A 72,089-nucleotide genomic window follows, 5' to 3' on the forward strand; every position below is an offset into this window, starting at 1 on the left:
ACATTGTAGTGCAAAAATGAAATGCTCCAATATGTTAGAATGTGATTTTTGTAATAATCACTATGGAACTCCTTGAGTTTAAACACATAGGTAGAGTCCTGCATGGAGACACAAGCAAAGTAGGTTCTTTGCTAAATACACAAAGTGATTGACAGGGTTGTGTGACTGCTGTGCTGATTGGTTCACCAGTTGATTGCTGCTTGGGACCAGCAGTACTCTGGGGCTCCTGAGCAGCACTTTAATGTGTTTTTAACCCCTTAAGGACAAGGCCATTTTTCAATTTCTTTCCCTTAAGGACCAGGGCTATTTTTAAAGTTCTGCAGTGTTTGTGTTTAGCTGTAATTTTCCTCTTACTCATTTACTGTACCCACACATATTATATACTGTTTTTCTCGCCATTAAATGGACTTTCTAAATAAAATGGAAAAAAACACACTTTTTCTAATTTTGACCCCCAAAATCTGTTGCACATCTACAACCTCCAAAAAACACCCATGCTTAATAGTTTCTAAATTTTGTCCTGAGTTTATAAATACCCAATGTTTACACGTTCTTTGCTTTTTTTTTGTAAGTTATAGGGCAATAAATACAAGTAGCACTTTGCTATTTCCAAACCATTTTTTTTTTTCAAAATTAGCGACAGTTACATTGGAACACTGATATTTGTCAGGAATCCCTAAATGTACCTAGACATGTATATATATATTTTTTTAGTAGACAACCCAAAGTATTGATCTAGGCCCATTTTGGTATATTTCATGCCACCATTTCATCGCCAAATGCGATCAAATAAAAAACAATCTTCACTTTTTCACTAACTTTTTCACAAATATTAGGTTTCTCACTGAAATTATTTACAAACAACTTGTGCAATTATGGCACACATGGATCTAAATGCTTCTCTGTGATCCCCTTTGTTCAGAAATGGCAGACATATATGGCTTTGGTGTTGCTTTTTGGTAATTAGAAGGCCGCTAAATGCCGCTGCGCACCACATTTGTATTAGGCCCAGCAGTGAAGGGGTTAATTAGGTAGCTTGTAGGGAGCTTGTAGGGTTAATTTTAGCTTTAGGGTAGTGTAGTAGACAACCCAAAGTATTGATCTAGGCCAATTTTGATATATTTCATGCCACCATTTCACCGCCAAATGCGATCAAATAAAAAAAATCATTAACTTTTTCACTAACTTTGGGTTTCTCACTGAAAATATTTACAAACAGCTTGTGCAATTATGGCACAAATGGCTGTAAATGCTTCTCTGGGATCCCCTTTGTTCAGAAATAGCAGACATATATGGCTTTGGCATTGCTTTTTGGTAATTAGAAGGCCGCTAAATGCAGCTGTGCACCAAACTTGTATTATGCCCAGCAGTGATGGGGTTAATTAGGTAGCTTGTAGGGAGCTTGAAGGGTTAATTTTAGCTTTAGTGTAGAGATCAGCCTCCCACCTGACACATCCCACCCCCTGATCCCTCCCAAACAGCTCTCTTCCCTCCCCCACCGCACCATTGTCCCCGCCATCTTAAGTACTGACAGAAAGTCTGCCAGTACTAAAATACAGGTAGCCCTCAGTTTACGCCAGGGTTAGGTTCCAGAAGGAATGGTTGTAAATCGAAACCGTTGTAAATTGAAACCCAGTTTATAATGTAAGTCAATGGGAAGGGAGGGAGTTAGGTTCCAGGCCCCTCTCAAAATTGTCATAATTAACACCTAATACATTATTTTTAAAGCTTTGAAATTAAGACTTTAAATGCTAAACAGCATTATAAACCTAATAAAATAATCACACAACACAGAATATATAATTAAACTAAGTTAAATGAACAAAAACATTTGCTAAACAGCATTATAAACCTAATAAAATAATCACACAACACAGACTTCACTTGCATTTTTCGGCAAACAGTTCTTTCTATGCATTCCAATCTGGACTGATTTATAGACAGGAAAATCTTGTTACTTTGAAATCTGCTCAATAGCTCAGGTCTGGTTAAACTGATTAATTTTAGCTTTCTTGGCTTTGCTGCAACACAAGCGGACAGTTCACCTACTGGCTATTTTAATAAATGCACTGCTTCTCAATGCTTTTCAATAGCAGTCACATGACTGGAAAAAAAGGTTGTTATTCTGAAACGGTGTAAATTGAACCGTTGTAAAACGAGGGCCACCTAAGGTTTTTTTTTTTTTTTTTTTTTAATTATTTAAACAAAAAAAATTATATTATGCTGTGTAGGATCCCCCTTAGCCCCCAACCTGCCTGATCCCCCCCCCCAAAGAGCTCTCTAACCCTCCCCCCACTAACTATTAGCCACTATTTTGGGTACTGGCAGCTGTCTGCCAGTACCCACTTTGCAAAATAACGTTATTTTATTTTTAAACCTAACTTTTTCTGTAGTGTAGCTGCCCCCCTCCATACCCTACACCCTCCCCCTCCCAGATCACTCCCAGATCACCCCCAAATCCCCCCTCCTCTGCACTCACCACCCTCTCCCAGCAAAAAAAAATTCCCCAGCAACTGCCTTAGATCACGCCACTCACCTCCAGCGCACGCTCCCGTGCGCACCCGGCATAGAGAACAGCCGGGAAGGAAGTTCCCCAGAGATGGGCCACCCACCCACCTCCCTGCAATAGCTCCCACCCACCAACGATCGGCACCATCACTGGCCGATGCAGAGAGGGCCACAGAGTGGCTCTCTCTGCATCGGTGTGCCTAAAAAGGTATTGCAGTGATGCTTCAATATCGAGGCATCACTGCAATACCTTGAAAGCAGCTGGAAGGGATCAGGATCACTTCCAGCCGCTTGAAACCCTTAACGACGTACAGGGTACGTCACTAGTCTTTAAAGACCAGCTTGTGTAAGACGTACCCTGTACGACATGCGTGGTTAAGGGGTTAAAGGGTTATGAAACCCAATTTTTTTTTCTTTAATGAACCAGACAGAGCATGCGATTTTAAGCAAATTTCTAATTTACCCCTATTATCAATTTTTCTTCGTTCTTTTGGTATCTTTATTTGAAAAAGCAGGAATGTAATCTTATGAGCAAGCCCATTTTTGGTTCAGCACCTGGGTATCACTTGCCGATTGTTGGCTATATATATACCTTCTTAAGCACTTTATTAGTGCTTAAATAATAAATATACAATTTTGAGTGCTCTACTTAAGAATTGTAGTTGGAACAAATCCCTACAATATTATATTCAATAGGTTAACAAGAAATAGAATTATGTATAAACAAATAATAAAAAATGGTATTCAGATAGAAACCCTATATCTGTATACTTTTGTTTTAGTTTAACAATTTCATTAAACAGTTGTATAGATGTCAATTTTGTCATCTACACAACTGTTTAATGAAAATGTTAAACTAAAACAAAAGTATACAGATATAGGGGCCGATTTACTGTAGCAGATCATGTCCGTCGCAAATAAAAATGTTGACAGCATACGCTGTTGGCATTTATCATTGCACAAGCATTTCTAGGGAAATATTTGTGCAATGCCACCCCCTGCACATTCGCTGCCAATCAGTCGCTAGCAGGGGGTGTCAATCAACCCGATCGGGCTGATTGCTGTCCGCCACCTCATAGGTGTCGGACTAGTCAAGGAGCAGCGGCCTTTCGACCGCTGCTTCTTAACTTCCGCTTCAGGCAGACCTGAAGTGGAGTGGGTCAGAAGCAGCATCCACTGCTTCATAAATCGACCTCTTAGACTTACATGGCCACTATCTATCCGAATACCATTGTAAACAACTGATTCCTAGAGGTTTTAGAATTAGAAATGTCTCTATTATAGAAATAAATAATACAGAATTTTGTGTGAAATGGTGTCAGATATTAAACAAGGGTTCTTTAGATCTCATTTTATTGGTCATCAAGGAGGTAACATACCTACTACCAGAAGTTAAAACATAAATAGAACAGTTTGAACAGAAATCTTTTCCCCCACTAATAAGTGACAAATCTGAGGATTCTAGTAAAGTTGATGCATATAAAACCGAACTTATTGAATTTAAAAATCATACATTGGTAGCTATTAACACAGATTATAAGGATAAGAAAATATACAAATGGTTAACAAGTACAGAAAAAGTCTATAATAAACCATATAGATATAGAAGGAGACATATACCCCAAAGATTTCACCCTCTAACAGTGAACACTAATGAGGGGGAATCATCAGACACTGAAACACAGGAGAGTCTACCCAATTTTTAGGGGTAACTACAAGGGCATAAAGGGGGCCAAAGCTACATACGAAGAGGTGAGGGTATAAGGGGGGAAACCACCGAGACCACCATGATATCGTAATTATCATAAATTATCGTAGCAGAAGCCTGGATGAATATAAGAATACTGTATTAAACAAGGGCTTATCATTTGTCCCAACATAAAGAATGACCCTGATTAAATTAAAAACGGATATATACAAATTTCAGAGACAAAACTAAATGAACACTTTAAAATTCAACAGGAAATAAAGACAGAGAATAAGAAACTCAAACTAAATTCTACCTATTTACTCTCCCAATACAACTCTTTTGAATACCATCACACAAAAAGGTTTACAGTGCTATACACACACCTATCAACAAGATAATACTACACTTAAACAGAGGGAAGCAATTAAAAGATTAAAAGAAGATCCAAATATTGTCATTAGACCAGCAGACACGGGCAGAGCCATTGCTCTGCTGAACTATCAATACTATCGCAAAGAGAGTTTATCCCATTTACAGGATACAAAAGAATGCCAGGAATTAAAATATGACCCCACGACAGGGAACAAATAGGAGATATTTGATGACAGCATATTTACAAGAGGAAATAACAAAGAGGTATTTAAAGGGACAGTCTACTACAGAACTGTTATTGTTTAAAAAACATCATTTATGTAAGAATTTACCTGATAAATTCTTTTCTTTCATATTGGCAAGAGTCCATGAGCTAGTGACGTATGGGATATACAATCCTACCAGGAGGGGCAAAGTTTCCCAAACCTCAAAATGCCTATAAATACACCCCTCTCCACACCCACAATTCAGTTTAATGAATAGCCAAGTAGTGGGGTGATAAAGAAAGGAGTAAAAAGCATCAACAAAGGAATTTGGAAATAATTGTGCTTTATACAAAAAAACATAACCACCATAAAAAGGGTGGGCCTCATGGACTCTTGCTAATATGAAAGAAATTAATTTATCAGGTAAATTCTTACATAAATTATGTTTTCTTTCATGTAATTGGCAAGAGTCCATGAGCTAGTAACGTATGGGATAGCAATACCCAAGATGTGGAACTCCACGCAAGAGTTACTAGAGAGGGAGGGATAAAAATAAAAACAGCCATTTTCCACTGAAAAATGTATCCACAACCCAAAATATAAGTTTATTCTCATAATGAAAAGAAAAACTTAAAACATCAGCAGAAGAATCAAACTGAAACAGCTGCCTGAAGAACTTTTCTACCAAAAACTGCTTCTGAAGAAGCAAATACATCAAAACGGTAGAATTTAGTAAGTGTATGCAAAGAAGACCAAGTTGCTGCTTTGCAAATCTGATCAACCGAAGCTTCATTCTTAAAAGCCCATGAAGTGGAGACTGATCTAGTAGAATGAGCTGTAATTCTCTGAGGCGGGGCTTGACCCGACTCCAAATAAGCTTGAAGAATCAAAAGCTTTAACCACGAAGCCAAGGAAACAGTAGAAGCCTTCTGACTTTTCCTAGAACCAGAAAATATAACAAATAGACTAGAAGTCTTCCTGAAATCTTTAGTAGCTTCAATATAATATTTCAAAGCTCTCACCACATCCAAAGAATGTAAGGATTTCTCCAAAGAATTCTTAGGATTAGGACACAAGGAAGGGACAACAATTTCTCTATTAATGTTGTTAGAATTCACAACCTTAGGTAAGAATTTAAATGAAGTCCGTAAAACCGCCTTATCCTGATGAAAAATCAGAAAAGGAGATTCACAAGAAAGAGCGATAATTCAGAAACTCTTCTAGCAGAAGAGATGGCCAAAAGGAACAACACTTTCCAAGAAAGTAATTTAATGTCCAAAGAATTCATAGGCTCAAAAGGAGGAGCCTGTAAAGCCTTCAAAACCAAATTAAGACTCCAAGGAGGAGAGATTGATTTAATGACAGGCTTGATACAAACCAAAGCCTGTACAAAACAGTGAATATCAGGAAGTTTAGCAATCTTTCTGTGAAATAAAACAGAAAGAGCAGAGATTTGTTCAAGGAACTTGCAGACAAACCCTTATCCAAACCATCCTGAAGGAGCTGTAAAATTCTAGGAATTCTGAAAGAATGCCAAGAGAATTTATGAGAACACCATGAAATATAAATTTTCCAAACTCGATAATAAATCTTTCTAGAAACAGATTTACGAGCTTGTAACATAGTATTAATCACTGAGTCTGAGAAACCTCTATGACTAAGCACTAGGCGTTCAATTTCTATACCTTCAAATGTAATGATTTGAGATCCTGATGGAAAAATGGACCTTAAAACAGCAGGTCTGGCCTTAATGGAAGTGGCCAAGGTTGGCAACTGGACATCCAAACAAAATCCACATATCAAAACCTGTGAGGCCATGCTGGAGCCACCAGCAACACAAACGATTGTTCCATGATGATTTTGGAGATCACTCTTGGAAGAAGAACTAGAGGGTGGGAAAGTATAAGAAGGTTGATAACACCACGGAAGTGTCAATGCATCCACTGCTTCTACCTGAGGATCCCGGGACCTAGACAGGTACCTGGGAAGTTTCTTGTTTAGATAAGAAAACACATCTGGAGGCAGGGATCACTCCCCCGTATGTAAAGTCTGACGGCTGAGATAATCCGCCTTCCAATTGACTATACCTGGGATATGAACAGCAGAAATTAGACAGGAGCTGGATTCCGCCCAAGCAAGTATCTGAGATACTTCTTTCATAGCTTGGGGACTGTGAGTCCCACCCTGATGATTGACATATGCCACAGTTGTGATATTGTCTGTCTGAAAACGATGGTGATCTAACCACCAAGTCAGAGAGAGTCGAACATTGGGATTTAAGGATATTAATTGTGATATCTTTGTATAATCCCTGCACCATTGGTTCAGCATACAAAGCTGGAGAGGTCTCATGTGAATATGAGCAAAGGGGATCGTGTCCGATGCTGCAGTCATGAGGCCTAAAACTTCCATGCACATAGCTACTGAAGAGAATGACAGACTGATTGGATCAGCCAATAAGATTTTTTCTACCTTAATTCTGATTGGTTGATAGAATTCTATCAGTCAATCGGAATTCAAGGGACGCCATCTTGGATGACGTCATTTAAAGGAACCATCATTCTTCAGTTGGACTTTGTTGGAAGAGGATGCTCCACGTTGGATGTCTTGAAGATGGACCCACTCCGCGCCGGATGGATGAAGACAGAAGATGCTGCCTGGATGAAGACTTCTGCCAGTCTGGAGGACCTCTTCTGCTCGGCTTTGATGAAGACTTCTGCCCGTCTGGAGGACCACTTCGCCCAGCTTCGTTGAGGACTTTGGCCCGGCTGGGTGAAGACTTCTCAAGGTAGGGTGATCTTCAAGGGGTTAGTGTTAGGTTTTATTAAGGGGGGATTGGGTGGGTTTTAGAGTAAGGTTGGGTGTGTGGGTGGTGGGTTTTAATGTTGGGGGGTATTGTATTTTTTATTACAGGTAATAGAGCTGATTACTTTGGGGCAATGCCCTGCAAAAGGCCCTTTTAAGGGCTATTTGTAATTTAGTATAGGGTAGGGCTTTTTATTATTTTGGGGGCTTTTTTATTTTATTAGGGGGATTATATTAGGTGTAATTAGTTTAAAAACTTGTAATTATTTTATTTTCTGTAATTTAGTGTTGGTTTTTTTTTTTCGTACTTTAGATATTTTTTTTTCAATTGTATTTAATTGTAGTTAGTTTAGGTAATTAATTTAATTATAGTGTAGTGTTAGGTGCAATTGTAACTTAGGTTAGGATTTATTTTACAGGTAAATTTGAATTTATTTTAACTAGATAGCTATTAAATAGTTAATAACTATTTAATAACTATTGTACCTAATTAAAATAAATACAAAATTGCCTGTAAAATAAAAAAATGTAACTATTAGTTATATTGTAGCTATCTTAGGGTTTATTTCATAGGTAAGTATTTAGTTTTAAATAGGAATAATTTAGTGAATTATAGTAATTTTATTTATATTTATTTAAATTATATTTAAGTTAGGGGGGGGTGTTAGGGTTAGGGTTAGACTTAGATTTAGGGGTTAATACATTTAATATAGTTGCGGCGACGTTGGGGGCGGCAGATTAGGGGTTAATAAATGTAGGTAGGTGTTGGCGATGTTAGGGACGGCAGATTAGGGGTTAATAAAATTTAACTAGTGTTTGCGATGCGGGAGGGCGGTGGTTTAGAGGTTAATAAATATTTTATAGTGGTGGCGATGTCCAGTTTGGCAGATTAGGGGTTAAAATATTTTTTTAGTGTTTGCGATGTGGGGGGGGGGCTCGGTTTAGGGGTTAATAGGTAGTTTATGGGTGTTAGTGTACTTTTTAGCACTTTAGTTATGAGTTTTATACTACGGCGTTAACCCATAAAACTCTTAACTACTGACTTTTAAACCAGTCTTGACAGAAGAGGCTGTACCGCTCACTTTTTTGCAGACTCGTAATACCGGCGTTATGCAAGTCCCAGTGAAAATATAGGATACGCAATTGACGTAAGTGGATTTGTGGTATTTTCGAGTCTGGCCAAAAAAGTGAGCGGTTCACCTGTCATTTCAAGATTTGTAATACCAGCATTAGGAAAAAGCAGCGTTGGGACCTCTCAACATTGTTTTTTAAGGCTAATGCAAGACTCGTAATCTAGGTGATAGTGTCCTTGCTGAACAAAAGGCAGAATAGTCCTTATAGTCACCATTTCGAAAGTTGGTATTCTTACATAACAATTAAAAATTTTCAGATCCAGAACTGGTCTGAATGAATTTTCCTTCTTTGGGACAATGAATAGATTTGAATAAAATCCCAGACCCTGTTCCTGAAACGGAACTGGCATGATTACCCCTGAAAACTCCAGGTCTGAAACATACTTCAGGAAAGCCTGAGCTTTTACTGGATTTGCTGGTATGCGTGAGAGAATAAATCTTCTCACAGGAGGTCTTACTCTGAATCCTATTCGTTAACCCTGAGAGACAATACTCTGAATCTATTGATTTTGGACAGAATTTATCCAAACATCCTTGAAAAATCTTAATCTGCTCCCTACCAGCTGAGCTAGAATAAGGGCTGCACCTTCATGCCGATTTAGGAGCTGGCTTTGGTTTCTTAAATGACTTGGATTTATTCCAATTTGAGGAAGGTTTCCACTTGGAAACAGATTCCTTGTGGGGGAAGGATTAGGTTTTTGTTCCTTATTTTGTCGAAAGGAACGAAAACGGTTAGAAGCTTTAGGTTTACCCTTAGGTCTTTTATCCTGAGGCAAAAGAACTCCCTTCCCCCAGTGACAGTTGAAATAATCGAATCCAACTGAGAACCAAATAACTTATTACCTTGGAAAGAAAGAGATAGCAATCTGGACTTAGAAGTCATATCAGCATTCCAAGATTTAAGCCACAAAGCTCTTCTAGCTAAAATAGCTAAAGACATAGATCTAACATCAATTTTGATGATATCAAAAATGGCATCACAAATAAAATGATTAGCATGTTGCAGTACGCGAACAATGCTAGACAAATCAGAATCCAATTCTTGTTGTGCTAAATTTTCCAACCAAAAAGTTGATGCAGCTGCAACATCAGCCAAAGAAATTACAGGCCTGAGAAGATGACCTGAATATAAATAGGCTTTCCTTAGATAAGATTCAAGCTTCCGATCTAAAGGATCTTTAAAAGAAGTACTATCTTCCATAGGAATAATGGTACGTTTAGCAAGAGTTGAAATAGCCCTATCAACTTTGGGGATCTTTTCCCAAATCTCTATTGTAACCGCTGGTAATGGATACAATTTTTTAAACCTTGAAGAAGGAATAAAAGAAGTACCAGGCCTATTCCATTCCTTAGAAATCATATCAGAAATAGCATCAGGAACTGGAAAAACCTCTGGAGTAACCACATGAGGTTTAAAAACAGAATTTAAACGTTTACTAGTTGTAATATCAAGAGGACTAGTCTCCTCAATATCCAATGTAATCAACACTTCTTTTACCAAAGAACGCATATACTCCATTTTAAATAAATAAGTAGATTTGTCAGTGTCAATATCTGAGGAAGGATCTTCTGACTCAGATAGATCCTCATCAGAGGAGGATAATTCAGTATGTTGATGGTCATTTGAAATTTCATCAACCTTATGAGAAGTTTTAAAAGACCTTTTACGTTTATTAGAAGGCGGGATGGCAGACAAAGCCTTCTGAATAGAATCGGCAATAAATTCTTTAAAATTCACAGGTATATCTTGTACATTAGATGTTGAAGGAACAGCAACAGGCAATGTACTATTACTGATGGACACATTATCTGCATGTAAAAGTTTATCATGACAACTATTACAAACCACAGCCGGATATATAATCTCCACAAGTTTACAACAAATGCACTTAGCTTTGGTAGAACTGATATTATGCAGCAGAGTTCCAACAGATACTTCTGAGACAGGATCAGATTGAGACATCTTGCAAAATGTAAGAGAAAAAACAACATATAAAGCAAAATTATCAATTTCCTTATATGGCAGTTTCAGGAAAGGGGAAAAAATGCAAACAGCATAGCCCTCTGATATAGAAAAAGGTAAGAGGCATATAGGAATGGGGATTTAAATAATGAAATTATTTGGCGCCAAGTATGACGCACCACGTAACTGAAATTTTTTTGGCGCTAACAACATCTGGAAATGACACACTCGCGTCACTAACGACGCAACCTTGTGCAAAGAACTCGGCGTCAACGCCGCCGCCGGAAATGACAAACTTTTCGTCATCGGATGTACCTTCGTGCCAAAAAAATTCCCGTGCCAAAAATTACACAACAAACTTTGGCATTCTGCGCACCCGCGGGCCTAATTTTGACGCAAATTTTGAAAGAAAAAAAGCAGTCAATTGAAAAAAAAAGACTAAACCCCAGATAATAAAAATATTTCCTAAATATGTTTTTCCCCAAATATGAAACTGACAGTGTGCAAAAGGAAATACATGAACCTGACTCATGGCAAATATAAGTACAATACATATATTTAGAACTTTATATTAATGCATAAAGTTCCAAAACCATAGCTAAGGTGTCTTAAGTAATGAAAACATACTTACCAAAAGACACCCATCCACATATAGCAGATAGCCAAACCAGTACTGAAACAGTTATCAGTAGAGGTAATGGTATATGAGAGTATATCGTCGATCTGAAATGTGAGGTAGGAGATGAATCTCTACGGCCAATAACAGAGAACCTATGAAATAAATCTCTCGTGAGGAAAACCATTGCATTCAGTAGGTGATACTCCCTTCACATCCCTCTGACATTCGCTGTACTCTGAAAGGAGCCGGGCCTCAAAATGCTGAGAAGCGCATATCAACGTAGAAATCTTAGCACAAACTTACTTCACCACCTCCATAGGAGGCAAAGTTTGTAAAACTGAATTGTGGGTGTGGTGAGGGGTGTATTTATAGGCATTTTGAGGTTTGGGAAACTTTGCCCCTCCTGGTAGGATTGTATATCCCATATGTGTGATATTGAGATTATCAGTTGGTATGAACCATATCAACCTGTTGTTATGTGCACAATGGTAGAGTCAGGAAGTGCCTCTTGCATAGTGTGTGTGTGTATAGCATTCTTAATAAAGTTTACAGTTATGAAGACCTGTGCTTGATCTCCTTATATAAACTAAGATAAAACATGGTGTCAGAATAAGGAGTTCCCTGCTTCCATCTGAACTGACAAGCAAGGACTCTGAGGAATCCATTAGAATTCTTTGCAGCAAATTGAAAGTGTGAGAGTCAAGGCTCTGGCAGAGTGACTACAGCTTCTTCTCATGAACTGAGTAAGTACATCATAACTTGTACAGGGAGTGCAGAATTATTTGGCAAGTTGTATTTTTGAGGATTCATTTTATTATTAAACAACAATGATGTTCTCAATGAACCCAAAAAACTCATTAATATCAAAGCTGAATAGTTTTGGAAGTAGTTTTTAGTTTGTTTTTAGTTATAGCTATTTTAGGGGGATATCTGTGTGTGCAGGTGACTATTACTGTGCATAATTATTAGGCAACTTAACAAAAAACAAATATATACCCATTTCAATTATTTATTTTTATTAGTGAAACCAATATAACATCTCAACATTCACAAATATACATTTCTGACATTCAAAAACAAAACAAAAACAAATCAGTGACCAATATAGCCACCTTTCTTTGCAAGGACACTCAAAAGCCTGCCATCCATGGATTCTGTCAGTGTTTTGATCTGTTCACCATCAACATTGCATGCAGCAGCAACCACAGCCTCCCAGACACTGTTCAGAGAGGTGTACTGTTTTCCCTCCTTGTAAATCTCACATTTGATGATGGACTACAGGTTCTCAATGGGGTTCAGATCAGGTGAACAAGGAGGCCATGTCATTAGATTTTCTTCTTTTATACCCTTTCTTGCCAGCCACGCTGTGGAGTACTTGGACGCGTGTGATGGAGCATTGTCCTGCATGAAAATCATGTTTTTCTTGAAGGATGCAGACTTCTTCCTGTACCACTGCTTGAAGAAGGTGTCTTCCAGAAACTGGCAGTAGGACTGGGAGTTGAGCTTGACTCCATCCTCAACCCGAAAAGGCCCCACAAGCTCATCTTTGATGATACCAGCCCAAACCAGTACTCCACCTCCACCTTGCTGGCGTCTGAGTCGGACTGGAGCTCTCTGCCCTTTACCAATCCAGCCACGGGCCCATCCATCTGGCCCATCAAGACTCACTCTCATTTCATCAGTCCATAAAACCTTAGAAAAATCAGTCTTGAGATATTTCTTGGCCCAGTCTTGACGTTTCAGCTTGTGTGTCTTGTTCAGTGGTGGTCGTCTTTCAGCCTTTCTTACCTTGGCCATGTCTCTGAGTATTGCACACCTTGTGCTTTTGGGCACTCCAGTGATGTTGCAGCTCTGAAATATGGCCAAACTGGTGGCAAGTGGCATCTTGGCAGCTGCACGCTTGACTTTTCTCAGTTCATGGGCAGTTATTTTGCGCCTTGGTTTTTCCACACGCTTCTTGCGACCCTGTTGACTATTTTGAATGAAACGCTTGATTGTTCGATGATCACGCTTCAGAAGCTTTGCAATTTTAAGAGTGCTGCATCCCTCTGCAAGATATCTCACTATTTTTGACTTTTCTGAGCCTGTCAAGTCCTTCTTTTGACCCATTTTGCCAAAGGAAAGGAAGTTACCTAATAATTATGCACACCTGATATAGGGTGTTGATGTCATTAGACCACACCCCTTCTCATTACAGAGATGCACATCACCTAATATGCTTAATTGGTAGTAGGCTTTCGAGCCTATACAGCTTGGAGTAAGACAACATGCATAAAGAGGATGATGTGGTCAAAATACTCATTTGCCTAATAATTCTGCACTCCCTGTACAATTGACTGATTCTAACAGCACTACAGACTTTTATATTAATACTGCATAATTCAGAACATTAAGATGGAAAAGTTAAATCCTCCACCAGAATTGAAAATGACTGGTAATATGGAAGATGCATGGCAGATGTTTAAGCAAAGATTCCAGCTATATGTTAGAGCTATAGGAGCTCAGGAGCAAGATGATGAGCAAAAGATTGCACTTTTCTGACTGTAGCAGGATCAGCAGCAATAGATGTATACAACACCTTCACATTTACAGATGAAGAAAGGGATGTTTATCAGGTTGTTCTAGACAAATTTGAACAGTACTGTGTACCTAGACGCAATGAAACCTATGAAAGGTATCTTTTCAGATGTAGAATGCAGAATGAAACAGAGACTATTGAGGAGTATGTAACAGACTTAAAACTGAAGAGTAGATCATGTAATTATGGAGCAATGTGTAACTCATTAATCAGAGACCAGTTAGTCATGGGCAGCAGAAATATAAGGGTTAAAGAACGCTTGCTCAGAGAGAAAGATTTAACACTGGAAAAGGCAGTAGAAATTTGTCAAAGTTCAGAGGCAGCACAGGAACAAGTGCGCACACTCTGCCACAGTACAGCAGCAACACCAGTAATGTCAGTTACAGTGGGGAAAAACAAAGTGCATCCACATTATGAAAATAAAATGAAAGGAAAAAGTTTTATCACACAAACAGCAAATTCTCAGCCTGAATCAGACTGGCTATGTACCAGATGTGGAAAGCAGCATGGAATAAGACAATGTCAGGCTTATGGGCAAATCTGCAGAAAATGTGGAAAAAGGAATCACTTTCAAAAGATGTGTAAAGCTAAAAAAACGGTTCACATTGTTGACCAGTCAGAAAGTGAGGAATCAGAAGAATTCTTTATTGGAATAGTTGACTTAACCAAAGCTACAGATAAGGAGTGGGTCATTGAAGCTATTACAAATGGCACTAATATTGCTTACAAAGTAGATACAGGTGCACAAGCTAATTTGATGCCTGAGAGCAAGTATCACCAATTGAAGAACAAACCAGAACTTCTGAAAAGCTCAGTTAAACTAAAGACATATAATGGGGATTTTATCCCAGTGCTTGGCAAGTGCAGTGTATTCCTGGAATATGGAAATCAAATGCATAAAATTAACATTCTGGTAGTTCCAGGAAACAAACCAGCTCTACTGGGTCTTCAAATGTGTGAAACTTAAGGACTGATTAAAAGGGTAAACGCCATTGATGGAACTAATAAAGAAGAGGACATAGAACATTTATTAACAGACTATGCTGCAGTATTTGAAGGAATAGGATGTCTTCCAATGCAACATAAAATACAACTAAAAGAAGGTTCTCGTCCAGTAGTGCATGCCATGCGAAATGTTCCAGTTGCTCTAAGGGATCGTCTTAAACGGGAACTTGCCAGGATGGAGGATAAAGGTATTATAAAGAAAATCAAGACACCTACTGAATGGGTTCATTCTATGGTGTTGGTGGAAAAACCGGATGGGGGTCTCAGAATCTGTATTGATCCCAAGGAACTGAATAAAAGCATCTTAAGAGAACACTTCCATTTACCAACAAAACCAGAATTGCTTGGGGAGCTAAGTGGAGCAACTGTATTCAGTAAACTGGATGCATACTCAGGATTTTGGCAAATTCCACTGGAGGAGGAAAGCATGAAACTCTGCACTTTTAATACTCCTTATGGGAGGTACTGTTACAAATGATTGCCCTTCGGCTTGTGTTCAGCACCAGAAGTGTTTCATAGTAACTTCTTGAACGAATACCAGGCACAACCGTATTCATTGATTATATTCTGATCTGGGGTAAAACCAAGCAAGAACATGATGAAAGGCTAAAGATGGTCTTAGATGTTGCTAAGGAGAATAATTTGAAGTTCAATAAGACAAAGTGTCAATTCAGAAAAACGTCAATTCAATATTTGGGAGAACAACTCACGGGAGGTGGTGTTTTACCAGACATGAAAAAGATTAAGGCAATTACAGAAATGCCACAGCCAGAAAATAAGCAAGATATACAACGCTTACTAGGAATGGTGAATTACCTTGGCAAGTTCATACTTAATTTACCAGACAAAACTGTGCTAATGCGACAACTACTCAGAAAAAACTATGCCTGGGAATGGTCAGAGAATCACCAGAAAGAATGGAAGTTTTTGAAGGACATGCTTACTACTGCACCAACTCTGCAATTCTTTGATCCAACAGCAAAAACAAAGTTGTCAACTGATGCTTCACAAAATGGATTGGGAGCAGTTCTATTTCAAAATCAAGGCTCGGGATGGATGCCTGTGGCTTATGCATCTAGGGCATTGACAGATACTGAAAAATCATATGCTCAAATTGAAAAGGAAACACTGGGACTAGTTTACGGATGTGAAAAATTTCATGTTTATTTGTATGGAAGAGTATTTTCAGCAGAAACTGATCACAAACCTTTGATTCACATCTACCAAAAGCGCTTGATAGATGCACCTCCAAGAATTCAACGTTTGTTGCTAAGACTTCAAAGGTATGACTTCACCTTGGATTTTATACCTGGCAAGGAGTTGGTGGTAGCGGATGCTCTGTCACGAGCTTACTTACCATTTAACAATGAGGACTTACAGTTGCAGAAAGAGGTGACTGTTCAAGTCAATCTGATCTTGAAGACAGCCCTGTTTAGTCATGCAATGTGGGCAGCAATAGAACAGGCTACAGAAACAGATACTCTTTTAAGTCAAGTGAAGAAAGCAGTTTCTAGTGGCAAATCTAAGACACTAATGCCATCACTGTATAGACCATACATTTCTGAAATTTCTTTGATAAAAGGGGTACTTTTGAAAGGACAAAAGATAATTGTACCAGCGACTTTGCAAAGTCAAATACTGAAAAGACTACATGAAGGTCATTCAGGTATAGAAAAGACAAAAAGACGAGCTAGAGACATTTTGTACTGGCCAAATATGAATGAAAACATTGAGACAATGATCACTCAATGCCGGACTTGCCAAAAATTCAGACCTCAGTTACCTAAAGAGCCTATACTGGATAAGGACTTCCCTTTGGCACCCTGGGAAAAGTTAGGAATGGACTTGTTTGTTTTCAAAAATCAGCATTACAGTATATCTTAGTAATGGATTACTTATCTAATTACCCAGAGATAGCATTATTGGAAGATGAGTCAGCATGTACAGTGATCAAAAAAGTAAAAGCAATTTTGGCGAGACATGGCATTCCAAGAGTAATAATATCAGACAATGGTCCTCAATTCAATTGTAGAGAGTTTAGGGTTTTTGCCAGTACCTATGAATTTGAACATCGAACATCCAGCCCGGGATATCCACAAGCAAATGGATTAGCAGAAGCTGGAGTAAAAATAGTGAAAAACATACTTCGTAAAGCAACAGATGCAGACGAGGATCCATGTCTGGCTCTTCTTAGCTATAGAGCTACTCCTTTAAAATGTGGGAAGTCACCGGCAGAATTATTGTTTGGCAGACAGCTGGTCACACGAGTACCAGTTGTGAAACCTTGGAAAAGGTTCCCACAAAAACATGTAATAGAAACCAAATTGAAACTCAGAGAAAAAAGGAATGAATACTATGACAGAGCTGCAAAGCCTTTGGAGAATCTTCAGGTACAAACTCCTGTGCGAGTACAAGGTTCAAACAGCTGGAATACTGAAGGGACAGTTATCCAGCAATATTCTCCAAGATCGTATGTAGTTCAAACCAATGATGGGCAATGTTTACGTAGGAATCGTAGACATTTGATGGCTATTCCATCAGTTCACAACAATTCGGCAGTGAAGGAAACCTGTGAGGATACATTGAACACTCCATTGCAGCTGGAGAATGAAGATGCCAGATAAACTTTGCAAAGCTTGACTGACTTGCCTGCCAGTGATGCAATGCAAACAAGGTCAGGTCGATATATCAAAAAACCTAATGAACAATGTTAAAAGGGACTGAAGTTTTTTCACATAGACTACAGTTAAAAAAAAAAAAGTTCTTTAAGTTTTCTGTTGTTTAAAAAGAAAAGAAAAAGGGAAATGTGTGATATTGAGATTATCAGTTGTTATGAACCATATCAACCTGTTGTTATGTGCACAATGGTAGAGTCAGGAAGTGCCTCTTGCATAGTGTGTGTGTGTATAGCATTCTTAATAAAGTTTACAGTTATTAAGACCTGTGCTTGATCTCCTTATATAAACTAAGATAAAACACCATACGTCACTAGCTCATGGACTCTTGCCAATTACATGAAAGAAAGATAGATAATCACTTTATTATCCATTCCCCCAGTTTTGTACAACCAACACAGTTATACTAATATACTTTTTACCTCTGTGATTACCTAGCATCAAATCCTCTGCAGACTGCCTAATTGTTTCAGTTTTTTTGACAAACTTGCATTTTAGCCAATCACTGCCCTCTCATACAGTAAGTATATCCATGGGTGTGAGCAGAATGTTATCTATATGGCACACATGAACTAGCGCTGTCTAGCTGTGAAAAACTGTCAAATGCATTCAGGCCTTCAAGGGTTTAGAAATTTGCATATGAGCCTACCTAGATTTGGCTTTCAGCTAAGAATACCAAGAGAAAAAAGCAAATTTGATGATAAAAGTAAACTGTAAAGTTGTTTAAAACAACATGCCCTATCTGAATCATAAAAGTTTAATTTGGACTAGGCTGTCCCTTTAAGGAGGGCACTCACAATTGTATATTTATTATTTAAGCACTAGTAAATAGAGCCAGGCATATAATATAGCACAAATTCTTAATGGCAATGTTAACATTCACTATTAATTCTTATGCGGTTTAACTCTAACATCACTTCTGGTTTATACTTTTGGGACGTGAATGACCACTACCTGTGCATGCTCAGAAATGGCATTGAAGTGGTTAAACATATGTTATTATAAATGGTAGCTATCACTATGATTGTGAGTATGCTTATACATAAGCTTTATATGCGTTACACACATATAAATAGTCCTTGTACAATATACAGAATGATATGATGGGTCAGGGGCGTATAATGACCTAGGCCAAAAAGGCCCATCCCTAGGGCGGCAGATTCGGGGGGGGGGGGCGACACTTTTTTGCATAAAGCCCCTTTAAATTTCACTTCCTCACTTTCACTTGGTCGCTTAAATTTAGAGCTATGTGGCTGGATGCTATATAGGTCACCAAGAAGATCCAGGAGATGCCAGTCAAGGATAAACTTAAAATGTAAACTTGTGTTTTATGTTTAACATCTACTGGATTCTTCTTGTTGGTCCTCATTGGATTTTGTTTACCCGGAGTCATAAAGCGGCTCCCGGTCCAGGTCCATGACATCACCGTTTGTTGCAGTGGGGGAGTAACCATAGATTGAGCGGCACTGTACCAATGTGAATGAGAAGGCGATCATATGGCTCCACAATGTATGCTCAGCACTTACACTTATAGCCAAAATATTTTTTCTGCTGGGTGCTCACTGCTCAGCATTACGTAGAAATAATACACTGGAGGGTGAGTTACCATTTTATTTCCTTACTCGGATTACACTTGTACTTGTTTTGCAATTCTCATTGCTACATATATCCATTCTTACCAATTATATTGGAGTGTTTTATTTCACCTCATTGCAAGCACTGGTTTTGAGCATGAACACTGAACCCAATTTTTTTCTTTTCTGATTCAGATAGAGCATGCAATTTTAAGCAACTATCTAATTTACTCCTATTTTTAAATTTTCTTCATTCTCTTGGTATCTTTATTTGAAAAGCAAGAATGTAAGTTTAGATGCCGGCCCATTTTTGGTGAACAACCATTGGTTGTTCTTGCTGATTGGTGGATAAATTCACCCACCAATAAACAAGTGCTGTCCAGAGGTCTGAACCAAAAATTGGCTAGCTCCTTAGCTTAGATGCCTTCTTTTTCAAATAAAGATAGCAAGAGAATGAAGAAAAATAATAATAGGAGTAAATTAGAAAGTTGCATAAAATTGCATGTTCTATCTGAATCACGAAAGCAAAATTTTGGGTTCAGTGTCCCTTTAAGATAGCAGCTGTCTATACTGTGTAAAACACTGTTTTTTGTGACAGCATCCTCATTTGTGTTTATAATGTGCAACTAAGAAACAATTCTTACTTACTCAAGTGATATTAAGAGACATACAATTAGTGCAATTTTGCAGTTCAATAATCCATTATTTGCTTTGTAGGTAGTATTTTTAAGTATGAGGTGTGTGCGCAATGTTTGTGTGTGAGTTGTGCATGTGCTAAAAGAGGCCTGGGGGGGGCAGCAGTATTTTGAGTGCCTAGGGCAGCACAAAACCTAAATACGCCACTGCGGTGGGTTAATTGAGTATGAGAAATGTTTTTAAAATGTTTATTGTGCCTACAGATCTGTTGCAATGCAGTGAATAATTTCTGATTGATAATAATGCAATATACAGGTGGCCCTCGATTTACAATGGTTCAATTTACACCATTTCAGAATAACAACCTTTTTTTCCAGTCATGTGACTGCTATTGAAAAGCATTGAGAAGCAGTGCATTTCTTAAAATAGCCAGTAGGTGGAGCTGTCCTGAGCTATCGAGCAGATTTCCTGAGCTATCGAGCAGATTTCAAAGGAACAAGATCTTCCTGTCTATAACTAAGTCCAGATTGGAATGCATAGAAAGAACTGTTTGCAGAAAAATGCAAGTGAAGTCTGTTTATAAAGCTGTTTAGCAAATGTTTTTGTTTATTTAACTTAGTTTAATTATATATTCTGTGTTGTGTGATTATTTTATTAGGTTTATAATGCTGTCTAGCATTTAAAGTCTTCATTTCAAAGCTTTTAAAATAATGTATTAGGTGTTACTTATGACAATTTTGAGAGGGGCCTGGAACCTATATCCCTCACTTCCCATTGACTTACATTATAAACTGGGTTTCAATTTACAATGGTTTCGATTTACAACCTTCTGGAACCTAACCCTGGCGTAAACTGAGGGCTACCTGTAGTTGAAATATCAGTATACAGATGGATACTTTGTATACGATTATGAGACACTTGAAATATTTGGCTTTTTTGTGAAACATATTGGAGTGTATGTGTCAGTTTGTCAAGGACTGAGGTTGTATTGCAGAAGGTGAGATGTCACAGTAGCTTTAATTTTACAGTATTGCTGGCCCAAATGTGTGTGATGCAAACATATCATACATAGACAAGTTACACACCACTGTGTAAATTAGATATTGCACTTTCATATAAAGATACAGTACTAAACTACAACTAAATTCTCTTTTCTCCACAGAGTTTCTTTAAAAAAATGCTCTTTATAGTGTACAGGGGTGGGGCAAAACTGGAGATGATGCCTCCATCTCATCAACACCCAGCATGTTCATTTACATAGCAAGCTGATCTTGTTATGACTAAGCTAATCTAACAGGGCTGGAAACACTGGAAACTAAGTTGTTCAATTATTTTATGCCTTTTAGATAAATAAAAATGTACAAACAGTCTGGGACCACATGAATTCAATCACAAATTTGGACAGTCTTGTTGCAGAATCATATGTTCTTTATTCTCATGAGCTGCAGTGAGACCAGATTATTTTTGTATTACTTTGTATGAGAAAGATGAAGTGTGAGATCCAGTAGGAGATTTGAAGGGACAGTAAACTCAAAATATAATTCCTCATTATGGGCTAGAATGTAAGGGGTGTACAATGGTGCAGGGTGTGCTATCTTTTGTGCAATCCTACACAAAGAGGTACTTCAAATGGATGGTAAAATATTTTAACGCCACAAAAACTTTAAAAAAGCTTTATATTTTTAATGTTTAGCAAGCAAAAATCACCAAGGTGAAAGAATCCAGCTGCCAATAGACCGAATATTAAAGATACAAAGTAACTTTTATTGGTATACAATAAAACGACTTTACAAAAGTCAGGAAAGTAGCTATATCACAGCCAGCGGAACCGCTAACAGCACATATCAAATAACCAACATGTTTTGTGCCATTACAGCACTTCGTCAGGGATAGAGTTAAGGGGGCATATTTATCAAGCTGCTTTTGAGAGTAGTTTCTTTAACTGAAATTACTAGCTGTTCTTCATATCTAGCAGCATACTCATTGTGCAATTTGCGTTCTCTGCATTTGATCTGCATTTCATTAATTGTTTGTGTATGTAATCTTATGCTCTGTATTTCATGTAGTGTTTTTAACTTAATTTGTTTTTGTCTTTATTACATGTATTATTAAATTAATATTTTATTTAGATTCAATTACATTTGATTTGTGCCTTTGCAATATTTAGGCTCCTTATGACAAACCATATATATTAATTTATTTCTCAGCTACTACACTAATATAGCTTTTTTAGAGCCCTGGTACGTAGATTTGGTATGTGTGTTTTATATACGCATATTTTTTCTTCTAGGTAGTGCGCAGTCTTCAAGCTGTCTCAAAGCTTCTGAGATATGCTTGCCTTTATTTTGAACAATTGAGCCTCCCTTATCAGAGTTAGTGATTACCAGATTTTTGTTATTTTTCAATTTGTTCCACACTAATCTTTCATTTTTTGTTAGATTATTTGGCTTTTTTGTTGTTTGGCTTATTTTTGTTTTATGATGGAGATCTATTAGCTCTTTTTCAACAGTAGTATGGAAGGCTTCAAGTAGATCCCCTCTCATTTGTACAGGGTAAAACTTATCATTCTTACGGCTAGATTCCGAGTTTTGTATTAGAGGCTATGCGGTGCTAACGAGCAGTTTTCTCTCACCGCTCACTTACCTGCAGCACTGGTATTACGAGTTTTTACAAACCCGTCGTTCAAAGGCAGGAAGTGAGCGTTGAGAAAAATTTTGCTCATTACCGTACTCCAATACCAGCGCTGCTTAAGTCAGCAGTGGGCTGGTCATACGTGCTCGTGCTCGATTTCCCCATAGGAATCAACGAGGAGAGCCGGCTGAGAAAAAGTCTAACACCTGCCAAAAAGCAGGGTAAAACTCAGTAACGCAGCCCCATTGATTTCTATGGGGAAACACATTTTATGTCTACACCTAACACCCTAACATGAACCCTGAGTCTCAACACCCCTAATCTAATACTTATTAACCCCTAATCTGCCGCTCCGGACACCGCCGCCACCTACATTATACTTATGAATCCCTAATCTGCTGCCCCCAACATCGCCGACACCTATATTATATTTATTAACCCCTAATCTGCCGCCCACAATGTCACCGCCACCTACCTACACTTATTTACCCCTAATCTGCCGCCCCCAACGTTGCTGCCACTATAATCAACCTATTAACCCCTAAACCTTGACACTCCCGCCTCGCAAACATTAGTTAAATATTATTAACCCCTAATCTGCTGTCCCTAACATCGCCGCCACCTACCTACATTTATTAACCCCTAATCTGCCACCTCCAACATCGTGCCACTATACTAAATGTATTAACCCCTAAACCTAAGTCTAACCCTAACACCCCCTAACTTAAATATAATTACAATAAATCTAAATAAAATTACTATAATTAACTACATTATTCCTATTTAAAACTAAATACTTACCTATAAAATAAACCCTAAGCTAGCTACAATATAACTAATAGTTACATTGTAGCTATCTTAGGGTTTATTTTTTATTTTACAGGAAAGTTTGTATTTATTTTAACTAGGTACAATAGTGATTACATAGTTATTAACTATTTAATAACTACCTAGCTAAAATAAATACAAAAGTACCTGTAAAATAAAACCTAACCTAAGTTACAATAACACCTAACACTACACTATAATTAAATAAATTAACTAAATTAAATACAATTACCTAAATTAAATTAGCTACAAAAAAACAAACACTAAATTACAGAAAATAATAAACAAATTACAGATATTTAAACTAATTACACCTAATCTAATAGCCCTATCAAAATACCCCCCCCAAAATAAAAAAAAACCCTAGCCTAAACTAAACTACCAATAGCCCTTAAAAGGGCCTTTTGCGGGGCATTGTCCCAAAGTAATCAGCTCTTTTACCTGTAAAAAAAAATACAAACAACCCCCCAACAGTAAAACCCACCACCCACACAAACAACCCCCCAAATAAAATACTATCTAAAAAAACCTAAGCTCCCCATTGCCCTGAAAAGGGCATTTGGATGGGCATTGCCCTTAAAAGGGAAGTTAGCTCTTTTGCAGGCACAAACCATAACCTAAAAATAAAACCCACCCAATACACCCTTAAAAAAACCTAATACTAACCCCCTGAATATCGACTTACAGTTCAGAGGTTCCGACATCCATCCTCAAGGAAGCGGCAGAAGTCTTCATCCAACTGGGCCAAAGTCCTCAATGAAGCCGGGAGAAGTCTTCATCCAAGCCGGGCGAAGTGGTCCTCCAGACGGGCAGAAGTCTTCATCCAGACGGCATCTTCTATCTTCATCCATCCGACGCAGAGCGGGTCCATCTTCAAGACATCTGACGTGGACCATCCTCTTCATCCGACGACTACCCGACGAATGAAGGTTCCTTTAAGTGAAGTCATCCAAGATGGCGTCCCTTAGTGGATGACGTCACTTAACGAAACCTTCATTCATCGGGTAGTCGGCGGATGAAGAGGATGCTCTGCGTCGGATGTCTTGAAGATGGACCCGCTCCGTGTCGGATGGATGAAGATAGAAGATGCCGTCTGGATGAAGACTTCTGCCCGTCTGGAGGACCACTTTGCCCGGCTTGGATGAAGACTTCTCCTGGCTTCGTTGAGAACTTCGGCCCGGTTGGATGAAGACTTCTGCCGCTTCCTTGAGGATGGACATCAGATCTTCAGAACTGTAAGTCGATCTTCAGGGGGTTAGTGTTAGGTTTTTTTAAGGGTGTATTGGGTGGGTTTTATTTTTAGGTTAGGGTTTGGGCCTGCAAAAGAGCTAACTGCCCTTTTAAGGGGAATGCCCATCCAAATGCCCTTTTCAGGGGGGTTGTTTTTTGTGGGTGGTGGGTTTTACTGTTGGGGGGGTTGTTTGTATTTTTTTTTACAGGTAAAAGAGCTGATTACTTTGGGGCAATGCCCCGCAAAAGGCCCTTTTAAGGTTAGTGTTAGGTTTTTTTAAGGGTGTATTGGGTGGGTTTTATTTTTAGGTTAGGGTTTGGGTCTGCAAAAGAGCTAACTGCCCTTTTAAGGGGAATGCCCATCCAAATGCCCTTTTCAGGGGGTTGTTTTTTGTGGGTGATGGGTTTTACTGTTGGGGGGGTTGTTTGTATTTTTTTTTTACAGGTAAAAGAGTTGATTACTTTGGGGCAATGCCCCACAAAAGGCCCTTTTAAGGGCTATTGGTAGTTTAGTTTAGGCTAGGTTTTTTTTTATTTTGGGGGGCTTTTTTTTAATTGATAGGGCTATTAGATTAGGTGTAATTAATTTAAATATCTGTAATTTGTTTATTATTTTCTGTAATTTAGTGTGTTTTTTTGTACTTTAGCTAATTTAATTTAATTTAGGTAATTGTATTTAAATTAGTTAATTTATTTAATTATAGTGTAGTGTTAGGTGTTATTGTAACTTAGGTTAGGTTTTATTTTACATGTACTTTTGTATTTATTTTAGCTAGGTAGTTATTAAATAGTTAATAACTATTTAATAACTATTGTACCTAGTTAAAATAAATACAAACTTACTTGTAAAATAAAAATAAACCCTAAACTAGCTACAATGTAACTATTAGTTATATTGTAGCTAGCTTAGGGTTTATTTTATAGGTAAGTATTTAGTTTTAAATAGGAATAATGGGCCCGATCCGATATGCAGCGTCGCCCGCAAATGCCGGAGACGCTGAATTTTGCGCTGGTTTGGTATCCTATAAACGGAGTAACCTAGAAGTTACGCTCATATATTTCTGCCGTTGCCCGTAGTTTTTTGGGCCATAGGCAGGTATACCAAACCAGCGCAGTTTGGTATCCAATATACAGCGTAAGGACTTATGTGGCGAAAATGGAGAAATCTTACTCAATTTTCACCTCGCCACAAAAAGCAGCCGTAGTAAGCCTTATGCTGTCTATTGGAGCCCCGTAACGCCCTAAACTAGCTACAAAATAAACCTAACACCTAACGCATGCACAATGTCTATCTACCTGTCAACCACGATCTGCTAAATAAAACCTAACACCTTACGCATGCGCAATGTCTATCTACCTGTCAACCGCGATCCCCCGCCGCAATCCCTAATAAAATATTTAACCCATAAACCGCCGCTCCCGTACCCCGCCGCCACCTACATTAACTACTCCCTAATGTGATCCCCCTACAGCGTCGCCAACTATATTAAACTACCCCCTAAAGTGAGCCCCTTACACCGCCGCCATCTACCTTACTTACCCACTAAAGTGAGCCCCTTACACCGCCGCCATCTAACTTACCTACCCCCTAAAGTGAGCTCTTACCCCGCTGCCATCTATTTTAAAATTATTAACCCCTAATTTAATCCCCCTACCCTGCGCCACCTATATTAAATTAATTAACCCCTAATTTAATCCCCCTACCCCGCTGCCAGCTATATTAAATTATTTAACCTCTAAAATACTAAACTATCCCTACCACTAAACCTAAGTCTAACCCTACAAATAGCCCTGAAAAGGGCTTTTTGCGTGGCATTACCCCAAAGTAAACTGCTCTATTGCCAGCCCTTAAAAGGGCGTTTTGCGGGGCATGCCCCAAAGAAAACTGCTCTTTTACCAGCCCTTAAAAGGGCTTTTGGCGGGGCTTTGTTACAAAGTAATCAGCTCTTTTGCCTCTAATCTAAATCCCCCTACACCGCCGCCACCTATATTAAATGTATTAACCCCTAATCTAATCCCCCTACACCGCCGCCACCTATATTAAAATTATTAACCCCTAATCTAATCCCCCTACACCGCCGCCAGCTATATTAACTATATTAACCCTAATTATATTAGGGTTAATATAGTTAATATAGTTATTATATTATATATATTAACTATATTAAAGGGACAGTCTAGGCCAAAATAAACTTTCATGATTCAGATAGAGCAGGTACGTTTAAACAATTTTCCAATTTACTTTTATCACCAATTTTGCTTTGTTCTCTTGGTATTCTTAGTTGAAAGCTTAACCTAGGAGGTGCATATGCCAATTTCTTACACCTTGAAGCCCACCTCTTTCCGATTGCATTTTAACAGTTTTTCACCACTAGAGGGTGTTAGTTCACATATTTCATATAGATAACACTGTGCTCGTGCAGGTGAAGTTATCTGGGAGCAGGCACTGATTGGTTAGACTGCAAGTCTGTCAAAAGAACTGAAAAAAGGGGCAGTTTGCAGAGGCTTAGATACAAGATAATCACAGAGGTTAAAAGTATATTATTACTGTGTTGGTTATGCAAAACTGGGAAATGGGTAATAAAGGGATTATCTATCTTTTAAAACAATAAAAATTCTGGTGTAGACTGTCCCTTTAACCCTAATTATATTAGGGTTAATATAGTTAATATCGTTATTATATTATATATATATTAAATATAATAACCCTATCTAACTCTAACATCCCTAACTAAACTCTTATTAAAATAAATCTAATATTAATATTATTAATTGAAATATTCCTATTTAAATCTAAATACTTACCTATAAAATAAACCCTAAGATAGCTACAATGTAATTAATAATTACATTGTAGCTATTTTGGGTTTATATTTATTTTACAGGTAACTTGGTATTTATTTTAACTAGGTACAATAGCTATTAAATAGTTAATAACTATTTAATAGCTACCTAGTTAAAATAATGACCAATTTACCTGTAAAATAAATCCTAACCTAAGTTACAAATACACCTACACTATCAATAAATTAAATAAACTACAAATATCTAAACTAAAATACAATTAAATAATCTAAACTAAAGTGCAAAAAAACAAACACTAAATTAAAAAAATAATAAAAAGATTACAAGATCTTTAAGCTAATTACACCTATTCTAAGCCCCCTAATAAAATAATAAAGCCCCCCAAAATAAAAAAAATTCCCTACCCTATTCTAAATTAAAAAAGTTAGCTCTTTTACCTTACCAGCCCCTAAAAGGGCCTTTTGCGGGGCATGCCCCAAAGAAAACTGCTCTTTTGCCTGAAAAAAAAAAACACAATACCACCCCCCAACATTACAACCCACCACCCACATTCCCCTAATCTAACCCAAACCCCCCTTAAATAAGCCTAACACTACCCCCCTGAAGATCTCCCTACCTTGTATTCACCAAGACAGGCAGAACTCTTCATCCGATCCAGGCGATGTCTTCAATCAAGCGGCAAAGAAGTCTTCTTCCATCCGGGCGATGTCTTCAAGCAAGCGGCAGAGAGTCTTCTTCCATCCGGCGATGTCTTCAAGCAAAGCGGCATCTTCAATCTTCTTTCTTCGCTCCTCCGCCGCGGAGCATCCATCCGGCACGACGACTTCCCGACGAATGAGGTTCCTTTAAATGACGTCATCCAAGATGGCGTCCGTCGAATTCCAATTGGCTGATAGGATTCTATCAGCCAATCGGAATTAAGGTAGAAAAATCTGATTGGCTGATTGAATCAGCCAATCAGATTCAAGTTCAATCCGATTGGCTGATTGGACAGACTCGTAATATCAGCGCTATGGAAGTCCCATTGAAAAAAGACTTTACAAAAGAAGTGTGTGGTGACCCTAAACCTTCAAGACTAGTAATAGCAGCGGGCGTAAAAAAGTAGCGTTAGGACCTCTTAACGCTGCTTTTTTACCCTAACGCACAACTCGTAATCTAGCCGAAAGACAGTTGAAGAGACAGTCTATTTGAATTTTTTTTTTATTACTTAAAAAGATAGATAATACCTTTATTGCCCATTTCCTAGTTTTGCATAATCAACACTGTTATATTAAACTTTTTACCTCTGTGATTACTTTCTTTCTAAGCCTCTGCAGACTGCCCCCTTATCTCAGTTCTTTTGACGTACATGCATTTTAGCCAATCAGTGCTGCCTCATAATTCATTCCACTGGAGCACAATGCTATCTAAAAGACACACATGAACTAGCACTAACTGTGAAAAATGCACTGAGATAAGAGGTGGCCTTCAACGGCTTAGAAATCAGTTTATAAACCTACCTAGGTTTAGCTTTCAACAAAGAATACCAAGTAAGGTAAATTCAAAAGTTGTTTTAAATTGCACGCCCTATCTGAATCATGAAAGTTTAATTTTGACTTGACTGCCCCCTTAAGGCTTTAAATACAGCTTAACAGTTTGCTAGCATGAAATTATTGTTTTTCTTATTATTATTTATAACAATGTTTGCTTATCGGCAAGCTAAGGTGATGATAAACCTGTTCATTATCAGGGTTCACAAGAATTTAGTACTTTATAATTATATTTATTGTTATCTTTATTGCTAGGTATAAAAATATGTCTTCCTAATCTAAAGTTTGATTACAAATTCCCAAATGGAATTTGATAATTTTTTCAAACTATCCTTATCCAATTGCCTTTACCTATTTAACTAAATTACAATAATTTATTAATGATGTTATCTGGACCACCCTAGACTGTCTCTATGCGTGGTGTATGGAAATAGTGAAAATTAAGGTTTTGATGTACCCTAACTAATAAACTATAGGATGGCTATTTTTCTACAACACATTGTGGAATAGTGTAAAGTTGGAACATGACTTAAAGGGACACTGAACCCAAACCCATGATTCAGATAGAGCATGACATTTTAAGCAACTTTCTAATTTACTCCTATTATCAATTTTTCTTTGTTCTCTTGCTATCTTTATTTAAAAATCAGGAATGTGATGCATAGGAGCTGGACCATTTTTGGTTGAGAACCTGGGTTATGCTTGCTTATTGGTGGGTAGATGTAAGCCTCCAATAAGAAAGCACTATCCATGGTTCTGAACCTAAAATAGGCTGGCTGCTAAGATTTACATTCCTGCTTTTAAAATAAAGATAGCAAGAGAACAAAGACAAATTGATAATAGGGGTAAATTAGAAAACTGCTTAAAATATCATGCTCTATCAGAATCATGAAATAAAAAATGTGGGTTCAGAGTCCCTTTAACAAAATACAATTGGGGTCATTAGTTGGCTTCCAAATATCTCCAAACAAAATCCAAGTACTTGATATTTAAAACATGGGACATAATCCTTAAAAAAAATATGTGCTAAAAGATAATATGGGAAGGGATAATATAATTTCATGATCTCAGAGATTTGTATCTGTTACCATCCACACATCATTTTGCATACCTGCAGGTTATACATTATGGTCCAGATTACAAGGGGGTAGTTTATATTTAAATCTGAAAATTGTAGTTTTTCAACTCTCCCCACCCCCCAGAAATGCTGGACTGCATTATGTGAAGTGTAGAACTTTGACCTACCTTTATGTTGCACAGTGATTGGTTTACACGTACAGAGGCTCATTAATGTCTGTCTTTAATTGGCTACAGTAAAGGATACACAATAAACAACACTCAAGAGGCTTTTCGAAAGGGATGTCCAAAGACTGTAAAAAAAAGGAAATTTTAGCTATTTTGTTTTAGTTTTGAGTGCTTTTTAAAATGTTTACTATGTGTGCAGATTTTTGCAATAGCGATTAATTTCTAAAACAGATATAAAAATTACTAGATGGTAACTAATAATAATAAACAGTAAAATATTGATTAATATATACACAAACACAATATTTTTGCACACTTAGGGCCATATTACCAGTGGAGCAGCATATTTTGCTCCCGCTCAATCTCTAACTCTGCTAGAAGTAAGCTTTTTTGCACGCTTCGGGTAGCACTCATATTACAAGTTAAAAGTATACCGTTTTTGCTCAGTTGTCCAATCAGTGCTCTAGTTACAACAAAATGCCTTATTAGTAGAGTGCTTATTGGACAATAATTGAAACTGTAAACTAACAGAAAAATTTACTTTTGAAGTAGGCGGTGGAGCGTAGGGTATTTCAGTTTCATATCTATATTAAAAAGTAAGTTATAGTGCATCTTCATTGCAACTAATTAATTCAACTCCATCAAACATATCGCTAACATTCTGGATCTGCTTTTATAAAGGGGAGAATTTACCATCACTTTAAGGTTTGGTCGAGAAGACTCAATAATAACATTACTTCTGAGATTGTTTTGGATAGTATTCAGAGGGTAAGGGAGACGACCTTGGCCATGGAACTTCATGAACATAAGGCATATATTATTCCTAGGACTCTCTAGAAATGGAACCCAGGCCTTGTATAATAACATATGCCCTAGTACTTGCATGAGTAAATGCTTGTTCTTGGAAAATGTCCTAAATAAAGTTTTTAAAAACAAACAAAACATTCTCCTCTATACTAATTAATAATCCTAACGTTTCTGTACTACCCGTCCCTCCTATTGTCAATCAATTTACAATACACAACTCTACCACTCTATATGCAGTACTTGAACAATGTCATCAATTCAGTATCATCCAGATAGATATGTAATAAAAAGACAATGAAATCCTTTTGAATCACTTTGTTACACCTTATTTATGGTTAGAGGTTATGGGGCATATTTAACAAGCTTAGTTTGGAGCTTGATGCCCCGTGTTTCCGGCGAGCCTTCAGGCTCGCTGGAAACAGAATTTATGAAGAAGCGGTCTAAAGACCACTGCTCCATAACCTGTCCGTCTTCTCTGAGGTCGTGGACAGAATTCAAAAGAAATCAACCCAATCAAATATGATCCGGTTGATTGACACCCCCTGCTAGTTGATTGACAACCCCTGCAGGGAGCGGTATTGTACCAGCAGTTCACAAGAACTGCTGGTGCAATGATAAATGCCAAGAGCATAAGCTGTCAGCATTTATCGATGTGCAGCTGACATGATCCACTATATTGGATCATGTCCGCTCACACCATCATAAATAGGCCCCTATGTGTCTTTAACCCTTTAACTGCTGAGCCATTTCCACCCCTGTGCTGAGCTGTTTTAAAGTTTCTAGATGTTGCACACAGTTTCTAGATGTTGCACACATTTAACCCTTACTGTAGCCCATGCTCAGTGAGAAACCAACACATTTCCCAGGATCTCCGGACTCCTGCTATAGGGGGTGTGGGTTACCTTGTAACACATTTGGGGGACATGTCCGTACATTATACCCTTTTGGAAAAGCATACAAATCGAAATAGAAAAATATTTATACTTTCATAGAGAAAGATAGCTATCACATCTCTTTCTGAATGGAAAAACACAAAAAAAACAATACTATTTTACTGTAAAGTTGTTCAAATATGATTAGATATGTGTAATTCCATAAAATGTATATGGGAGGAATATATAAATAGTTACAAACCCACTACTTAGGCATGGACATGTTATACAGGTATTGATGTTTTCATATGTATATGTTGTTTCTAAGAAGCATAATTTCATTCCAATCAGATTTAGATATCTTGTGTTTAATATTTTGTCTGGGCTTTGTGTATCCTATACCTTGTTTTTCTTTTTGCTTGTTTTTTTTATTCTAAACCTTTCAATAAAAAAAAATATTTAAAAAACTGAAGGAGGTTTAAATGGGGGAGATGGAATGTCACCATTAGGTGTTGTCGCAAGAATAGATCATGGCGAATATATACATATATTAGACATGTGCACAGGTGAAATTTTTGGTTAATTATGAATATTTCAAAATACTATATGTATGCGTCTTTTTTTAAACTAAACGAAAAACAACTATTTGTGGAAAATTTACATTAGTTTTCGTTAAACAAATGTATATGTTCCACTTCTACAGATGTAAAAGTTTACCTGCATAGGTGAATTTAAGTTTAAATTTGAAGGGAAACAGAATTGATCTATTTATAAGGTTTTAAAACTTAAACAAATGTTTGTGTAGAAGCCAATTATTTAATAATATTTACAGAGAATATTTGGTATAATGTATCAATTATGTAATTCAAATTTTGAAGTTTGTTTTTATTTTTTAAAATTTGAACCCACGTGATTTAGTAGCAATTCATTTAGGATTGGTGCAGCAAATAAAGCTGTTGTTTGGATTTAGATAGTATAACAATTAAAAGAGCTGAATAATAGGAGTCAAATGTTTCTAAAACGTATGTTAGAATACAATAATATGTTAGAAAATTACTTTGTCATTAACTTTTATACTTAATTGTTTTATGTGCCAGAATATTTTGGGCCAATTCAGTTGTAAGTTATTCATGCAAGTGGAAATGATTTGGGGTAAACCTCAGATGTAATTAGCAAGAAGGATAAAGAGGGACTTTACAAGGTTTGTGTCATGAGATGCAGGACACATGCAGGACACAGCAAAGATGGTACAACTCTATTTTATTGTAGAGCATGGCAATATACATGTGGTAGCATTGATCTCACTAAGTAACTGCAGCACAGACAAACAGACATAAGCCCCGCCCCCAATCTGGTGACGTCACTTCCCACTCTCATCACATCTTCCCCCTTTTCAAAGGACAAAGCATACATTTTTTTTAATTTGAATATAACAAATAACAAGGTATACAACAACAGTTTTGTATAGTATATAACAAATAACAAGTTACAGAAAATATAAACAACATGAATTACATCCTGACTTGAACATAGGGATAGACTACTCTAGTCCACAGTAACCATGGGATTATTCTGCCCATACTTCCGGTCACTGTTCTAACTAACGTTAATCCCGATACCGGGACGGAAGTTTCACCACTCTTCCGCTTGATGTAACTCTACATGAATTGTCCTCTGATACAGAAGAAGGTGATTGAGAGTCTGCTGGAGGCAAATACATATCCCCGCTGTGATCTTGCTGAGGGGAAGGCACCCCTTTTAAAACAGGGGATCCCACCGGCGGTGGTACTGAGGCATCCAGTTACAAACTCTCAGGTACCGGCTGATGTTTTCGGTTACGGCGTGTAACTGTCCCTACATCAGTAAGGACTACATAAGACCTTGGTTCTGGAGAGCGTCCAATTACCGTAGCAGGCGTCTTCCATTTCTTCTCATCATCTGCAAGGGCCTCACAGAATGTCTCCTGTCAGACGAATCGATAGCCCGTTTTTGCCTCATCATCCTTCCTAAGGACTTTGTCCCGAGGAATAGAGCTGCTTGGCTGGAAGACACCCACAGAGGGTAAGGTGGTGTGAATCTGGCGTCCTAGCATCAGCTGTGCTGGGCTAAACCCCGTGACTTGAATGGGAGTCGCCCTATAGGACAAGAGGGCCAGGTACGGCTCAGATTGCTTCAAAATGAACTTTGTTGCTTGAACTGCCCTTTCAGCCATTCCATTGGCCTGCGGGTAATGTGGACTTGATCTGGAATGTACAAAATCATATTCCCTGCTGAAAGAACTGAAATCTGTGGAAGCGAACTGCATTCCGTTATCACCCACCAGCTCCATTGGTATGCCCCAACGGGCGAACAAGCTCTTGAGACGAGTTATAACGGCTTGACTTGTGATTTCATTCAAAGGTGCAATTTCCAAATACCTGGAATAGTAGTCGATCACGACTAAGAACTTTTTTCCGTGCAGTTCACACAAATTAGCAGCTATTTACTGCCACGGGCCTGCAGGCAGCGGAGTAGAAATCAAGGGCTCCCTTCTCTGATTAGGCCGGCGTTCCCTGCCAACTCAACCAGTTGTTTCCCCGGCACATGCACTGCCTGAACATTGAACCTGAGCAGCCTCATTAGAAGTCTCTGGCATCTTAGGGGTGTTTTGTCAATATCATAGGAGTTGATTAGCAGTTTATGGTCAGTCTCCAGACTAAATTTCTCTAACCCACTAGGTAATGCTGAAAGCGCTCACAGGCCCAAACTGCCGCCAGGCATTCTTCCTCAATTTGGGCGTATTTTGACTCAGCAGCCGTCAGTGTATGGGAAAAGTAGGCAATGGGCTGTAGTTTGTTTTCATTCAACTGGAGGAGGGTGGCCCCTAACCCATAACTGCTCGCATCAGCACTAACCACAGTCTTTTGGAAGGGTCGTAGAACCCCAACACTGTAGCAGACCCCAGAAGGGACTTGACCTGCATAAAAGATTCTTCCTGTGAAGGTCACCAGATCCAGGCAACATCTTTTTTTAGCAACTCTGTGATAGGTTGTAGTATAGTGGATAAATCTGGGAGGAACCTGGCCACATAATTTCCAAGGCCCAATATTTGTACATCAGAAGGACTTTTCATCTTTTCAATAGCACAAATTTTCTCGGGGTCTGGCTTGATGCCATCTCCATTGATGATATGCCCAAAGTAACATATCTCAGCTTTCCTAAAATGGCATTTCTAATTATTTCAGTTCAGCCCAGACTCTCTAATAGTCTGCAGAATGCAGCTCAGTTGCTGATCATGTTCCTCCAATGTAGACACATACACCAAGATGTTGTCCATGACGACTGCCATGCCCACGTGGTCTCTTAGGAGAGAACTCATTTCTCTTTGAAAGATTTTAGGATCAGAGGATATCCTGAAGGGGAGTCTGCAGAAGCAAAACTGACCTACCGGTGTGATGAAGGTAGTCAGTTTGTGGCACTTTGGATCTAGAGGTATCTGCCAGAAGCCGCTAGAAGCATCCAATGTAGAGAATAACTTAGCCCCAGCCAATTTTGGAGCTATGTCTGCAAGTGTTGGCAGCATATATCTATATTTCTTCACCGCCTCATTCAGCCTTTTCAAGTCTACACAGATGCGTACTTTCCCATTTGTCTTTGCAACAGGCACAATGGGGGCACACCAGTCAGTTGCTTCAACAACCTCTTCAATAACCCCCATATTCTTCATACACAGAATCTCCTTCTCCACTTGAGGCATGAGCAGGAACGGAATTCTACAGGGAGTTTTAATGCTGTATGGGACTGCATCACCTTTAAGTGATATGCGGACTGGGTTGCAATTCAGTAGGCCCAATTCACCAAACATATCTTCTGAGATTTAATTCACTCTGGCTACTAGGCCCAAACCACAGGCTGCTTTTTTGCTCAATAAATTGTTAACACACTGACCTCTAATCACATGCACCCACATGGTGAATTTCCTTTGCTTGTACTCGCAGCTGGCAAGAAATTTTCCAGCACAATCAATGCGGCCACCAGGACTATGAACTTTTGTTGTAACTTTTGCCAGCTGGGGCTGTCGAGGCAGTTTTATGAATGCTGCAAGGAACATTACAGTGATGTCTGCTCCTGTGTCAATCTTAGAGGCAACGTTGGCTCCCATTACAGTAAGAGTAACCCTCCAATCATCTTCTAAACCCAGCCGTTCAAAAACAGACCCCACAAAGGACACTTCTTGACCCTCCTGGTCGCTATCCACCTGCATCTCCTTAATATATTCAGTCTTACACACCACTTCAAAATGGCCCATCCTGTTACATTTTCTACATCTTTTGTCTTTAGCAGGGCATATGACACTTTGATCATGGGCACGGTTGCACCGTGTGCATTGGGCATGCTGCACCCATCCACTTCTAGGCATATCTGTTGTCTTAGGTCTACCACTCACACTGTGCCTTTCACTAGCAGCTCTCCTGAACTTTTGCACTTCACCCACAATACTCTCAGACCTCAGATCAGCACTTTGTTTTCACCAGTTCACTCTGGTGGGCCATACTAATAGCCCCATCTAATGTTAAATTAGACTCTAACTGTAGCTTCAGTGAGACTCAAATGACTATTCTGTCTCTGATTTGCTCTTCTTTAGCAACACCAAACTCACAGAATTCAGCTAGTTCATACAGGCTGCGCACAAATGACTCCACAGATTCTCCCACACACTGAGCACTTTTGTGAAAACAAGCCCTTTCATGAATCACATTTCTTTTGGGCACAAAGTGGACACTGAGTTTATTCATAACTATTTCAAAGTCAAATTCTTCCCCTTCTTGGAAAGTAAAAGCATTGAATACTGGCTCCACATCTTTCCCCATAGAGTATAAAAGAGAATTAACTTGTACTTCACCACTCTCATTGTCCAGCTTGGAAGCAATCCTGAAGCGCTGAAACCGCTGACGCCATGTGGGCCAAGCTGCAGGCTGAGAGAAATCAAAAGGCTCAGGTGGGGTAAACTTTGACATCGTCATCGATCAGGAAACAGAAGAACAGGCAAGAACTTCTGACACCATGTCATGAGATGCAGGACACATGCAGGACACAGCAAAGATGGTACAACTCTATTTTATTGTAGAGAATGGAAATATACATCTTGTAGCATTGATCTCACTAAGTAACTGCGACACAGACAAACAGACCTAAGCCCCGCCCCCAATCTGGTGATGTCACTTCCCATTCTCATCACAGTTTGTATGCCCTTTTTTTTCTTGTTTAATTCTGATATTATAGAACATTTGTTGGTTCATTAATACAATTATGTAGAGTACAAGTGACCATTAAACCTAAATACATATGTAATAGATGGTCTTAACATTTAAATATGAGATTTTTTCCATAATGTATGGTATACAAAATACACAGAGTGGGGGGTGCAGTGACATGATGCTGAGCAGAAAACACACAGATAACAACCAGGAAGACCACACAATGGTTGAATTACACCAAGCCCAGATGGTATTCACATGAGAGGACTCTAAGAGCTGCATCATCTAACAGACTAAATATATATCTATATATATACTTATATATCGAGGGCCGCCAATAGAAATTTTGGGGCCCCTTACCTAACCATTGATCAGCCCCCCCCCCCATTGACATGTGCACTAAAATGTATATGTACTTTATTCTTAAGTGTAGTCAAACTTGGAAATGTTGTAAAGGTAGTAACACGCAAACACAGAAACACACAGACACACATAACTATCTAATACAATACTTTGCACAATAAACCACACATAACTTCCTCACACTGGACTATTACTGTAACATAATATAAATATATTTACTTTTTTTCTTTGTTCCCAAAACATTTGAGATATGTAATTTCTAAAAGTTTTTTTTTTACAACCTCACTTATCTTCCTGTGGGGGAACTGTCATGATTACATTTTTCTTTCTAAATTACAAATTATAATGTCTTTTACAGCAGTATTATTATGTCTTATTCATCTCTGATGTCATTAGACCACAGCTTCTTAACTTGTGGCAAGCCCGCAAGGGCTCCAAAACAGCTTACGCTGCTTGATAAATGGAGCCCATAGTGTAAAAGATAAATTTCCAGTTAGGTGTGACATACGCCTCTCCTGATCATACTGTGCAGGCAAGGCTGTGACTGAGATGTGGGGATGAAATGGTTACAAAACCTTTTCTAAACTCTTCTAGCTCCAGAAAGTACAAAAAAATCTAAACAATTTATTATGAGCAAAAAAAGTCACAGTGCATTTGTATAAGGGAAAAATGTGTTGAACAAATGAAATTACACAAGGCAAAGGAGTTTTAAAAATAAAATGGAGAAAAACAGATCCTTACACTGTACTAGCTTTGGTTCCTGTGCAAAGTGAGCTTGGCAAGAAAAGATGGTCACTCACGCTGTTACATAGGCTCCCATCTAGAATGACAAACTTATATTGTTGTAATCAAAGTTATATACCCTTTTCTTAGATATCAGATATCTTTACCAACCCTCCTTCCAGAGTGGGCCCAAAAAGTAACCACCCCTCTACCTTATGGCTGTCATAAAACTCTGAATCCCTGGCTGAAACTATAGAACACTTAATAACTTCTGTTATGTATATTTAGTTCATATAAACAGGTAATCTCCCTGTGATGTCATGAGGATTATTTTCATGCCAAATATGACATGTCTAACATATTTGGTCACTCAGTCACATAAGCGTGATAAAAATACATCATAAGATATTCCAGGGTGTCACCTCTGATCGCCCGCTGCTATCTCTGGTTAGAGGGCACTGGTTTTTATCATGTCTCTGCTGACATATCTGCATCATAACAATCACTCTCTGTTTGTGAAGCTTACAGCTATTTATGACGGAGCTCTGTTTTTAAGAAGAAAACACAGGGACACACATCTTTTGGAAAAACAAAAACATTCAGCACACAGAAACAAATTTAACCCCTTGCACGTAAAATAATGAGGCCTCCATGACACAAGGGTTATCTTCTCATTACAATTTATTATCTGCAAATTTACACAGACAACTATGCAGTTATTGTTTTGCTTGTTATTTAATAAATAATTTCAGTGCATAATCATGGTATATGCAAATGACAGTTATTGATTATTAGGAAATAGGTTTGATAATTGTATTATTACACTTCATACATTATTTTGATAAAGTTTGCTGATCCCAGATTTAGTTCTTAACATTACAATTAGTTTACTATAGCTGGCTGCATATTTCTATATTTTGCTTTATTATTGATTTACTATTGTTAATAAATTGTATCTTCATTTACAATCTTTTACTTATTTTTTATCTTATTCTAATTATACTTTTGAGGGAATACAGAAAAGTGTTGCTTATGATTATTCACAATGCGATAATATTCAACATGGGGTCGATCCGATAAAAATCGTCGCCCGCAAAAGCCGGCGACGCCAATATTTGTGCTGGTTTGGTATCCTATATACGGCGTAACCTAGAAGTTACGCCCGTATATTTCTGCCGTCGCCCGTAGTTTTTTTGGCTATAGGCAGGTATACCAAACCAGCGCAGTTTGGTATCCAATATGCAGCGTAAGGACTTACGTGGCGAAAATGGAGAAAACTTACTCCATTTTCACCTCGCCACAAAAAGCAGCCGTAAGAAGCCTTACGCTGACTATTGGAGCCCCGTAACTACCTAAACTAGCTAGAAAATAAACCTAACACCTAACGCATGCGCAATGTCTATCTACCTGTCACCCGCGATCTGCTAAATAAAACCTAACACCTAACGCATGCGCAATGTCTATCTACCTGTCAACCGCGATCCCCCCCCCCCCCGAAATCCCTAATAAAGTTATTAACCCCTAAACCGCCGCTCCCGGACCCCGCCGCCATCTACATAAACTAACCCCCTACTGTGAGCCCCTAAAACCGCCGCCATCTACCTTATCTATCCCCTAATGTGAACCCCTTACACCGCTGTCATCTACCTTATCTATCCCCTAATCTGACCCCTTACACCGCCGCCACCTATATAAAAATTATTAACCCCTAATCTAATCCCCCTATACCGCCGCCAGCTATATTAATATTATTAACCCCTAATGTAAGCCCCTTACACCGCCGCCATCTCTATTAAAATGATTAACCCCTAATTTAATCTACCTACCCCGCCGCCAGCTATGTTATCTATATTAACCCTAAGTATATTATAGTTAATATAGGTATTACATTATATATATTAACTATATTAACCCTAATTATATTAGGGTTAATATAGTTAATATAGTTACTATAGTATTTATATTAACTATATTAACTCTATCTAACCCTAACACCCCTAACTAAATTCTTATTAAATTAATCTAATTCATATTATAAACTAAAATATTCCTATTTAAATCTAAATACTTACCTATAAAATAAACCCTAAGATAGCTACAATATAATTAATAATTACATTGTAGCTATGTTAGGGTTAATATTTATTTTACAGGTAAATTGTTAATTATTTTAACTAGGTATAATAGCTATTAAATAGTTATTAACTATTTAATAGCTACCTAGTTAAAATAATTACCCAATTACCTGTAAAATAAATCCTAACCTAAGTTACAAATACACCTACACTATCAATAAATTAAATAAACTACAAACATCTATCTAAAAATACAATTAAATTAACTAAACTAAATTACAAAAAAAAACAAACACTAAATTACAAAAAATAAAAAAAAATTACTAATAAAATAATAAAGCCCCCCAAAATAAAAAAAATTCCCTGCCCTATTCTAAATTAAAAAAATTTCAAAGCTCTTTACCTTACCAGCCCTTAAAAGGGCCTTTTGTGGGGCATGCCCCAAAGAATTCAGCTCTTTTGCATTTAAAAACATATACAATACCCCCCCCATTACAACCCACCACCCACATACCCCTATTCTAAAACCACCCAAACCCCCCTTAAAAAAGCCTAACACTACCCCCCTGAAGATCTCCCTACCTTGTCTTCACCACACCGGGCCGAACTCCTCATCCGATCCGGGCGATGTCTTGCTCCAAGCGGCAAAGAAGAATTCTTCCTCCGGCGATGTCTTCCTCCAAGCGGCAAAGAAGAATTCTTCCTCCGGCGATGTCTTCCTCCAAGCGGCAAAGAAGAATTCTTCCTCCGGCGACGTCTTCCTCCAAGCGGCAGCAAAGTCTTCATCCTTCCGGCGGCATCTTCAATCTTCTTTCTTCGCTCCGCCGCCGCGGAGCATCCATCCCGACCGACGACTGAACGACGAATGAGGTACCTTTAAATGACGTCATCCAAGATGGCGTCCGCCGAATTCCGATTGGCTGATAGGATTCTATCAGCCAATCGGAATTAAGTTAGAAAAATCTGATTGGCTGATCCAATCAGCCAATCAGATTGAGCTCGCATTCTATTGGCTGATCGGAAAAACCAATAGAATGCGAGCTCAATCTGATTGGCTGATTGGATCAGCCAATCGGATTGAACTTGAATCTGATTGGCTGATTCAATCAGCCAATCAGATTTTTCTAACTTAATTCCGATTGGCTGATAGAATCCTATCAGCCAATCGGAATTCGGCGGACGCCATCTTGGATGACGTCATTTAAAGAATTCTTCTTTGCCGCTTGGAGGAAGACATCGCCGGAGGAAGAATTCTTCTTTGCCGCTTGGAGCAAGACATCGCCCGGATCGGATGAGGAGTTCGGCCCGGTGTGGTGAAGACAAGGTAGGGAGATCTTCAGGGGGGTAGTGTTAGGCTTTTTTAAGGGGGGTTTGGGTGGTTTTAGAATAGGGGTATGTGGGTGGTGGGTTGTAATGGGGGGGGTATTGTATATGTTTTTAAATGCAAAAGAGCTGAATTCTTTGGGGCATGCCCCACAAAAGGCCCTTTTAAGGGCTGGTAAGGTAAAGAGCTTTGAATTTTTTTTAATTTAGAATAGGGCAGGGAATTTTTTTTATTTTGGGGGGCTTTATTATTTTATTAGGGGGCTTAGAATAGGTGTAATTAGCTTAAAAATCTTGTAATCTTTTTTTTATTTTTTGTAATTTAGTGTTTGTTTTTTTTGTAATTTAGTTTAGTTAATTTAATTGTATTTTTAGATAGATGTTTGTAGTTTATTTAATTTATTGATAGTGTAGGTGTATTTGTAACTTAGGTTAGGATTTATTTTACAGGTAATTGGGTAATTATTTTAACTAGGTAGATATTAAATAGTTAATAACTATTTAATAGCTATTATACCTAGTTAAAATAATTAACAATTTACCTGTAAAATAAATATTAACCCTAACATAGCTACAATGTAATTATTAATTATATTGTAGCTATCTTAGGGTTTATTTTATAGGTAAGTATTTAGATTTAAATAGGAATATTTTAGTTTATAATATGAATTAGATTAATTTAATAAGAATTTAGTTAGGGGTGTTAGGGTTAGATAGAGTTAATATAGTTAATATAAATACTATAGTAACTATATTAACTATATTAACCCTAATATAATTAGGGTTAATATAGTTAATATATATAATGTAATACCTATATTAACTATAATATACTTAGGGTTAATATAGATAACATAGCTGGCGGTGGGGTAGGTAGATTAAATTAGGGGTTAATCATTTTAATAGAGATGGCGGCGGTGTAAGGGGCTTATATTAGGGGTTAATAATATTAATATAGCTGGCGGCGGTATAGGGGGATTAGATTAGGGGTTAATAATTTTAATAGAGATGGCGGCGGTGTTAGGGGCTCACTTTAGGGGGTTATAGATTTAATATAGCTGGCGGCGGGGTACGGGAGCGGCGGTTTAGGGGTTAATAACTTTATTAGGTTGCGGCGGGGTACGGGAGCGGCGGTTTAGGGGTTAATAACTTTTTTTATTGTTAGGCTAGTGAGGGGGGATAGCGGATAGAGGGTTAGACGTGTCGGGCTATGTTTAGGAGGCGTGTTAGACAGTGTGGGTGATTTAGACTTTAGTCAGGTTTTATAGGCGCCGGCAGTTTCTAACGTGGCGCAAGTCACTGGCGACTCCAAAAATCTGTACTTACGCAGATTTCTGGACATCGCTGGTTTGTGAGACTTGCGCCACTTTAGCAAGTGACGGCGCCGCATATTGGATGGCTCGAGTTGCGAGCTGAAACTGCGGGCGACGCGGGTTCCCTCGCTTGCGCCGCAAACTGCGATCTATATCGGATCGCGCCCCATGTTTCTTCTTACTAATAACATTTCACATGAAGGCACAATGTGCATTCCTTGAATAACATTGTGATTTTATTCCCCATGTACAACAATGCTCGCTCACAAAGAACAATTACAGCAACAATGTTAAAAGAAAAGAAAAAAAGTTTAGTTACTTTAGCCAATACCCTTAGGCTAATAGAACCTGTTAGCTGCTCCCTTCATTGTGGGGCTGTTCACATGGATAAAAAAAAGAGGCGGAGAGAGATCAAGCTGCTTTCCAGACCCGAATCCCTTGTGAGCCCACAAATGGAGATGTAAGTGCTGCATGTTCGTGATAAGATCATCGCAGCACATTAGCAGAGCTGTCAGAGAAAAGCATTGCAGAGAAACAAGCAGGAAGCAGAGAATTTTTTTTTAAGGCGTGAGACGGGAGTGCATTGGACTTATAGAACTACCTTTTGCAAAGTTTTGTCAGACAACAACAGAGACATTTCCTGGAATTGGTTTTAAAGGTCAAAAGGAATACAGATTATATTGTAAGTTACATTGCTCTACGTCACATGTATTATATTGTAAGTTACATTGCTCTACATCACATGTATTATATTGTAAGTTACATTGCTCTACGTCACATGTATTATATTGTAAGTTACATGTCACATGTATTATATTGTAAGTTACATTGCTCTACGTCACATGTATTATATTGTAAGTTGCATTGCTCTACGTCACATGTATTATATTGTAAGTTACATTGCTCTACGTCACATGTATTATATTGTAAGTTACATGTCACATGTATTATATTGTAAGTTACATTGCTCTACGTCACATGTATTATATTGTAAGTAATAATTGCTCTACGTCACATGTATTATATTGTAAGTTACATGTCACATGCATTATATTGTAAGTTACATTGCTCTACGTCACATGTATTATATTGTAAGTTACATTGCTCTACATCACATGTATTATATTGTAAGTTACATGTCACATGTATTATATTGTAAGTTACATTGCTCTACGTCACATGTATTATATTGTAAGTTACATTGCTCTACGTCACATGTATTATATTGTAAGTTACATGTCACATGTATTATATTGTAAGTTACATTGCTCTACGTCACATGTATTATATTGTAAGTTACATGTCACATGCATTATATTGTAATTTACATTGCTTTACGTCACATGTAAGGTTATTTAGTTTTCTTTTTATCCTGTTCGTCTGTTGTGTGGTTGAACTTTCCATGCCTTTTCTTTGTGTCCTTAAATTGCAGAATTCATTTGCTTTCTATACTATCTATAAGTTTTCATTCCCTATTGCTTTAACCTCACTGAAATAGAATTACAGTCTAGGTTAGTAATTGTTTGTGTACATTCAATGCAATTTTACACTACAGAGGTCTAAAAGTGCAATATGTACTTAATGAATCAGTAAGCTTTGTGGCGCATGTATTCCTAAGTGTGACCTCATACATAAGCTATAAATAGAAACAGGATATATATTATTTAGAGGGGATAAATCTCTATGGTAGTGTAAATGTAACTTTTGTTTTTTACAGCTGAGTAAGCCGTGAAAAGCTAAGGAAATGAAATTAGTGTTGCATAATGTACTCTAACAGTTGCCAGATGTACTTGCTATGAAACATACTTTTGTATTAATTAGTTATAAAAATAAATGCATAAAAACATCTGCAGTGAGATTTATTATTATTATTATTATTATTAAATGAGAGAAGTAGTCCCAGATATAGAGTCACATTCAAAAGGATGGTAACACTCAAAGCCAGGACATCAGTGATGTGTGATAGGAACCACATGTACCAAGACTGTAAACGGTAATAACACACCCCCTTCAATCAGGAATATAATTCATATATGCGCCCCAGTCTTTTCAGGCATCCACTATTGCGGAATAAGGTGAAATTCAAAACTCACCCTTCTGCCTTAATGAGTCGCTGTGGTCCGTGTCCGGTGGTGGGGAATATTTCAGAGGCGTGCTCCTAAATGGGGATAAACAACGGCTGAACTGCCGGTTCCCCTGCAAGGATTTGCTGTACTCCGGATCCCCTACAATACCAGACTTCCGGAACTCCGTAGCGTAGCGTGTGACGTCATCGGGGGCCTGTGAAGCCGGGGGTGTGTAACGATCAGCCAATCAGGTTCCCAGAAAGCTCGAAAAACGAAAACCACTGGTCCACTTGATTTCGCTTGTGTGTGAGGAACTGAAGGAAAACTGCTGCCAAATGAGGGACTCCTTGTGATCCCAAAGAGAACAAAATATGAAAGGATGAAGCAGTAGTCTTCCAAGTATGAATAAAAAGTCCAATCTTTATTTCATAGTTAAAACATCACAGCAAGGGGTAAGAAGGTGCAGGCTGGTTGACTAGTTTCGGCTGTGTGCCGTAATCATAATCCTGCAGCCACTTAAAATTGTACATATTTAAAGGGGTTTCCAAACACAGTGATTGGTCAATGTTAATGGGAGTGTAAATCCACCCCCTCACATAATTTAACCTCTTACTGAACTTTTATCTGGGCCTGATAGGAGATTTGACCTTGTTAACATAGAGAAAGACTATAGGAAATAATGATCACAGATAATCAATGCATTTATGCAGGCTCAAAAATATGTTTAGATATATATATATATATATATATGTATCTAGTGCATATGAAGAGATATACAGCACATATTCATATGTTTATAACTATGTCATAGATATAGGTAATATAATATAAAATAACCCAGTATGCACAAATATATAGAGAATGTATAAAATCTAAAATATAAAATATATATAGCATCAGTATGTAGATGATCTGTATTCATGCTAGTATAATTATATATACAGGCATACATGGTTATAACAATAATGGAAAGATACAATATGCTATTTGAATTGTTAAATAACATACATACTATAATAAACACATTTCCAAGTCATATATTCCTATACCTAAAGAATGCTTAGACCCTAAACAGTTTTAGTTCAAAACTCACAACTGATAGTCTATAAGCTAAATATTCCATTATTTTGGCTATGGAATTGAACTCATATAATGTGCCTAAAGTATGTTGTGCAAATAGTACGGTATTAAACCCAAAATCTATAGACATATGTGTTAGTAGACAAAATACTAGTGTATATTTGAGAATAGTGCATAAGTACATATCCCTAAATACTAGGATGTATGTGAAGTGGCCCAGATATATATTTCCCTAAATACTAGGTTATGTGTGAAGGGTAGTGGTGTTAGGTTGATTGGATACCAACCCAGCATGAGAAACAATATGTAAAGGGTACCAGTGTGGCATTTATGGGACAGGGAAAAGGCCCATAGGAAAAATTAATTAAATCAAATGAAATAAAATAAATAAATCGCATTGTCACGAACCATATATCAATGCCAGTGGTTGATGAGATCAAATTCTGAATTGAAGCCCTTTGGTACCTGAGTTTGAAGTTTAAAGATCCAAAAGGCTTCCTGTCTGGCCAGAATTTCCTCTTTATTCCCACCTCTGAATGGTTGCTTAACCTGTTCAATTGCCCTCCAATTAAATGCTCTCACATCTCCATCGTGTACCTCAATGAAATGTCTTGATAGTGCTGAGACTGTTTTCTCATTTTTGATGTAACCCAGGTGTTCTCGTACTCTCGTACGGACATCCCTGGTAGTCATGCCCACATACTGTCGGCAATGCTCACTACATTCAATGAGGTACACGACGAAATGAGTAGAGCATCTAATACATCCTCTAGTCTCAAATGTTTGATTAGTGACATGAGAATAGAAGTTTCTTCCCTCTGCTATGTAGTCACAGGCTTTGCATCTACCATTGCTACATTTATATGTTCCATTAATGGCCAGCCATGTAGCTGATAATTCCTTTTGTGGTAAAAGGGAGGGCGACAAGATATTGCCTAAGGTGACACCTCTAGAATAAACACATTTGAAACCTTTGTCCACTGTTCTTTTTAAAGCCTTGTCTCCACGCAGTATTGGGAAGTATTTTCTTATAATATTACAAACTTCATTGTATTCCGATGAATATTGTGTAATAAAAAGAGTTCTATTATCATCCCCTTTGTTTGGCCTAGATATGAGAGTGTCCTGTCTATCCACACTGCCCACTTCCTTAGCCACATTCTTAATCATGCTGGGCTGGTATCCCCTCTCAATCAGTCTGTCTGCCATGTGTTTACTCTCTTTCTTGAAGTCTATTTCAGTGTTGCAAATTCGTCTAGTCCGTAATAACTGTCCTTTGGCTATTCCCCTGAAAACATGTTTCGGGTGAGCACTCTTACTGTGCAGGAGTGTGTTACCAGAGATAGGCTTCCTGTACAGACGAGTGATTACTTTTCCTGTATCAATCTCTCCCTCTAGGGAGATATCCAGGTAATTAATCGTCTTTCTGTTCCATTCACTGGTAAAATTAACCCCATTGTCACTCTCATTGAGGTAACACACAAACCTTTCAGCTTCCGTTTCACTAGATGTCCATACCAAAAGCAGGTCATCAATGAAACGTTTATATAGGCTAATGTGTTTCCTATATGGGTTACTATCTGAATAGACAAAGCATCTTTCAAGCCAACCCATAAAAATGTTGGCATATGAGGGGGCAAACTTAGCCCCCATTGCCGTGCCTTGCCTCTGCAGATAGTAAGTGCCCTCAAAATAGAAATAATTATGTTGCAACAGAAAAGATGTGACTTTAAGTATATATTCCATTACATATTCCTCAATATTGTAGTGTAACTCTAGAAAGTACTTAATGGCCTTAATACCCAAATTGTGAGGGATACTGGAATATAAAGATATCACATCCACAGCTAACCAACTGTGGTCAGCTGTCCATGTAAAATCATCAAAAAGTTGCAAAACATGGGTAGTGTCCTTGATATGACTATGTAGATCAAGGACAATGGGTTGCAAAATGGCATCCAACCATTCGGACAACGGCTCCAAAAGGGAGCCGATGCCTGAAACGATCGGGCGCCCCTTTACATTCGTCAATCCTTTATGTACTTTGGGTAAGTGGTGAAACACTGGAGTAATAGGATTAGCCACATTAAGATACTTCAGTGTTTCACCATCCATAATGCCATATTGTACACCATCATCCAATAGACTATACAGATCTCTTTGGAATCTAGAGGTGGGGTTACATGTCAGTATAGTATATGTACTTGTATCCTCAAGTTGCCTTTTGGCCTCTGAGATATATGATACCTTGTCCATAATGACAACACTTCCGCCTTTATCAGAGTTCTTTATGACAATAGACTCATTACTTTTAAGACTATTTAATGCCAATTTTTCATTTACGGTTAGATTGTGTTTTTTCACACTTTTAGACTGATGTAGTGATGTGAGATCCTCCACTACTCGTTTGTGGAACAGTTCAAGGGATTTCCCTCGACTATGTATGGGATAAAAAGTAGATTGTCCCTTGAATCTAGGAAAATTAATATTGTTAGAATTTTCACTGTTATAGGCCTCTGACTGCAGACTTTCCAGAGTAATAATATCGCAAGTGTCCGAAAAATTAAGATTTTCCTTTAGATCACTTGATTTCGCATTAGCAACCTCTTGTGTAGTAGGACTACTGGCGATATTATTCTCTGTCTCCAAAGAGAAATGTTTCTCCAAAGTAAGCTTTCTAATGAACTTATTTAAGTCAATGATAGTGTTAAACAAGTTAAAGCTGTTATTAGGACAAAACCCTAAACCATAGTTTAACACTTTGTACTCTGCTTTTGTAAGTATATGTTTTGATAAATTTACTACATTACCTACTTGGGCTTGCTGCCATTCTTGTTGTCCCTGAGGGTATATCTGTGTTGTACATGTTTGGGGCCCTTCCCTCCCCCTGTTTTTTGTTTTAGGGCTGGCCGAAAAACCTGAGTGTAATTCTCTGGGGTCACTCCTGTTGTGATATGTTCCCTGGAACTGATGGTATCTGTTACTGTAGCACCAATTGGTGGTCTGTGTACTAGAGAGCTACTGGTCTTAGGCCTAGCGCCTTTTTTTACCATGCTATTTGAGTTTTCATTAGCATTTATCATGCTTACTTGTGTAAGTATTTCAGGGGTTGGTAACATTAAAATACCCTCCCCATCTGATCCTGAATTGTCTTCACCAGATGTAGAAGCAGCAAAAGAAGACTGATCATCATCTGTTGTGTCAGTTGTCACAAAGGTAACCTTTTTCTTTTGTTTATTCTTTCTGTGTTTATTAGAGGGACCACTTTTTACCTCCCTGGTCTCAATATCTGACTCAGGGTTGTTTTTATCAATGCTTTTATTTTTATTTGATCTATTTCTAGATCTCCTAGGTTTGTGCCAAATGTAAACCTTATTCTCATGGTAGTCCCTCTGATCCCGCAGAAATTTGGTATGCTTTATATTAATAAGTTCTTTCCTAGATGTTTCAACTACTTCAACTAACATTCTGTCAAATTCACAATACTCACTCGCTTCTTTAAATTTACCAAGCTCTATTTGTAATGCAGTAATTTCATGTCTAACTATTTGCAGCTGCTCATTTTTCAGCCTAACAAGAATTCCCATTAATCTGAGTGAGCATTCAGACAAAACACTGTTCCATTCACAAATCAATTCTTCATTATTACCAACATCAAAATTAGGGAATTTTCTAACCCTTAGACCCCTGGGAATCATACTTAAGTCCAAGTATTTGTTTATGAGCCAAGTGTCAAGCTTTAAACGTATTTCCTTAAGCCTCAGGATCTCCAGGGAATAAAACAAATCCCCCAGTTTAATATCTTGAGATTCTTTCTTGAAAAAGTCCTCTAATTCTAGGCCTTCATAATCAGAGTCATTAGGTGGTAAGAGGGAATAATACTGTGTATTACCCGATGCTTCCATATTGCTTGGATAGATGTTACAGTGAACTAGAAAAACACACAGTCCTCAAATCCAGAGTGTGAGTAATATGCTGGGCTTCAAGGATAAAAAGTAATAAATGAGAGAAGTAGTCCCAGATATAGAGTCACATTCAAAAGGATGGTAACACTCAAAGCCAGGACATCAGTGATGTGTGATAGGAACCACATGTACCAAGACTGTAAACGGTAATAACACACCCCCTTCAATCAGGAATATAATTCATATATGCGCCCCAGTCTTTTCAGGCATCCACTATTGCGGAATAAGGTGAAATTCAAAACTCACCCTTCTGCCTTAATGAGTCGCTGTGGTCCGTGTCCGGTGGTGGGGAATATTTCAGAGGCGTGCTCCTAAATGGGGATAAACAACGGCTGAACTGCCGGTTCCCCTGCAAGGATTTGCTGTACTCCGGATCCCCTACAATACCAGACTTCCGGAACTCCGTAGCGTAGCGTGTGACGTCATCGGGGGCCTGTGAAGCCGGGGGTGTGTAACGATCAGCCAATCAGGTTCCCAGAAAGCTCGAAAAACGAAAACCACTGGTCCACTTGATTTCGCTTGTGTGTGAGGAACTGAAGGAAAACTGCTGCCAAATGAGGGACTCCTTGTGATCCCAAAGAGAACAAAATATGAAAGGATGAAGCAGTAGTCTTCCAAGTATGAATAAAAAGTCCAATCTTTATTTCATAGTTAAAACATCACAGCAAGGGGTAAGAAGGTGCAGGCTGGTTGACTAGTTTCGGCTGTGTGCCGTAATCATAATCCTGCAGCCACTTAAAATTGTACATATTTAAAGGGGTTTCCAAACACAGTGATTGGTCAATGTTAATGGGAGTGTAAATCCACCCCCTCACATAATTTAACCTCTTACTGAACTTTTATCTGGGCCTGATAGGAGATTTGACCTTGTTAACATAGAGAAAGACTATAGGAAATAATGATCACAATGCAAGAATGGCAGCAAGCCCAAGTAGGTAATGTAGTAAATTTATCAAAACATATACTTACAAAAGCAGAGTACAAAGTGTTAAACTATGGTTTAGGGTTTTGTCCTAATAACAGCTTTAACTTGTTTAACACTATCATTGACTTAAATAAGTTCATTAGAAAGCTTACTTTGGAGAAACATTTCTCTTTGGAGACAGAGAATAATATCGCCAGTAGTCCTACTACACAAGAGGTTGCTAATGCGAAATCAAGTGATCTAAAGGAAAATCTTAATTTTTCGGACACTTGCGATATTATTACTCTGGAAAGTCTGCAGTCAGAGGCCTATAACAGTGAAAATTCTAACAATATTAATTTTCCTAGATTCAAGGGACAATCTACTTTTTATCCCATACATAGTCGAGGGAAATCCCTTGAACTGTTCCACAAACGAGTAGTGGAGGATCTCACATCACTACATCAGTCTAAAAGTGTGAAAAAACACAATCTAACCGTAAATGAAAAATTGGCATTAAATAGTCTTAAAAGTAATGAGTCTATTGTCATAAAGAACTCTGATAAAGGCGGAAGTGTTGTCATTATGGACAAGGTATCATATATCTCAGAGGCCAAAAGGCAACTTGAGGATACAAGTACATATACTATACTGACATGTAACCCCACCTCTAGATTCCAAAGAGATCTGTATAGTCTATTGGATGATGGTGTACAATATGGCATTATGGATGGTGAAACACTGAAGTATCTTAATGTGGCTAATCCTATTACTCCAGTGTTTCACCACTTACCCAAAGTACATAAAGGATTGACGAATGTAAAGGGGCGCCCGATCGTTTCAGGCATCGGCTCCCTTTTGGAGCCGTTGTCCGAATGGTTGGATGCCATTTTGCAACCCATTGTCCTTGATCTACATAGTCATATCAAGGACACTACCCATGTTTTGCAACTTTTTGATGATTTTACATGGACAGCTGACCACAGTTGGTTAGCTGTGGATGTGATATCTTTATATTCCAGTATCCCTCACAATTTGGGTATTAAGGCCATTAAGTACTTTCTAGAGTTACACTACAATATTGAGGAATATGTAATGGAATATATACTTAAAGTCACATCTTTTCTGTTGCAACATAATTATTTCTATTTTGAGGGCACTTACTATCTGCAGAGGCAAGGCACGGCAATGGGGGCTAAGTTTGCCCCCTCATATGCCAACATTTTTATGGGTTGGCTTGAAAGATGCTTTGTCTATTCAGATAGTAACCCATATAGGAAACACATTAGCCTATATAAACGTTTCATTGATGACCTGCTTTTGGTATGGACATCTAGTGAAACGGAAGCTGAAAGGTTTGTGTGTTACCTCAATGAGAGTGACAATGGGGTTAATTTTACCAGTGAATGGAACAGAAAGACGATTAATTACCTGGATATCTCCCTAGAGGGAGAGATTGATACAGGAAAAGTAATCACTCGTCTGTACAGGAAGCCTATCTCTGGTAACACACTCCTGCACAGTAAGAGTGCTCACCCGAAACATGTTTTCAGGGGAATAGCCAAAGGACAGTTATTACGGACTAGACGAATTTGCAACACTGAAATAGACTTCAAGAAAGAGAGTAAACACATGGCAGACAGACTGATTGAGAGGGGATACCAGCCCAGCATGATTAAGAATGTGGCTAAGGAAGTGGGCAGTGTGGATAGACAGGACACTCTCATATCTAGGCCAAACAAAGGGGATGATAATAGAACTCTTTTTATTACACAATATTCATCGGAATACAATGAAGTTTGTAATATTATAAGAAAATACTTCCCAATACTGCGTGGAGACAAGGCTTTAAAAAGAACAGTGGACAAAGGTTTCAAATGTGTTTATTCTAGAGGTGTCACCTTAGGCAATATCTTGTCGCCCTCCCTTTTACCACAAAAGGAATTATCAGCTACATGGCTGGCCATTAATGGAACATATAAATGTAGCAATGGTAGATGCAAAGCCTGTGACTACATAGCAGAGGGAAGAAACTTCTATTCTCATGTCACTAATCAAACATTTGAGACTAGAGGATGTATTAGATGCTCTACTCATTTCGTCGTGTACCTCATTGAATGTAGTGAGCATTGCCGACAGTATGTGGGCATGACTACCAGGGATGTCCGTACGAGAGTACGAGAACACCTGGGTTACATCAAAAATGAGAAAACAGTCTCAGCACTATCAAGACATTTCATTGAGGTACACGATGGAGATGTGAGAGCATTTAATTGGAGGGCAATTGAACAGGTTAAGCAACCATTCAGAGGTGGGAATAAAGAGGAAATTCTGGCCAGACAGGAAGCCTTTTGGATCTTTAAACTTCAAACTCAGGTACCAAAGGGCTTCAATTCAGAATTTGATCTCATCAACCACTGGCATTGATATATGGTTCGTGACAATGCGATTTATTTATTTTATTTCATTTGATTTAATTAATTTTTCCTATGGGCCTTTTCCCTGTCCCATAAATGCCACACTGGTACCCTTTACATATTGTTTCTCATGCTGGGTTGGTATCCAATCAACCTAACACCACTACCCTTCACACATAACCTAGTATTTAGGGAAATATATATCTGGGCCACTTCACATACATCCTAGTATTTAGGGATATGTACTTATGCACTATTCTCAAATATACACTAGTATTTTGTCTACTAACACATATGTCTATAGATTTTGGGTTTAATACCGTACTATTTGCACAACATACTTTAGGCACATTATATGAGTTCAATTCCATAGCCAAAATAATGGAATATTTAGCTTATAGACTATCAGTTGTGAGTTTTGAACTAAAACTGTTTAGGGTCTAAGCATTCTTTAGGTATAGGAATATATGACTTGGAAATGTGTTTATTATAGTATGTATGTTATTTAACAATTCAAATAGCATATTGTATCTTTCCATTATTGTTATAACCATGTATGCCTGTATATATAATTATACTAGCATGAATACAGATCATCTACATACTGATGCTATATATATTTTATATTTTAGATTTTATACATTCTCTATATATTTGTGCATACTGGGTTATTTTATATTATATTACCTATATCTATGACATAGTTATAAACATATGAATATGTGCTGTATATCTCTTCATATGCACTAGATACATATATATATATATATATATATCTAAACATATTTTTGAGCCTGCATAAATGCATTGATTATCTGTGATCATTATTTCCTATAGTCTTTCTCTATGTTAACAAGGTCAAATCTCCTATCAGGCCCAGATAAAAGTTCAGTAAGAGGTTAAATTATGTGAGGGGGTGGATTTACACTCCCATTAACATTGACCAATCACTGTGTTTGGAAACCCCTTTAAATATGTACAATTTTAAGTGGCTGCAGGATTATGATTACGGCACACAGCCGAAACTAGTCAACCAGCCTGCACCTTCTTACCCCTTGCTGTGATGTTTTAACTATGAAATAAAGATTGGACTTTTTATTCATACTTGGAAGACTACTGCTTCATCCTTTCATATTTTATTATTATTATTATTATTATTATTATTATTATTATTAATATTAATAGGTAATTTATGTAAAGTAGCATTTGTAAAGAGGCATAAAAGTACAAATATACTTTGTATTTTATTATTATGATATTTCTTGCAGCTTCAGAGCAATTTAAGAGAAATACATAGAAAAGTTTCTCAAAATCGCATGCTCTATCTGAATCAGATTTTTTTCACTTTCACTCAGGGAAGTCTGGATTTTTATCATTTGCAGGAAAAGTGATTTGTTTAAGAAATTATATTAGCTGAAACAGAATACATATTTTTATTTAAAAACCTTCCAATGGCCAATAATATTTCAGAAGTCAATATATATATATATATATATATATATTCTCTCTCTGTTTTCACAAAAAATATGTATCCTTTCTACAAATCCTTATGTATGAGATACTCTTTTTTTTTTTAAATATACCATTAGTGTATTTTAAGAGGATCTCCTGCCTGGAAAGCTTCCTTTTATTATGTAGTGTAGGAAGTTTACAGACACACCCTGATTTATAAATTAGTTAAACCAATATTCAAGGCCTCTTGCTTTTGTTACAAAAATATAAAAAAATGTAATTGCACCAAGCTCTGCAAATGTAATCTTTAATCTGCAAATGCTAAAATATCAAATAGCTTGTTAAAACAATTTGCAGCATTTCGAAAACATAGGTTACAGATTTTGCACAATTTTACACAAAAGCAAGAGGTGTGTAATGTCTAATCAAGTGTCAGTAGTTATTTTTGATACTTAAAATTTATATGGCCAAAATTCCAGTTTCAGCCTGGTCAAAGTGTGTGTTTCATGGACATTTTTTTTTTCTTTTTTAGAAATTATACTGTTAGAACACCAGTGATGTAAATGTTCACATTGTTTAGGGTTTGTATGTATGTATGCATATGCATGCATGTATGTATGTATGTATGTGTATATATATATATATATATATATATCCTCCATGTATATCTGTACTCACAATACAATTGGGTCATCAGCCAAGTCGGCAGGCCCGGACTGACCATAGGGCATACCGGGCAAAAGTCCGGTGGGCCGCAGTTACTTAAGCCCCGCCCACCTCTACCGCACTTTGGTTAGCCCAAAATGTTTATTTAAGTATATATATATTCCAAAGAAATAACTTTCACCCGTTTTTTTCATTAAGGATGTTACCACTTTATTCACATATTCAAATCCAAAAATATCCAACGTTTCAGTCATCCAAGGTCCCAGGTCGAGGACCGAAACATTGGATGTTTTTGGATGTGAAGTGTACCACAATATGTGAATAAAGTGGTAACATCCTTATTGAAGAAACCGGGTGCAAGTTATTTCTTTGGAGTGTGTTTGGAGACTCTGCACCGGCCATTATTACCTTACAGGGAGTGCTAAAGTTGTGTAAGATATATATATATATATCTATCTAAGATGTGCACTCTCACTCCATCCAACAGCTGCCAGATTGCTAGTAGAATAAATAGATGCGAAAAATAAACTTGTACTCTCTGGTCTTTTCAACAAACACAGAAACACAGAAATATTTATCAAACAAAACCTCATGAACAACCTATGAAAATGTCTCCATCTGAATATAAATTTACATAATACAGAATGTAACAATAAAGTTTTACCTACACACCATTCTGTTAACAATACAGTCATATGGGTGAGCACAGTGCAACACAATAACAGGACAGTTAACTGTCAATTAATCTAACCTCAAGTGTCATAACCCAAGTTACCATGGAAATATTTATAACTTACATACAATGTAAACTTTTATTCAATTTTACCAAGCGCTAAATGCAATACAATATATTTTTAACGTTAAATTGCTAATATTAGAATCAGCAGTTATACACTATAGCATACTAGTCGCACTGTTTAAACGAAAATATTCTGTATATATACTTGTATACTCCCATGTCTAAGAAATCTAGACAAGTTTTTAATGGCATGCAGTACACTCATTTTATCAGCCTAAAATCTCACAATCTTGACTTTTTAGCTGTTGGTGCCAAATTTAAACTGCTACGGCAATTGAAAAAAGTTTGAAAAGCCTCACATTTTTAGTTGCTCACATGTTTATGTCCTCACTGAGCTGTCCTGTTATCTTGATCCTACTCTTAGGACTGTTAATGCCAGCTGTTGCATGTTCTTACTGTCTTTTTAAAACCCTGCCTATGGTAATAACCTTGTAAGTGAAATCTAGGAGGCCTAGTAGTGACTGAGTGACAGGTAAATTGAGCTGTTTGCCCTATTTGGTTGCCCTTTAAATTTTTCTAGTTTGTCTTAGGGAAGTGAGCATTTCTCCCCTTGAGTGTCTATCTGAATTCCTACGAATGAAAGTGTTTTGGTTGGGCCAGTGTTCTGTCCATTCTTTATCAACAAGTAAGAAGTCTCTTGAGTAATGCGCTATGTTATCCAGCCCACTATGTTTAACCAGTGTATCATGTATGAAAGTGCTAAACTCCTCAATGTAGGCAAGAAAGAAAACTACCCATTGGCAATCAGCAGTCAAAATAATATTCACCATGGAATTTTATCTCCATTAACCTTTTGCTCTGAGGGTATAAGGGTAAAAATCTAAAAGCTAATTCAATATTTATTTTATACAGATCTGCCCCTGGATGCAATCTTTTTATCATTTCTACTGCTTGGTCAAAGGACTGATATTTGAATGAGCATAATTGCTCATTTATTGGATTATTAACTAATGTGTCTTTAGATGCAAACAATCTAATCGTACCTTTTTCTTTTTTTAGGACTACCCCTACTGCTGATAATGTCCTTTATGTTTAAGTAGTTTTTATTAGAATAAGGTTCATTGGGTTACAACAAATCAAAATAAATTTTTCTTGACATAATAGACAAATAAGCAATATTACAATATCAACAAGTTAAGCATTGTCAAGTATCAGTAAACCAATGGCCCAGCTTTTTTGTGGGTGGCGGGGGAGGGGGAGGTAGGATAAATGAGGGATAAAAAGAAAAATATAGAGATTATTAGAGAAAAAAAAGAAAGGAAGAAGAAAAGACAGTCTAAATTGAATGAGCTAAAATAATATTCCGCAGCTCACTAATTTGTTCAAGGTGAACTGTGGGAATTAGATTGCGTAATCAAAAGGATAGGGGATAGAGAGTCTAGGAGAAGGGGAGTCAGGTCGTACATCAACAAGTTTGTACCAATAAATTGAGAGCTATAGTAATGGTCTTATGGTCTAACTAGCAACTAACAGTTTGCATGTTCATCTTTTAAACCCAGTAAACAATTCAAGGTGTTCATCCTCTTGTGCTAAAACTATTTTAAGGGGTACTATGAGGTCTTTGCTCCCAGATAAACTGTACATTAGTTATCATCTCTCGTTTACCTAGGTAGCAGTAGTGCATTTTCTCTAACAGTATCACATGATTGACCTCCGCTACCCATTGGGCTATTGTGGGAGTTTCTACTGACTTCCATAACCTAGGGATTAATCTCTTAGCACATGTCAACATTATCAGAAATAATTTTTTCCTATAGGCACAAGAGAGTTTTGGGGCATGGTTAAGGAGGATGATATGTGGATTTAGCGTAATTTCTGTGTTTAGCGTTTCACTCATATGTTGAGCCACTTGTTGCCAGAATATGGTTAAGTTCGGGCAAGACCACCAAATGTGCACCATGGTGCCAGTCTCACCACACCTTCTCCAACAGCTAGATGAGGCCGTCGGATAGATAACTCGCAGGCGATGTGGAGTTAAGTACCAACGGGCCATGATTTTATAGTTTAGTTCTGATAATAATAGGGAGGTTGAGGAGGAGTGTATATTGCGGAAACAATGTTTCAGATCCTCTTCGCGTAGGTCATGTGGTATTTCCTCTGACCACCTATCCAGGTATGAAGGGCGTGTCTTAGGGAATTTATTCCTAAGGATTTTATATACCATGGACAGGTGAGCTTTTGTAATGTCAGGGGTGATACATAGTTGCTCAAAAGTGGTTAGTGGTCTGAGGGTGTCCCTCTTGTGTGGGTTATTATATATAGCATGTCTAATTTGCAGGTATGTGTACCAGCTATGAAATGGGGGTCCTAGTTCTTCTTCTAGTACGGTTCTATCTTTTATGCCCATTGGTCCTGCGAATAGGTATATTGGAAGGTTCTGCAAGTGCCTTACTGGGTTAGTGTGGGTAAACCTGCTATGTTGTAGGAACAAATGGTTGTTAAGTAGTTGGGTTAGTGGAGATAGTACAGTTGATACTCCCTTTATATGAGTTATGACATAATCCCATACTTCGAGTGTAGCTCTAATATAATCATTGCGCTGTATCATATGTGGTCTCGAGGCTTTAGGGAGCCAGGGTAAGTCTCTCATATTCCTAGCCTGGGACAAATGACCTTCTATCTGTATTCATATTTTTGCGGAGGGTGCGTGATTCCAAGAAATTATTCTTGCTAAGTGTGCTGCTCTATAATAGTTGGTAATATTAGGAACATTGAGACCCCCGTCCTCTTTGCTAAGGTATAGTGTGTGTTGGGCCACTCTAGAGCGTTTATACGACCAGATAAATGAATTAATTAACTTTTGTTGTGTTTTAAGATATGAGTTTGGAAGAGCCAGTGGGAGCGTCTGAAAGATATATAAATATTTGGGTATGATCATCATTTTAACTGTGTTAATTCTTCCAAACCAGGATAGATGTCCCTGTTTGTGCCAGGTTTCCAGTGAACTTTTGGTGCGTGTTTGGAGTGTGAGAAAGTTATCCGTGAATAGTTTGTCAGTGTCTTTCGATATAACTATTCCTAAGTATTGAAGTTTATCTGTTATGCTAAACCTTCCTATATGCGCTATGGTTTCGACTTCTTGTGATGTTAAATTGATTGGCATTAGGCCAGATTTGTCCATATTAATAGAAAAATTAGAGACTTGCTTATAGTTCTCCAATGTTTCCATCAGTGCCGGTAGTGTGGTTGTTGGTGACTGTAATGTGAAAATCACGTCGTCCGCGAACAGGAGGCATTTCTGATCTATTTCACCTAGTTTTATGCCCTGAATATGTGGGTTATTCTTCACTTGTATTGCCAGTATTTCTACTGTTAATGCGAATAGCAAGGGCGAGAGCGGGCACCCTTGTCGTGTGCCATTAGAAATAGCAAACGATTGGGAGACAACGTCATTGATCTTTACTCTAGCGCTCGGGTGATTGTACAGGGCCTGTATTCTTTTAACAAACATTTCGGAGAAGCCAAACTTCGACAGGGTGGCCCACATAAATTGCCAGTCCACCCTGTTGAAAGCTTTTTCCGTGTCGGTGGATAGCAAGAACATTGGGGTATGGTTGTCACGGGCATATTGCAAAGAATGAAGAAGTCTTATAGAATTATCTTTGGCTTCCGGTCCTCTAATGAAGCCCAACTGGTCCGGATGGATTATTTTAGGCAGAACTGTGTTTATACGGTTTGCTAGAATTTTGGCGTTTATTTTCATATCTATATTAATGAGCGATATTGGCCTATAGTTACCTACAATATCTGTGGCTTTATTCGGCTTCGGGATCACTGTTATTAACGCCTCTAGTAGGGTGCTAGGGAGAGCTTTGCCTCGGTCTATGTCTGTAAAGAGCGAGCAGAGATGTGGGCTTAATTGCTCCTGTAGAAGCTGGTATAATCTCGCAGTAATTCCATCCCGACCTGGAGACTTTCCATTAGGTAGTGACTTGATCACCGAGATAATTTCTCTTATTGTAATAGGGGAATCTAGCAGTTGCCTGTCATCCTCCGTAAGGGAGGGTGTAGTTACCTCCGCCAAGAAGGAATCTAAGTTGAGCTGTGCATCTAGTGTTGTAATATTTGCTATATTGTATAATTTTGTGTAGTAGGAGATAAACGCGTTTGTGATCTCCTCAATTTTAGATGTGTGTTTATCTGAAGTTACTTTAAGGGACTTAATAAAAGTAGAGTATTTCTGCTTTTTGAGTGACCTAGCTAACATGCGACCTGCTTTGTTACTGTCCGTGAAGAATTTAGATTTAGTGGTAAGGGCTCTCATATGCGCTCTTTGTTTTAGGAATTTGTTAAGGTTTTCTCTTGCTTCGTTTAGTTTAACGAGCTTTGTGTTAGATTTTGGATCTGCTTTATGCATTGTTTCGTACGTGGTCAGTTCAGTAGTTAACTCTGAGAATTGAGTCGCATATAGTTTTTTCTGCTTGGCATTATGTTTTATTAGGATGCCACGTATGTAACATTTGTATGCCTCCCAGTTGTTCGCGGACGACGTGTCCTCTGGTTTATTCAGGGAGAAAAACTCCTCTGAAGACGCTTTAAGCTCGTCAACTATTTCCTGATTAGTGAGCAGGGAGTCGTTAAGTCTCCAATTAAATGTGTTGCGTGTCCTGCCCATCCATCTGAATGTTGTGGTAACCATGCTATGGTCGGACCAAGGTGTATGGGTTATCTTTGAGTGTATCATGCTCTAAAGGAGAGCCTGACTGCACAGGATGTAATCCAATCGAGAATACGAATGTTGCGGATGAGAAAAAAAGGTATAGTCCCTCTTGTTTGTGTGCGCTATTCTCCAAGTGTCAAAAAGGTTTATGGATTGTAGGGCCATATAATTATTTTTCAGGGTGTTTTTGCGTAAGTATGACCTTCCTGTTGATGTGTCTAGTGCAGGTTGCATGGGAAAGTTAAAGTCACCTCCAAGGATAATCGGGCCCTTAGCGTTGTCTAGAAGAATGTTAATCACTGATTTATAAAAGTGAATGGTAGGTTTGCTTGGAGCATATATGTTGGCAAACGTTACCGGGGTCCCGTAGCAAAGCCCAACTAGGACTATCATCCTACCTTCCTTATCTATGTACCACTGCAAAAGTTCAAAGGGAGTGTTGCGTCTAAATGAGATGCACACTCCGTTTTTCCTATGTGGGCCTGAGTTACAATAATGCTGGTCAAAGTATCTCTTGGATAACGTGGGTTCTTTGTGTCTAGTGAAATGGGTTTCCTGAGTCATGGCAACGTCTACTTTCCTTTTATAGAAGTCATGAAAAGCTATAGAGCGTTTCTCTGCTGAGAGGAATCCCTTAACATTTTGGGTTGCAATTTGCAGTGTGCCCTCTCTCCTATTAAGGTTTTGGGTCATGGTGCGGAAAGACTGTCGTGCTATGGTACTAAGAAAGAGCTAACCTAACCTAGTCGATGTACTGGGCTGAGTTAAGGTAGTGTAGGTGGGGTATTTAGGAATGTAGGTACCGGAGAAAGGGTATTCAGGGAAAGATTTCTGTAAGTATATTAAAAATTAGAGTAAAAGCAGAAGTGAGGTGAAATCAGAGAGTGAAAGTGATGGAATAAAGCCTGCAGTCCAGAGTCCGAAATCTGAACTCCAGAGTGCAGAGCTCACGATTTAAGGTCTGAGGTTTAAAGTTTAAAGTTGGGGGCTTTTTTGCAGACTGGGTGTCTAAGTATTTTTGTTTAGAGTTTGTAATGTGACAATTATTTAATGGGGGATATTCAGCTTTGTGTGGAGCTACCTAGTGCTATATTTTAATCATAGCCCTCGGTCACATGTTAGGTACTGTAGGGAGATGGGACGTCATGCTGACGGTCTATGCTTCGTGAGTCTAAAACTTCAGTCCTAAAATGCTTTACTTTATAACGTGAGTTGATATGAATCTACGTTACTGGGTGTTTAGGTATTAAAGGGAGCTGCCTTCCTTTGATCATATTTGAGTATAAGAATAGATAAAACAGTTAAAAAACTTATGCAAACATTGATAACAGTAAACATAACAGAATAACAGAATCCTCTTGGAATAAAACCTTTCAAGTTAAGGTTCTATAGGAAGAAACACATTTAGTAAAACAACATAAAACAGAGCTTGTTATAGAGCCAATCATATGATTATTGTGTTTGTGTGTTGTAAACAGTCTTAACTTTGTGACAATTTAGTTAGGTTTAAGACCAAGTTGAGATCTAAGTAAATATAATGAATACCAATAAGGGCAAGATTAGGATATCGCCCTTTTTACAAGTGTATATACGTTCATCCTGCAAACATTGTGTAAAGGTGTAGGACTCTTAGTAATCACTTCAACCATCTATGCCGTATGGGCAACACAACTAGAAACAAAGTGGGTAATCAAAAGTACTTATCCAAGTGAGTCTGTGTCCATTGTGTCAGCTTCAGTCTGTAGTAGTTGTCTTTGTTTATTCTGCTTATTTAAGAAGTCAGGGTTTGGACGCCTTTGGGATTTAGGGCTACCCTGGATTTTCTGCTTCTCTTGTTGTGACTGGGAGTCTGCATTAGAAGGCTGTGGAATATTCATTAGGTTGCAGAATCTGTTTATGTCTGACAGAGAAGTGCATTCCATCTTCTTACCGTTTTTCATTGTTATAACTGACGTAGGGAAGCCCCATCTGTAGGGGATACGTAGTGATCTTAAGTGAGATGTAAGAATCTGAAATTCTCTACGCTTTTGCAATGTTCTCATAGATAGGTCTTGGTAGATCTGGATTTTGTGGCCCTGGAAGCTTATAGCTTGTCGTTTTCTGGTTATGTTGTAGATCTCTTCCTTTTGCTTATAGTTCGGGAAATGTACTACAATGTCTCTTGGCGGGGAGTCATCTGGTGGTTTTGGCCGGAGGGCGCGATGTGCTCTGTCAAGTGGTATAGTTGAGTCCTCTGTAGCCTCTTCTCCCAGTATCTCTGCAAATAGGGCCTGTAAATATTCCTGGAGTTCGTTGTTCAGGACTGTCTCTGGGACTCCCCTAAAGCGTAAATTGCCTCTTCTTGAGCGATTTTCTAAATCGTCAATCTTCTAAATCAGTTATGTGCTGAAATTGTTGCGTTTGACTTGTTGCAAGTTTTGCTATTTTTTGTGCCATCACGTACTCGTGCTCTTCTAATGAGTCGACTCTGTGACCGAGGTCATTCAATTCCCTCTTCAGGTCTGCACATTCGTCTTTAATGCACGACTTTACTTGTTCAATTAGGGCCGCCATGGCTTTATAGGTAATAGGGAGGTCGTTTTCTAATTCTTGTTCTGTAGGTGGCGAGCAGTTAGAAGCAAGTGAGGTGTCAGTGTGGTCACTTGTGGTGGGATCTTGTGGGGTACTAGCGACCGTTTTGTGAGCTGCTTGGTCCATTTGCCTAAAGAACTCATGTACCGCTCCCTGATTAGCCTGCGGTGTCTTTAAAGCCTTATCTTGTCGGGTGTTTTTTCTCTGTGACATGATGACTTGCTATTGTTTGGCAAATGTTCTTGTTGTTTGGCTGAAAATATCCGTACCCCCAGGGAAGTTGACCCTCACAGGGTGATCACGGAGAAAGGAAGCTGGGTATGACCCGCCACCACACCGCGTGGCGGGAAAGGGAGTGGGGGTACAGGATATATGTATATATGTGATCGACTCAAATAAGGCCTAGTAGCATGTAAAAGTCTCTGTTGGAGTGGTTCTGTGATTTAGAGAAGGTTTTTTTTAAAAAAAAGGATTTTAAGAATTGGTGCTTCTCATTTATTGCGTGTTATAGGGCTAGCAGGTTCTGGTCACTTTAGTATTTCTCAGAATGTCTTGTAGCTGTACCAAATATGTCTCACTATGCAGCTGTATGCAGCAGACTGTGTTTGCTAATGCCGTGTCACTGTTCCAGTATGCATATTTGCTGTCATCGCCATTTTGTTTTGTTAGTGTACATTCAATTAGCTCAGCGGATCTCTCAGTTATGCGGGCCATGTAGCTACCCTGACTTGATGTATTGTCACTACAGCTTATGCAGCGGGGTTTTGTCAGTGCACATACGTAATCAGGTAAACAATGTGGCGTTCCTTATCTACACATACATTACACAGTTAATCTCCGTGTGTTTGCGACGTGCCGCAGTTGCCTCTGCTGGAGACCGCAGTTATCTGTTGTCCGCTGCCTCTAGTGCTCCTGTCCGGGGACCCAGGTCTCACTCGTTATGGGTTCAGCCTGAAATCAGCCGCAGATAGGCTCAGTTGTTCTACCTACTACACACGCGGCAAGTGCTGTGCTCTCTGTGGTAGGCCGCAGCCCCTTCTGTTTGGCCCGGAGTTCGGTATTGCACCCGACTGCTCAAAAGGTCACGTTAATTTGTCGGCAAGAGCTTCCGAACAGTGTTCCCACTTAGTTCTTGCCTTTTAAAACATTTTGTGCCGCTTCAATTATCGAAGGCACCCAGTCTGCACACGGAGCCTCAGCGCAGTGCGGCCATCTAGGTCGGCCGTTCGCTCCGCCCTCTCCTGATAATGTCCTTTAAAGGGACAGTCTACACCAGAATTTTTATTGTTTTAAAAGATAGATAATCCCTTTATTACCCATTCCCCAGTTTTGCATAACCAACACAGTTATATAAATATACTTTTAACCTCTGTGATTACCTTGTATCTAAGCCTCTGCAAACTGCCCCTTTATTTTAGTTCTTTCGACAGGCTTGCAGTTTAGCCAATCAGTGCCTGCTCCCAGATAACTTCCAGTGCACAATCACAGTGTTATCTATATGAAATACGTGAACTAACACCCTCTAGTGGTGAAAAAGTGTTAAAATGCATTCTGAAAAGAGGTGGCCTTCAAGGTCTAAGAAATTAGCATATGAACCTCCTAGGTTAAGCTTTCAACTAAGAATACCAAGAGAAAAGCAAAATTTGTGATAAAAGTAAATTGGAAAATTGTTTAAAATTACATGCTCTATCTGAATCATGAAAGTTTATTTTGGCCTAGACTGTCCCTTTAAGGGAGATGCTTTGATGGGACCTGCTATTCTTCCCAGTTGTATTTCCTTTGTTATTGTTTTTTAACTTCTTCAGGAACTGATATGCTGATATTAAATTACAGGCCTTTCCTGCTCTAATTTTTTCCCATGTTGGAATATGAAACCCATATGTGAATAATTTTATTTAGAAAAAGAGCTCTGCCCTCCAACAGTTTTAGGATAATGCAAATTCTAAGGGAGTGCATTTTTGTGTCACCTTAGATGGGCCAGGGGGCTTTACCTTCCTTCCCTTGGTTGGACTGAAAGGACATCCTTGTCTGTTGCAATCCAACCCTGGGTGTCCCCATTTACAATACCTTAAAAGAATAATTTTATCTCTCACACTTCCTGTTGCAAAATTATTAAAAGAGTATTCTGACCTGTATTTCTGGCTATTATCAGGTTTTACTAGCCTTGTCCACATCAACCTCTTTGTGCCCAAAATGTTTAATGTTAGCCTTACCTAGCTTCCTTCTGAATTCTACATAGTAATTCCTCCATGCTTGATCCCCAAAAGTTGTATACATATCTAGGATAGTGTTATATACCTCATTAAACTATCTCCCTGGTTTGGGCCAACCTGTAGATAACATGTAGTGTAAATCATAAACCACTTTATTGATTGTAAAATGTCTCTTTGGGGGCCTCAATCTTTCTGTGTTATTTATTCCCCGTTGCATCCTTTGCATATGCTTCGTTGGTTAGTTTACAAAAATATGGGCTAGATTACAAGTTGAGTGCTAAATATTGCTTATGCTAAAGTGAATCAGTTGTAATCAAAATTATTCAACCCCATTGCAAATCAGGTATATTGTCAAAATTTACAGACTTTCAGCTGCTTGCAAATCAAACAAAAGCAATTGAAATAGCTCAACACAACAAATGCTTCAAGTAGTTTCCCCAAATTCAACTGAAAATGCAACTTTTCATGAATTCTGAAGTCTCAAAATTATTCAACCCCCTGAATAGAATCCCTCACAACAACATAAGTATGCAAAACAGGTGTTGTCTCTAGCACACCTGATGCAATTAATCAAGGGCTTCATTAGTTGCACCAGGTGTGCTTGAGCTAGAACACATGAAATACCTGAACTGGCTAGGGGTTTGTTGAGTGTCACATTTGACTGCATGTTAGAAATATGGCTAAGTCAAAAGAATGGTGCAAAAAGTTAAGAGAAGAGAGCATCGCCCTTCACTAACAAGGAACAGGTTACAAAAAGATAGCGAAGGCCCTGAATGTTCCTAGAGACACCATTGGAATCATACAGGGAGTGCAGAATTATTAGGCAAGTTGTATTTTTGAGGATTCATTTTATTATTGAACAACAACCATGTTCTCAATGAACCCAAAAAACTCATTAATATCAAAGCTGAATAGTTTTGGAAGTAGTTTTTAGTTTGTTTTTAGTTATAGCTATTTTAGGGGGATATCTGTGTGTGCACGTGACTATTACTGTGCATAATTATTAGGCAACTTAACAAAAAACAAATATATACCCATTTCAATTATTTATTTTTACCAGTGAAACCAATATAACATCTCAACATTCACAAATATACATTTCTGACATTCAAAAACAAAACAAAAACAAATCAGTGACCAATATAGCCACCTTTCTTTGCAAGGACACTCAAAAGCCTGCCATCCATGGATTCTGTCAGTGTTTTGATCTGTTCACCATCAACATTGCGTGCAGCAGCAACCACAGCCTCCCAGACACTGTTCAGAGAGGTGTACTGTTTTCCCTCCTTGTAAATCTCACATTTGATGATGGACCACAGGTTCTCAATGGGGTTCAGATCAGGTGAACAAGGAGGCCATGTCATTAGATTTTCTTCTTTTATACCCTTTCTTGCCAGCCACGCTGTGGAGTACTTGGACGCGTGTGATGGAGCATTGTCCTGCATGAAAATCATGTTTTTCTTGAAGGATGCAGACTTCTTCCTGTACCACTGCTTGAAGAAGGTGTCTTGCAGAAACTGGCAGTAGGACTGGGAGTTGAGCTTGACTCCATCCTCAACCCGAAAAGGCCCCACAAGCTCATCTTTGATGATACCAGCCCAAACCAGTACTCCACCTCCACCTTGCTGGCGTCTGAGTTGGACTGGAGCTCTCTGCCCTTTACCAATCCAGCCACGGGCCCATCCATCTGGCCCATCAAGACTCACTCTCATTTCATCAGTCAATAAAACCTTAGAAAAATCAGTCTTGAGATATTTCTTGGCCCAGTCTTGACGTTTCAGCTTGTGTGTCTTGTTCAGTGGTGGTCGTCTTTCAGCCTTTCTTACCTTGGCCATGTCTCTGAGTATTGCACACCTTGTGCTTTTGGGCACTCCAGTGATGTTGCAGCTCTGAAATATGGCCAAACTGGTGGCAAGTGGCATCTTGGCAGCTGCACGCTTGACTTTTCTCAGTTCATGGGCAGTTATTTTGCGCCTTGGTTTTTCCACACGCTTCTTGCGACCCTGTTGACTATTTTGAATGAAACGCTTGATTGTTCGATGATCACGCTTCAGAAGCTTTGCAATTTTAAGAGTGCTGCATCCCTCTGCAAGATATCTCACTATTTTTGACTTTTCTGAGCCTGTCAAGTCCTTCTTTTGACCCATTTTGCCAAAGGAAAGGAAGTTGCCTAATAATTATGCACACCTGATATAGGGTGTTGATGTCATTAGACCACACCCCTTCTCATTACAGAGATGCACATCACCTAATATGCTTAATTGGTAGTAGGCTTTCGAGCCTATACAGCTTGGAGTAAGACAACATGCATAAAGAGGATGATGTGGTCAAAATACTCATTTGCCTAATAATTCTGCACTCCCTGTAGTTTGAAAGTTCAAAGTATAAGGAACAGTTGTTACACTACTTGGACGAGGCAGAAAAAGGAAGCTATAAACGGCTACAACCAGATTTCTGAGAAGGCAGTTTGAGAAAAACCCTTGAGTGACTGCAAAAGACCTGCAGCAAGAGTTGGTGGCACTGAAGTTTCAGCTTGCGCATTAAGGCGCATACTAAACACAGAAGGTTTCCATGACAGAACTCCAAGACGTACGCCACCACTGACCCAAAAGTCAGCTCCAATAAGCTCAAAATCATATAAATACGCCACAGACCTTTTGGGATTCTGTTCTGTGGAGCGATGAAACAAAACTGGAACTTTTTGGCCCAATGAATCAGCTGTATGTATGGAGGAAGAAGAATGAAGCATACACTGAAAAAAAAAACACTCTGCCTACAGTTAAGCATGGTGGTGGCTCTGTGATGCTCTGGGGATGCTTTGCATACTCTGGCACTGGAAACCTGCAGCATGTGTGGAAGGCAAGATAGATTTATTGATGTTTAATTAAATCCTAGGAGAAAATGTCATGCTGTCTGTTAAGCGTCATTAGACCTTCCAACAGGACAATGATCCCAAGCATACCTAAAATTCCACCAAGGCTTGGTTGCAAAAGAAGTCCTGGATGATCCTACAGTGGCCATCACAGTCACCTGACTTGAACCCCATGGAAAATCTCTGGTGGGATTTGAAGAAGGAGGTTGCAGCACGCTAACCCAAGAAAATTACTGAACTGGAGGCCATTGCTCATGGGGAATGGGCTAAGATTCCTCAGGAATGCTTCCAGAAACTGGTGTCTGGCTATGCATCTCATTTACAGCATGTAGTAACAGCAAAAGGGTGCTTTACTAAGTACTAAACATGCTTGCAATGAAGGGGTTGAATACTTTTGAGACTGCAGAATTCATTTAACGTTGCATTTACTTGTTGTGTTGAGCTATTTTAATTGTTTTGTTTGATTTGTTCATTGCAAACAGCTGAAAGTCTGTACATTTTGACAATAAACCTGATTTGCAATGGGGGTTGAATAATTTTAACTACAACTAAATTTGTGCTCAACTGAGTAATACCAGGGCACGCTAATGTGTGCTGGTATTACAATTGAGGTGTAATGTGAACGCGACCTCGCATTCGCATTGCACAGAAGCTTTGCCCTCATGGGAGCACACTTCTATAGGTTCCAATGGGAGCCTCATTCTTATGCCGTCAGACACGGCATGAGAACTAGGACAGTGAAGGGGGTAAGTAGCACAGCGATGGGCAGCAAATAGAAATATATATGTATATGAATATATACAGATATATGTATGTGTTTGTATGTGTATATACACACATTAACACATAAATATATATGTATATAAGCATATAGATATATATTTACAGGGAACACACAGTTCCGATAGACTGCAATGTGAAGGTGAGCTCACATTAGCAATATCCAGCCACTTGTAATGGCTGATTATTTATTTAAATTAGCGCTCAACTAGCCCTATATATTATGCCCTAGTCTTGCCTTTTCTGTGTTTTTTTGTTTAAGGTGTTCCCATAGCAGGTGTAAAGCACAAGGTATACCTGCTTCTGTTAATAGTAGTGCTGATCTCTGACCTGCCCCTAGGTTGTTACTCTCTCACCCCTTACATATTACTGACATCTGTTAACCCTGCCTGTCGTCTATTAATGGACCCGAACTTAGTCTTTTCTTTTATCGATTTGTAAAAGTTTTAATATTTTATCACTTTTCCTTAACTTACTAGTATCCTCCTTATCTCAGTCAGAGTTGGAGCTGACAGAGCGACAGCAGGGTGCATTGGATATTGCATCAATTATACTCTCTATATATGTATAAATTCAGCAGGGGATCATCAATGTATTATAGAGCAGAAAATCACAATACAATAACACCTTAATTACCACACTGTTGCACTGTACCACCAGAGTTAAGTGAGGAAATATATTACAACTCAGAAAAATATTACATCTCAGAAATACATTACATCTCAGAAGTAACTATATTAGTATATTATTATTATTGGTTATTTGTAGAGCGCCAACAGATTCCGCAGCGATATAAACATAGGCGGAATACAAGGAAAGATTTATAGGGATCAGACGGGTAGAGGGCCCTGCCAAGAGTCGCAATGTTGTAGTCAGCTCTAAAGAAGGTGATCTACAGACAGCATGGCTCTTAGGCTTACATGCTAAGGGGGTTCAAGGGGATAGCAATGGAGGAGAGTAAACGATCTAAAGAAAGGTTAGTGTAGGTTGTATGCATCCCTGAACAGTAGAGTCTTTAGGGAACGAGGCAGAGAGTTCCACAAGATGGGAGCCAGTCTGGAGAAGTCCTGTAAGCAGGAGTGTGAGGAGGTAACAAGAGAGGAGGAGAGTAGGAGGTCATGAGCAGAGTGAAGGGAATGGGAGGGAGAGTATCTGGAGACAAGGTCTGAGATATAGGGGGGAGCAGTGCAGTTGAAGGCTTTGTATGTCAGAGTGAGAGTTTTGTGTTTAATCCTGGAGGAAAGAGGAAGCCAGTGAAGGGATTGAAAGATAGGTGCAAAAGATGAAAAGCGATGTGTAAGGAAGATGAGCCTAGCAGAGGCATTCATTATGGATTATAAAGGAACTAGGCAGCAGCTGGGGAGACCAGAGAGGACAGAGTTGCAGTAATCGAGGCAGGAAAGGATGAGAGAGTGGATTAAAATCTTAGTTGTGTCTTGTGTAAGGAAATGTCTAATTTTAGAGATGTTTTTAAGGTGGCAGGATTTAGCCAAGGACTGAATGTGAGGAGTGAAAGATCTGAGTCAAGTGTGTCCCCAAGACATCGGGCATGCGGGGTAGGGGTAATGATGGAGTTGTCAACAGTTATAGAGAGATTGGGGGTGGAGATTTTGGAAGAAGGAGGGAAAATAAAGAACTAAGTTTTGGAGAGATTTAGCTTGAGGTAATGAGTGGACATCCAGGAAGGGATTTGAGAAAGACAGTTAGTGACACGGGATAGCAAGGAAGGAGATAGGTCTGGTGCAGAGAACTAGATTTGGATGTCGTTGGCATACAAATGATATTGGAACCTGTGGGACTTTATTAGGGAACCTAATGATGATGTGTAGATTGAGAAGAGAAGGGGACCAAGGACAGAGCCTTGCGGTACCCCAACAGAAAGTGGTGAAGGGGCAGAGGAGGCTACACTAAAGGTACGGTTTGACAGGTAGGAAGAGACTCATGAGAGGGCTGTGTCACAAATGCCAAAGGATTGGAGGGTTTGGGGCAAAAGAGGGTGGTTAACATTATCAAAGTATAGATCCTTACGTTTCACAAGCCCTCATCCTAATGGTTTAAAGCCTCCAGGAAGACAGTTTATAACCCAAGTGGGTTACTCAAGTGCCCATATCATAATTACTAAGTTAAATATATATTTTTTGTACGTGCAGTGAGATCATTATATACAGCAGAGACATTTTGGTTTCATCTTTAAGGTTCGGTAAGTTGAGTAAGAGAAGGATGCGTGGATCCTGTGGAATTTGTGTGGAAAGTGCTTTGTTCATGTGTGTAATGACCTGGGTCCAAAAAGCGTCTAATCTGGGGCATGCCCACCTTATATGTAGAAGGTCGGCAGTCTCCCCACAGTTTCGCCAACACTTATTGCTAGCGTGTTTGAATATTTTATGCAGTCTCAGTGGTGTGAGGTACTATCTGGAAATTAATTTATAGTTCATCTCCAAAATTTTTGCCGAGACGAGAACCTTTTGTGATGTCTGAATGCTTTCTCCAGTATGTGATAGAATTCTGTATATGGAGGAGATTGTGTGTCGTGGTGTGAAGGGAAGTGCACATATGGATTCAAACTCTGTAAGAGGTCAAATTAGGTTGCTTTTTTGTTTGTGGGAGTTGAAGTAATGGGTTAGATGTGTGTAAGAATACCATGAGGTGGGAACCGGTGTTCTCTCTCATTTTAGTTCTTGCCTTGAGTAAAGTTTTCGGCTATTATTAATATGTTTCCATGTGTGAATAGGGGTTTTAGGAGCATAAAGCAGTGTATGTTGGATAGGGGGGAGGAAAGGAAGCTCAGGGTTATTGAATAGTGGGGTCAGAGGCGACGGTTTAGATGAAACATGGGTACTGGTTGCCAACAATTTGTCTCATTGGGTAAAGAATTCCAGAAGGAGAGGGTAACTATGTA

The sequence above is a fragment of the Bombina bombina genome, chromosome 2 (genome assembly GCF_027579735.1).
Source record: "Bombina bombina isolate aBomBom1 chromosome 2, aBomBom1.pri, whole genome shotgun sequence".
NCBI classification, from domain to species: Eukaryota; Metazoa; Chordata; class Amphibia; order Anura; family Bombinatoridae; genus Bombina; species Bombina bombina.